This window comes from Chenopodium album, chromosome 2 (assembly GCF_948465745.1).
Source record: "Chenopodium album chromosome 2, dcCheAlbu1.1, whole genome shotgun sequence".
In the NCBI taxonomy this organism is placed as follows: Eukaryota; Viridiplantae; Streptophyta; class Magnoliopsida; order Caryophyllales; family Amaranthaceae; genus Chenopodium; species Chenopodium album.
Window position 1 is genome coordinate 50,794,236 of NC_137835.1, and position 72,089 is coordinate 50,866,324.

The following is a 72,089-nucleotide window of genomic DNA, read 5'->3' on the forward strand; positions in this document are numbered from 1 at the left end:
TTGAAGAGCTTATGGCTAGAGGATACGTGAGGGAAAGTATGAGCCCTTGTGCCGTGCCTACTTTACTTGTCCCAAAGAAAGATGGGAGTTGGCGCATGTGTATTGATAGTAGGAGTGTGAATAACATCACTATCAAATACCGATTTCCTATTCAAAGATTAGATGATCTACTTGATGAACTACATGGTTCAAAGTTGTTTTCTATGGATTTTATTGTGGGATTGCCGAGAACACAACGGGGGAAAGACTCTATTATGGTTGTTGTGGATAGGTTTTCTAAGATGGCTCACTTTGTTCCTTGTCACAAAGTGGATGATGCTATGAAAGTGGCGAAATTATACTTCAAAGAGATTATTAGATTGCATGGAATTCCGAAAACTATTGTGAGTGATCGAGATACAAAGTTCATGAGTTTCTTTTGGAAGTCTCTATGGAAGCTTGTGGGAACTAAATTGCTCTTTAGTACATCTTACCATCCACAAACTGATGGACAAACCGAGGTTACTAATCGTACTCTTGGTGCGCTATTGCGTGGGTTAGTGAGTAAGACACAAAAGGATTGGGACATCAAGTTAGCTCATGCGGAGTTTGCTTATAATAGATCACCTACATATGCTACCAAACATAGTCCTTTTGAGGTAGTCTATGGAGTCAATCCGAAACTTCCAATTGATCTTGTTCCATTGCCTAAGGGTGAATTAATTCACAAAGATGCCGAGTCTAAGTTGAAGAGTATGCTGAAATTACATGCTCAAGTTCGAACAAGAATAGAGAAAGTAAATGACATGTACAAAGCTAGAGCAAACAAGCATAGAAAGCAACAAAGTTACAATGTTGGAGACTTGGTATGGTTACATTTGAGAAAGGAAAGATTTCCAGGAAAACGCAAGAATAAGTTGATGCCTAGAAGTGAAGGTCCTTTCAAGATTATTGAGAAGATCAATGACAATGCTTATAAGTTAGAACTTCCGGGAGAATATGGAGTTAGTGCTACATTCAATGTTGGCGATTTGGCTAAGTATATTCCTGATGAAGAACTTCGAGATTTGAGGACAAATTCTTTCGAAGAAGAGGAGGATGATGCAAGTCTAAGCATGGAGAACTTCGAAGATTTGCTTATCATGCATCAAGATAACTTGTCCCTAAACATTGATTCAAGCCAAGCATTGCATGGACACTTTCTTGGATATCAAAGCAAAGCCACGGTTTGCTTAGTGGCTTTTCTTGGAGTCTAGTTCACTTTCTTGAACTTTCTTGAATTTTCTTTACTTAGATTTTGCTTACAAGTTTTTACCTTTCACTTGAAAGGGTTTTTCTTGGTTCAAGCATTAGGATCTTTAATCTTTATTTAATTCTTTAATTTTTATTTATTTATTTAGTTGCTTTAAAAATCAGTTAGTTAGCAAAATAAATCAGTTTGGTGTATGCTTGTGCGCCAAGGTGCTTGCTCTTCAAGCAAGTTAGAATTCTAGTTTAATTAGGATTGAATTAGGGACTTGTCCTAATCTTCCTAGGTAAACTAAGTCTTATAAATAGGGCTGTAAACACACAAATAAAGATACATAGATTAATATTCAGATTTATTTCTTAAGTTGCATACTTGAGTTTTGGTTGATTGCGATCAATTGCTGTTTTGCTTGTTTTAGTTAAAACATTCGTTTGGATTGATTAATTAGGTGGATTCTTAATTGATTAATCTTAGTTTTTGTTTAATTCTTGGTGGATTTCTTGTATAGAATTAGACTTAAACATATCCCTTGTGTTTTGTTGATTTTCGGATCAATAATTCACATCACCATTTTATGGGACATGGTTTTCTTCTGTTCGTGCCGGATGCTGAGGACATGGTCACCTGGCCTGAGATGGCTGTTTATGGTGACCAGTGTTTCGGCTGCGACGAGGCGGCCATCCAGGCAGGACTTCGCTTTCCTCTCCATCCGGCCATGGAGAGGATCTTGGACGGGAGCCCCCAACTTTTGGGTAAATATCTTGGGCTACGTTGCCGCCTGCGAGATGCTGGAGGTGGATCCCAGCTTTGAGGCGTTTGCTCATATGCACTATCTGAGCAGAACGCCCAATCCAAGTGTTATCGGCTGGTTTACGTTGACCAGCCATACCCGATACATGATGACGCTGGGGAAAGAGAACAAATGGAAGGACTGGCGGACCAAGTTTTATATAGTCTCTTCCCCGGAAGCCCAAAAGAACAGACGGTACAACCGCTGGACTCAGTATCCTCGCCTCTTGGCTGGGAAAAAGGCTCTTCCACCAGTTCCCAGGCGAGCACAAGAGGAGATCTTTGACCGGGGCCTCTTTTCTGTGGCCGTCCAGACAAACAAAGAGACGGGGGTTAAGGAGGTCACCCCCCAGAGCTATATTCCCCGATTTGAGTGGCTCTCGGACAGGACGTACTTAGTCGCCTGTGGGCTTAGTACTTAAATGCCGAGAGGTTGCTGGCCGCATGATTTTATTACCTTTGCTTACTTATGATTATTTGTTTCTTTGTTGACACTGGGTTTCTTGTTGCGGATAAAGCAATGGCAAAGCTTCCGGCCCATAAGAAACCAGCCTTCTCCACCGCCTTCTACTGCTCAAACATAAAACAGGCGGATGAGCAGCCGCCAGGCGGCACTCCTAAGGTAATGGGTCTGCAAAGTTTATTCTTAATGAATTGTGTTGACATACTCTGTTTATGAGACTCACGCTTGGACTTCTTTTCAGAACGCTTCATCAAAGCCCACCCCTTCTTCTCAAGCGGACCCCAAGCTGCGAAAGCAGACGGCTGGCGACGTTTCTTAGAATCGGAGGAAACACGTCACCACTAAGCTCGCCAAGAAGGGGACAGGCGCCTCTTCCCCCATCAAAACACCATCAAAGCCGGACGCTCTTCAACGAGCGTCGAAGAGTGGCAAAACGCCACTCACCACTGCTGGCGGCACAACAGGCGGCAGCGAAGCTGCCGGGAGGATGGAGGTAAGCCATCCGAACATTCGACCATGCACTTCATAAAGGGCACAATATTCAGTTTTTGACTTAGCTGTATTAGTTTGATAGATGCCCCAGCGAGGCCAACTGTCCTCCAGATGCTCAGGACGCTAGATCCTGAGGACAAGGTGGCCGTCAGAGGAGTCGGCACCCTGGACCTAGACGGCATTCTGGCGCTTCTTTGCGAAGTGCAATTCCTTACAACTTAATTTATGTATATATTTTTGTTGAATGGTTATTGACAAGTTTCTTTGATCTGGGCGCTTGCAGGCTATGCTACGCGTTAGCGGTCTCAAAGGGCCCCTCAACGAGAAGACCAGGGAGGTAAAGGCAGCGAATGCTCGGGCCGCCTCTACTTTGGACAAAGCTCAGTGTGAGATTGCTCAAAATGAGATTCTGTTACTTGATATGTTGTATTCCCAGGCGTCTGCCAACCTGCAAGTTCAGCAGAACTTGGTCGCGGCCAAGCGACGGGTGAGGGAGCTCCAGGACCAGATCAAGGGCCTGAACGAGAAGCTGGACAACCTCAAGGAGGCGGAGTCCAAAGCGGCTAGCCTGGAGGCGACGGTGAAGAGACTTAGAGGTCGGCTGAACAACCAGGAGAACCAACTCCAGACCAAGTATAGGTCCTTGATGGAGGAGGAGAAACAAGCCCTGGTCAAACAAATGATGGACGATAATGAAGTCATCATGCGTGCGGCCTGGGCGGCTGCTCAGGCGTCTGCCGATTATCAAACCTGGAAGGTCCAGTTTGATAAGGCTAATGACGAGTTCAATGCCCGTCTTCTCAGAGAAGCTCAAGAGGCGGTCGAGAAGGATGCGACTGCCAAGAGTGCCTCTGGGGACGAAGAGGAGGATGATCAGGAGGAGGGCGAGGAAAACAGATAGCATGCGCCGGATGACAAGGCGGATGCCGATGCTGAGAAGCTCCCCTGATCTTAAGCTTTACCTGTCTTTCTCTGGTGATGCAAGTCTAAGCATGGAGAACTTCGAAGATTTGCTTATCATGCATCAAGGTAGCTTGTCCCTAAACATTGATTCAAGCCAAGCATTGCATGGACACTTTCTTGGATATCAAAGCAAAGCCACGGTTTGCTTAGTGGTTTTTCTTGGAGTCTAGTTCACTTTCTTGAACTTTCTTGAATTTTCTTTACTTAGATTTTGCTTACAAGTTTTTACCTTTCACTTGAAAGGGTTTTTCTTGGTTCAAGCATTAGGATCTTTAATCTTTATTTAGTTGCTTTTAAAATCAGTTAGTTAGCAAAATAAATCAGTTTAGGCGTGTGCTTGTTCTCCAAGGAGATTGGCGTATGCTTGTGCTCCAAGGTGCTTGCTCTTCAAGCAAGTTAGAATTCTAGTTTAATTAGGATTGAATTAGGAACTTGTCCTAATCTACCTAGGTAAACTAAGTCTATAAATAGGGCTGTAAAACACACGAATTATATACAGAGATTAATATTCAGATTTATTTCTTAAGTTGCATACTTGAGTTTTGGTTGATTGTGATCAATTGCTGTTTTGCTTGTTTTAGTTAAAACATTCGTTTGGATTGATTAATTAGGTGGATTCTTAATTGATTAATCTTAGTTTTTGTTTAATTCTTGGTGGATTTCCTGTATAGAATTAGACTTAAACATATCCCTTGTGTTTTGTTGATTTTCGGATCAATAATTCACATCATCTTTGGTATCAGAGCCAGGTTTGCGCAACTTCGGTAAAAATTAAACTGGGAACAATTGGCTGGGAATTTTTACGTGATTCGTTTTGCATTGAACTCTAAAAACGTCCAGCTATCACCATATAAAATTTCATAATTTTTAGTTGAGTAACGCGTTCTACACAGCCTCAAACGTTTGGTGTTTGTGCACTGATTTGCGGTTGGGAGTCCGGTTTTTGTGTTGCCTAGTTTTCCTTCAAGATTCGATCTTTTAATCAAGATTTTTGCATAAACTGACTTGGTTTGTGTAGGAATCATGAGTGACGAGGAGGTTCCACAGGTTCCAAGGGGATTAACCTTAGAACAGGCTCAAAATCTTAGAAGAGATAGGCGAATTGACGAGTTGGCAGCAAGGATGGATGAGATATTAAAAAGGCTTGATACTCTTGCTGGAGATTCTTCAAGGAAAGGGAATTCTAACCCTAATTCTGGTTCAAGTGAGGAAGAACAACCAAGGAGGAACCCAAGGAGGCCACGAAATAATTATTCCTCAAGTGATGAATCACCAAGGCCTAGGAGGAGAGATCGACCAAAGGATGATGATAGGAACCTTAGATTAGATCTTCCCGAATTCAATGGGAGTATGAATGAACCTGAAAAATACTTTGAGTGGATTAGAAGGGCCGAGACACTCTTTGATTACAAGGAGTATGATGAAAGGAAAAGATGCAAATTGGCTGAATTAAAACTGACCGGTTATGCTAGTCTTTGGTATGATAATCTAAAGAAGAAGAGGCATAAGGAGGGGCGTGCAAGAATCTCAACTTGGGAACAACTCAAGAAGCACATGAAAAAAAGGTTCGTACCTAGTGATTATATTCAAGATGTTTATCTTAAGATGCAACTTTTTAAACAAAATTCTATGACTGTTGAGAATTATATTGGTGAATTTGAAAAGTTATGCATGCTATGTGGCTTAGAAGAGATTGTTGAGCATAAGATTGATAGATTTATTTCGGGGTTGAATGATAATATTGCTGAAAAAGTTGAATTGCAACAATATTGGTCCTTTGAGGATGTTTGCAAGGTAGCTTTGAAAGTTGAAAAACAGATAAAGGGGAAGAAAGGGATGTACACTAAGCCCTTTGTAAAAGGTTTCACTAAACCTTTTGAGAAGAACAGCTTGGAGAAAAGTGGTTCTAGTTCGAACTACAAGGAGACTAAATCAAAATTTGAAGCTCCTAAAAAGCTTGTTGAAGATAGGAAGTGCTTCAAGTGTGGTAGTGTTGGTCACATTGCAACTAATTGTCCATCAAAAAGAGTAATGACTGCTCAGGAGTGGGAACAAGAACAAGCTAAGTGTGAGCAGGGTAGTGACTATGAAGAAAAGAACGAAGAGGAAAACTTTGAAGAAGAGGAGGGGCATATTGACGAAATTGATCCCGAGACTCATGGTCAAAGTTTGGTTCTAAGAAGGGCGCTACACTCTAAAACCGTACCTATGGAAAACAATCAAAGGGAGAAAATCTTTCTTACAAGGTGCAAGGTAGAAGATAGGTTGTGTGACATGATCATAGACACGGGGAGTTGCACTAATGTGATATCTACTACTTTGGTAGACAAATTGAAGTGGCCAACTACTGAACATCCAAGCCCTTATAAGCTTCATTGGCTTAATAATTCGAGTGATGTTAAGGTAACTAAACAAGCCTTAATCTCCTTTTCAATTGGTAAATTTCATGATAAAGTTTTGTGTGATGTTTGTCCTATGGATGCTTGTCATATACTATTAGGTCGTCCTTGGAAATATGATAGATTTATCAAGTTTGATGGAAGGACTAATGTGTATGTTGTGAGAAAAGGAGAAAAAGAGAGACCGGTTGCTTTAAAACCTTTGATAAGCAACAAGTCTTCTAATGTTACCTCTAATTCGAAGAGTTCTTATTTGATTAGTGAGAGGGAATTAGAAAAAGAGATTTGCAGCAACAATGTGGTATATATACTTGTTTCTAATGAGATTCGAATTGATCAAGATAAACAAGCAAAGAGGTCGTATGAATTGGAATCTGTTTTAGAAGAATTCAAGGATGTCTTTCCTAAGGAATTACCTCCGGGACTACCTCCTATTCGTGGGATAGAGCATCAAATTGACTTGATTCCGGGAGCACCATTACCTAATAAGGCAGCCTATAGAAGTAATCCGGAAGAAACAAAGGAGATGCAAAGGCAAATTGAAGAGCTTATGACTAGAGGATACGTGAGGGAAAGTATGAGCCCTTGTGCCGTGCCTACTTTACTTGTCCCAAAGAAAGATGGGAGTTGGCGCATGTGTATTGATAGTAGGAGTGTGAATAACATCACTATCAAATACAGATTTCCTATTCCAAGGTTAGATGATCTACTTGATGAACTACATGGTTCAAAGTTGTTTTCTAAGATTGATCTTATGAGTGGTTATCATCAAATTCGAATGAGAGAAGGAGATGAGTGGAAGACAGCATTCAAGACTAAGTTAGGGTTGTATGAATGGTTGGTGATGCCGTTTGGACTCACTAATGCACCTAGCACTTTCATGAGGTTGATGCATGAGGTACTTAAACCATTCCTTGGCAAGTTTGTTGTTGTTTATTTAGATGATATTCTGATATACTCTAAAAATTTGCATGATCATCTAAATCATCTAACAAGTGTGTTTGAAGTGTTAAGAGAGAAGAAACTCTCTATGCTAAGCTTGAAAAATGCTACTTCTTAGTGCCTAGTGTTACTTTTCTTGGTTATGTTGTATCAGAAGATGGAGTTTCAGTTGATCATTCGAAAGTAGAGGCTATTAAAACTTGGCCTATTCCTACTAATATGAGTGAAGTAAGGTCTTTTCTTGATCTAGCTTTGTTCTTTAGAAGATTTGTCAAGAATTTCTCAAGTATTGTGGCGCCTATGACCGAATGTTTGAAGAAGGACAAGGGTAAATTCGAATGGACTAAAGAAGCTCAAATTGCGTTTGAGTTAGTTAAAAAGAAGCTATGTGAAGCACCTATACTTGCGTTACCAGATTTCTCGAGTCCTTTTGAAGTTGAAACCGATTCTAGTGGAGTTGGAATTGGAGCAGTTTTACTCCTAAAGAAGAGGCCTATTGCATATTTCAGTGAGAAATTGGGAGGAGCTCGATTGAACTATTCTACTTATGATAAAGAGTTCTATGCCATTGTTAGAGCTTTAGATCATTGGAGTCATTATCTCCGACCTAATCACTTTGTGTTGCATTCTGCTCATGAAGCATTGAAGTACATACATGGACAACTAAAGCTCAATCCTAGACATGCTACGTGGGTTGAATTTTTACAATCATTTAATTTTTCTTCAAGGTACAAAGAAGGGAAATCGAATGTTGTGGCTGATGCATTATCTAGAAGATACACTTTGATTGGAATTCTAAATAGCAAGCTACTTGGTTTTGAATTGATCAAAGAATACTATAAAAGTGATGATGATTTTGCTACATTGATTGAAGAGTGTTCTAAAGGAGCCGTGGGTTCTTATTTGCTGCAAGATGGTTTTCTTTTCAAGGGAAATCGACTTTGTCTTCTTAAGTGTTCTATTAGAGAGCTAGTTGTTAGAGAAGCTCATGGGGGAGGAATTGCTGGTCACTTTGGCATTACAAGGACCTTGAGTATGTTACAAGAACACTTCTATTGGCCTAAGATGCTCACGGATGTGCAACTAGTTATTTCTAGGTGTGCAACTTGTCAAAAAGCGAAGGCTACTTTTCATCAAGGATTGTATACTCCTTTACCTGTTCCAGATTCACCTTGGGAAGATATTTCTATGGATTTTATCGTGGGATTGCCGAGAACACAACGGGGGAAAGACTCTATTATGGTTGTTGTGGATAGGTTTTCTAAGATGGCTCACTTTGTTCCTTGTAACAAAGTGGATGATGCTATGAAAGTGGCGGAATTATACTTCAAAGAGATTGTTAGATTGCATGGAATTCCGAAAACTATTGTGAGTGATCGAGATACAAAGTTCATGAGTTTCTTTTGGAAGTCTCTATGGAAGCTTGTGGGAACTAAATTGCTCTTTAGTACATCGTACCATCCACAAACTGATGGACAAACCGAGGTTACTAATCGTACTCTTGGTGCGCTTTTGCGTGGGTTAGTGAGTAAGACACAAAAGGATTGGGACATTAAGTTAGCTCATGCGGAGTTTGCTTATAATAGATTACCTACATATGCTACCAAACATAGTCCTTTAGAGGTAGTTTATGGAGTCAATCCGAAACTATCAATTGATCTTGTTCCATTGCCTAAGGGTGAATTAATTCACAAAGATGCCGAGTCTAAGTTGAAGAGTATGCTGAAATTACATGCTCAAGTTCAAACAAGAATAGAGAAAGTAAATGACATGTACAAAGCGAGAGCAAACAAGCATAGACAGCAACAAAGTTACAATGTTGGAGACTTGGTATGGTTACATTTGAGAAAGGAAAGATTTCCAGGAAAACGCAAGAATAAGTTGATGCCTAGAAGTGAAGGTCCTTTCAAGATTGTTGAGAAGATTAATGACAATGCTTATAAGTTAGAACTTCCGGGAGAATATGGAGTTAGTGCTACATTTAATGTTGGCGATTTGGCTAAGTATATTCCTGATGAAGAACTTCGAGATTTGAGGACAAATTCTTTCGAAGAAGAGGAGGATGATGCAAGTCTAAGCATGGAGAACTTCGAAGATTTGATTATCATGCATCAAGATAGCTTGTCCCTAAACATTGATTCAAGCAAAGCATTGCATGGACACTTTCTTGGATATCAAAGCAAAGCCACGGTTTGCTTAGTGGTTTTTCTTGGAGTCTAGTTCACTTTCTTGAACTTTCTTGAATTTTCTTTACTTAGATTTTGCTTACAAGTTTTTACCTTTCACTTGAAAGGGTTTTTCTTGGTTCAAGCATTAGGATCTTTAATCTTTATTCTTGGTGGATTTCCTGTATAGAATTAGACTTAAACATATCCCTTGTGTTTTGTTGATTTTCGGATCAATAATTCACATCAAAAAGTAACACTAGGCACTAAGAAGTAGCATTTTTCAAGCTTAGCATAGAGTTTCTTCTCTCTTAACACTTCAAACACACTTGTTAGATGATTTAGATGATCATGCAAATTTTTAGAGTATATCAGAATATCATCTAAATAAACAACAACAAACTTGCCAAGGAAAGGTTGTACCTCATGCATCAACCTCATGAAAGTGCTAGGTGCATTAGTGAGTCCAAACGGCATCACCAACCATTCATACAATCCTAACTTAGTCTTGAATGCTGTCTTCCACTCATCTCCTTCTCTCATTCGAATTTGATGATAACCACTCATAAGATCAATCTTAGAAAACAACTTTGAACCATGTAGTTCATCAAGTAGATCATCTAAACTTGGAATAGGAAATCGGTATTTGATAGTGATGTTATTCACACTCCTACTATCAATACACATGCGCCAACTCCCATCTTTCTTTGGGACAAGTAAAGTCGGCACGGCACAAGGGCTCATACTTTCCTTCACGTATCCTCTAGCCATAAGCTCTTCAATTTGCCTTTGCATCTCCTTTGTTTCTTCCGGATTACTTCTATAGGCTGCCTTATTAGGTAATGGTGCTCCCGGAATCAAGTCAATTTGATGCTCTATCCCACGAATAGGAGGTAGTCCCGGAGGTAATTCCTTAGGAAAGACATCCTTGAATTCTTCTAAAACAGATTCCAATTCATACGGCCTCTTTGCTTGTTTATCTTGATCAATTCGAATCTCATTAGAAACAAGTATATATACCACATTGTTGCTGCAAATTTCATTTTCTAATTCCCTCTTACTAATCAAATAAGAACTCTTCGAATTAGAGGTAACATTAGAAGACTTGTTGCTTATCAAAGGTTTTAAAGCAACCGGTCTCTCTTTTTCTCCTTTTCTCACAACATACACATTAGTCCTTCCATCAAACTTCACAAATCTATCATATTGCCAAGGACGGCCTAATAGTATATGACAAGCATCCATAGGAAAAACATCACACAAAAATTTATCGTGAAATTTACCAATTGAAAAGGAGATTAAGGCTTGTTTAGTTACCTTAACATCACTCGAATTATTAAGCCAATGAAGCTTATAAGGGCTTGGATGTTCAGTAGTTGGCCACTTCAATTTGTCTACCAAAGAAGTAGATACCACATTAGTGCAACTCCCCGTGTCTATGATCATGTCATACAACCTATCTTCTGCCTTGCACCTTGTAAGAAAGATTTTCTCCCTTTGATTGTTTTCCATAGGAACTACAAGGAGACTAAATCAAAATTTGAAGCTCCTAAAAAGCTTGTTGAAGATAGGAAGTGCTTCAAGTGTGGTAGTGTTGGTCACATTGCAACTAATTGTCCATCAAAAAGAGTAATGACTGCTCAAGAGTGGGAACAAGAACAAGCTAAGTGTGAGCAAGGTAGTGACTATGAAGAAAAGAACGAAGAGGAAAACTTTGAAGAAGAGGAGGGGCATATTGACGAAATTGATCCCGAGACTCATGGTCAAAGTTTGGTTCTAAGAAGGGCGCTACACTCTAAAACCGTACCTATGGAAAACAATCAAAGGGAGAAAATCTTTCTTACAAGGTGCAAGGTAGAAGATAGGTTGTGTGACATGATCATAGACACGGGGAGTTGCACTAATGTGGTATCTACTACTTTGGTAGAAAAATTGAAGTGGCCAACTACTGAACATCCAAGCCCTTATAAGCTTCATTGGCTTAATAATTCGAGTGATGTTAAGGTAACTAAACAAGCCTTAATCTCCTTTTCAATTGGTAAATTTCATGATAAAGTTTTGTGTGATGTTTGTCCTATGGATGCTTGTCACATACTATTAGGCCGTCCTTGGCAATATGATAGATTTGTGAAGTTTGATGGAAGGACTAATGTGTATGTTGTGAGAAAAGGAGAAAAAGAGAGACCGGTAGCTTTAAAACCTTTGATAAGCAACAAGTCTTCTAATGTTACCTAATTCGAAGAGTTCTTATTTGATTAGTGAGAGGGAATTAGAAAAAGAGATTTGCAGCAACAATGTGGTATATATCATTGTTTCTAATGAGATTCGAATTGATCAAGATAAACAAGCAAAGAGGCCGTATGAATTGGAATCTGTTTTAGAAGAATTCAAGGATGTCTTTCCTAAGGAATTACCTCCGGGACTACCTCCTATTCGTGGGATAGAGCATCAAATTGACTTGATTCCGGGAGCACCATTACCTAATAAGGCAGCCTATAGAAGTAATCTGGAAGAAACAAAGGAGATGCAAAGGCAAATTGAAGAGCTTATGGCTAGAGGATACGTGAGGGAAAGTATGAGCCCTTGTGCCGTGCCTACTTTACTTGTCCCAAAGAAAGATGGGAGTTGGCGCATGTGTATTGATAGTAGGAGTGTGAATAACATCACTATCAAATACCGATTTCCTATTCCAAGGTTAGATGATCTACTTGATGAACTACATGGTTCAAAGTTGTTTTCTAAGATTGATCTTATGAGTGGTTATCATCAAATTCGAATGAGAGAAGGAGATGAGTGGAAGACAACATTCAAGACTAAGTTAGGGTTGTATGAATGGTTGGTGATGCCGTTTGGACTCACTAATGCACCTAGCACTTTCATGAGGTTGATGCATGAGGTACTTAAACCTTTCCTTGGCAAGTTTGTTGTTTATTTAGATGATATTCTGATATACTCAAAAAATTTTCATAATCATCTAAATCATCTAACAAGTGTGTTTGAAGTGTTAAGAGAGAAGAAACTCTATGCTAAGCTTGAAAAATGCTACTTCTTAGTGCCTAGTGTTACTTTTCTTGGTTATGTTGTATCAAAAGATGGAGTTTCAGTTGATCATTCGAAAGTAGAGGCTATTAAAACTTGGCCTATTCCTACTAATATGAGTGAAGTAAGGTCTTTTCATGGTCTAGCTTCGTTCTATAGAAGATTTGTCAAGAATTTCTCAAGTATTGTGGCGCCTATGACCGAATGTTTGAAGAAGGACAAGGGTAAATTCGAATGGACTAAAGAAGCTCAAAGTGCGTTTGAGTTGGTTAAAAAGAAGCTATGTGAAGCACCTATACTTGCGTTACCAGATTTCTCAAGTCCTTTTGAAGTTGAAACCGATGCTAGTGGTGTTGTAGCCAAGCCTAACAACTTGGTTATGGACGTTTCTTTAGTTCAAGACGTAGCATCATGCATTGGTGCTATGCGTTCTATCCATGTGCAGCAAGATATTCAATCTTTTGAGTTTCTTGTTGTTCTTATTAACTAGTTAATTCTAGTTCATTTTATGCTTTGAATAAATTGTAAACTTTAGTCTTATTTTAAGTTTGCAAATTAGTTGCATTATTAGTTGCATTTTTCTTTAGTTTTCTTTAGTTTGCTAAAGTTCAAAATGTAATGTTACATTCACATAAAGTTCAAGTACAAGATACATGAAGAAGGCAGCCATTTAAGCATGGAAAACAACATAGAATCCGAAATTCTTTTGGAGGAATCTCAAGGCTTCAAATGGGTGTTACAAGCAGCATCAATGCAGGAATTATAAGCCATCAAGTGGGCATTCATATGGGCGTTTCTTGCTGCCAGCATTGAGCATCAAAAGGCGTCCAAATACACTCTTGTCTACATACATTCAAGCTTGATCCAAGGCTTGAATCAAGGAGGAGTTACACTTCTTTTTGCTGTTTGAAATGGGCGTGAATTAAGGGGCTGCTTTGCTTCTTACTTGCTGCTTGGTTGAGGCGTGATTCTAGGGAAGGTTATGCTCTTACTTGCTGCTTTGATGGGCGTGAATCAAGGGAGAGTTATGCTCTTTATTTCAGATTTGATGAGGCTTAATTGAGGAGGTTGTGGCCGCCACTTTTTAAGCTTATGTATCTAGTTAAGCATAGCTTCTTTTATTGATGTATCTAGACACAAAATCTGTTTTTGATGCTTAGCTTAGGCATGTAACAAGTGAGCTGAAATTTCACTTAGTTTAGCTTGTACTTAAGGATGCTTGTTTACTATAAATAACAAGCAAATGTGAATGAGAAAATCAGATTATTCGAACAAACAAACTTTGTGTTTTACACTCGTTTCTTGGATTAGAAACAAACCAGAAATTCTTGGATTTGGAATTTCAATTCCTTTGCTTAGTTAACTAGCTTAGACTACTAGTTGGCTTGTGATCTTAGGAACCCATTTCGTTTCTTAGTGGTGTGACTGTAGCTAAGAAGCTATTTGGTTCATTAGTCTTACTTATCTTGGTTCATCCCTTGTATATTTCGGGTTGATACTCTAAATTTTGATGTATCTTTGCACTTGTACTTTTGTGTGAATGTGACAATATTTTTTGAACTAAAATCAGCTAAAAAGAACTAAGAAAAATATAACTAATTTGCAAACTTAAAATGACTAAAGTTTACAATTTATTCAAAGCATAAAAAGAACTAGAATAAACTAGTTAATAAGAACAACAAGAAATTCAAGGGATTGAATATCTTGCTGCCCATGGATAGAATGCATAGCACCAATACATGATGCTACATCTTGAACCAAAGAAATGTCCATAACCAAGTTGTTAGGCTTGGCTACAACATGGGAGGCGCAGAAACCCGCATGCAAATCTTCGAGGACTTCTTTACCCTTCTCTGGGGTTACACACTTCAACAGCGGTTTAAAAAAACCAGTTTTGAAGAGTTCTCCTTGTCTCAGCTCAAAGTTTGCCGCTTTCTTCTTCAGAACAGCCGCCTCCTGGGGTGAATCAGGGAGCGTGCCGTCTGCAAGTTAGGCCCAGATGTTGTCCATCCAAGTAGAGCTTTGGTCAAGAATTCCAATGGGGTCTTCATTAGATATGCTTCTCTTTTCCATGACCTCCCAGAAAACTGACCGAGGCGTTTCACAGGAGGCGGATGATGCCAGTTTTGACAGAGCATCCGCTGATTGTTTGAAGATCTGGGTACTTGAGTTAGATTGAACTCCTCAAGTGTCCCGACTTCATCTTTGACCGCCTGCAAATATTTTATCATGGCCGGATGAGTGGCTTCGTACGTTCCATTGACTTGGAGTACGACTAGTTGAGAATCAGAGCAGGCGTCAATTTTTTTTGCCCCTATCGCTGTTTTGGGTGTTTTTGTCCCTTGGGAGAGTTACAACATGAAGTCTGATCCGGCTGAGCTGTAACTGCAAAAATAATGGAGACTCCGGGTGGTTGGAGCTCCGCCTCCGACGGTCAAGTTAGTAACTTGAAAAGGAATAAAGAGAACGAAAATTTAGGTGAGTATTATTTTGGGGTTTTTTGTACGTACCCGAATGGAGGGTGTGTACGTCCCTCGGGAGACAGATCTGCAATGCAACACTCGAACGGCCCGATCACCTGCAAAACAACGGACCCCGGGGGGGCCGGAGGTCCGCCTCCGACGATCAAGTCAGTGACCGAAATAATGTATTTTAGAGAGAGAAAGTAGAGAGAAGGGAGAGTAAATGTGGGGGGCATTGCCCTTGGAGAGAGAATTCGATCCCTTGAAAATGATGTAAAGATCAGTATTTATAGAGCATTGGGATATGTGCCTCTTAGGTTATTTAACCTAAGTAGATTGGCTTCCCATCATTTTACGGTTTCTAAGGTTGTGGGCTTAGAGCCCATTTTCACCCTTCTATCATCGAGTGACACATGTCATGCTCTAATTGGCTCATTGAGCGCCGAGCTTGTGGACAGGTGTCACGGTGGCATTGGTCCACATATAGGGGGTATTTTTACCTCAAACATTAGCCCCTCGAAAGGGGTAATTTCTCTTTTAAGAGGATTTACTCCTTTCGAAATCAAGGATTTATTTTCCGCTTGTTCAAAAGCTCTATGGGCGGCATATGTCTAGTTCAATAAAAGAAAGATTTGATTAACTTGGAAAATTTGATACCTTAAAGGGTATGATATTTTCTAAGTTAATCAATCATAATAATGATTGCCGCCTGAACTAGACAGATGACGACTTTTATTTCTTTTAGCCCCACTATGGTGGTCATATGACCTTTGGGTGACTTAGAATATTTTTGAGACGTTTGACATCCCATAAGGCAGGAGGCGAATGGCCGCCTGGGGCAGGAGGCAAATGGCCGCCTGGGGGCAGGAGGCAAATGGCCGCCTGACTCTTCATAGGGCAGGAGGCAAATGCCGCCTGACTTTTTCTTAGGGCAGGAGGCAAATGGCCGCCTGACTTTTCATAGGGAAGGAGGCAAATGGCCGCCTGGGGTGTTTGTAATCCAATTATACTTTCAATGTCCTTTTACCCCATTGGGAGGACTTGTATAATTTCATAAGGTAATCTAGGTTAGAACTTCGGTTGGTCACCGGCTGATGTCTTTTGGACATCCGGTTCCCAAAGACTTGGTCATTCTTTAGATTACCCAGGTCAGGCGGCTATGAGTTAACCAATGAGGTCGTTCAATTTTTGCCGCCTGCATGCGTACGTAAAGCAAACGATAGAGTGCTTTCTGCGACGATTGCACCCGGAGGGGTGTCGCCGGACGCCACATTTCACATTGAAGCGGGCGAATTTACAAAAATGTTTAACCATCCGGCCATTGGCCTCATGTCTTTTTCAAGACGGTTGTATATCCATTGTACAACTCTTTTTTGCCCCAACCGGGAGAGTCCGTGCAATTTGGAGTGAAAAGCCTAAGTAAGAACTTCGGTCGGTCATCGACTGATGTCTGAGGACATCTAGGGTCCCGAAAACTTGGTCGTTCTTTTAGACTGTTCTGGTCAGACGGCTATGGATGGGCCGATTCGGCCGTCCAATTGTGGCCGCCTGCATTGGTACGTAGAGTAAGCAGGTTGGCTTCTCTCTGCGACGATTGCACCCGGAGGGGTGTCGCCGGACGCCATATTTTACATTGGAGCAGGCGAATTTGTGAAAAAAGCAGCCATCCGGCCATTGGCCTCTGGTCTAGGTTTGAGACCGGCTGTATAGCCACTAAGCGGTTTTGTGCTTAGCTTAATTATCTGGCCATTGGCCGCATGTCACTTGGACGTTGAATTTGCTACTAAGTTTCAAACTTAATTTATTATCCGGTCATTGGCCTCACGCCACTTGGACGTTAATTTAGCTGCTAAGTTTCAAACTTAGTTTATTATTGGAGTATGGACGATCCGTCAGATTATATTGAAATTCAATCAATGAATCAATAATAACAATTATAATAATAACAATAATAATGAAGGCTATCATTACTATCTTAATGCGTTAATATTATTGGAGGGAATAAAATCGTATCATTACCTCCAATGTTCAAACGCTTGGTGTGGCTTTGAATTGCTTTGAAAGCTTAAGAATCGGAGCCGGAGATATCGCAGGCTCCTTATTGTAGTACCATGCGGCATTTGTCATTTCATGCCGCTTGAACAATACAGCCATGGCAGCCGGCTTAATCGAGGCAAGAAAGAGCCACACAACCGGACTTAATCAAGGCAGGCAGCAGCCCCTCATCCGGGCTTCATTGATGAACAATGATCAAGTGCCGTCTGTCGCTTTGATAGTTACTTATACATGCGGCAAAGCTTCAACACATATACAGGCGGATCTCGTAAATTATTGAGAATGCCGCTTGTAGGTGGAAGATGAAAAAATAATGCTAGCTTGTACATGTGGCTTTCCCATCATCCATACCAACTTCTCCGTTGCAAAAGGAAGATGAATAAAGTAATAGACAAACTTGTTCCACTAGTTAATGAAATAGTAGTCGACTAAGCTTTTCTGAATTAATGAACAAGCTAGCTGCCAAAAGCAACCGCTTGACTTTATCAATTATGCAAAGCATTTTATTGATAATTTTGATGACCGCCCAATATAATTGTAGGTTCATGTAACCAAATAGGCTTGAGCAATGATGAACATAGCAGCCACGCAGCCGGTTTTAATGAAGAACAAAACATTCCACGGTTGTGAATATTTGACGAGCAATTAAGCCTTGGCAACCGGGGTAAATTGGCGAAGAGAGCTGCACCTACAACCGGATTTAATTTGATGGAGAAAGCTTCCCTTTGCTTGATTCACGAGAATGAGCTCTTCAAATGATGACAAGCGGGTATGAGATCTCAAATAGCTTTCAGCTCGAGAAATGGGTTTGCTCTGATCACACATGCGGCTTTCTATGCCGTCTGACCCTTGCTTAGGTAGGCTGCCGCTTGAGCAAGCTTAGAATCGAGCTCTTGCTAGCTCACTTTACAGCCGGCTTTGAGGATGAACAAAGCAGCCCCATGTGGCCCTCCAATGAAGATTGTCCGCCTCTCGTACCATAACAAACTCATGCAAATAATTAGGGTTGGCAATGATGAGTATAGCAGCCATTGCAAAGAACTTAATTGAAGAACAAAGCCCCTTCAGCCGCCTGACATTTCAAGCCGTTTGAGTGATTGTATACCGAATAACCGAGCTTAGGAAATGAATTTGCTTACTGATTACACAGATAGCTATTTTTGTTGTTTGTACAAGAGCTCAGCTCCTGCATTAGGATGAGTATTTCTGTTATGGCACGCGGATATTCCCACAAGGTGACTTAGCTTACTCATCTCGTGCCGGTTGACCCCTTTGATGATATATTCATTCAAATATAATTCTTGGTATTCGATCAACATGGAGGAGCCTTAGCTTAATCATAAGATAGCGCTTGCATGGGCTTTGATGCCGCATGACTGGTGTCATAGCAGCTTTGAGGCCAAGAACTCAAGTTTTTTTTTTTTTTTTTTTTTTTTTTTTTTTTTTTTTGTAATCATAATAATGATTGTTTTTTGCATAAATCAATCATAATCATAATAATGAATATTATGATTAATAATGATGATGTTGATCAGACCAGCCGGAGGTATCAATGAACAAGGCAGCCCTTCATCAAGCTCAATGAGCCAAGGATACCTTCGGACTTAATGAAGAACGAGGCAGCCCCAACGGCTGTGGTTGAGAATGAACTAAGCAGCCCACAGTCGGGCCTAATAGAGGCACAAAGCAGCCGTGCAGGCTAGCTTAGTTGGTGAGTAAGGCTGCCCTTACAGCCGAGATAAATTGAAGTGTAATGCAGCTATGGCAGCCGTTTTATCGATGAACCGTTCATGGCTCTGACCGGCAGCCACCGTTGTGAGCAATCACCGGCTGACAACATTGGAGCAAAACTGACCCATGCCACCTGCATTTGGCTGCCGCCTGAACTTACTTTCAATCGGGCTCTTACTATCAAGCGCAACCCGGCTGACACCATTGAGGCATTGATAATGGTAACCGGCTGCTATGATACGAGTCGGCATATTCGCCGCTTGTATCTTATGCTTATAAGAGAGTTGTTGGATGACAATAGGTACCAAGCAACCCCGGCTCACGCTCATGAACCAACCGACTTGACATTGGAGCCGCTTGAGTACGGCTGGGCATGGATACCGCCTGATCGTTGTACCCCAAGGAATCTCTTGAATGATTGCCAGTTGAGATAGTGATGTTCCACGTACATGAAAGAGCGACTTTTGCTCTCACAAATAAGTGCTCATATAGCCGCCTATCTCCACTTATGCATGTGAGCTTCAAGATATGGTATTAAATAAATACCGCTTGAGTCGACTATAAAGCCGCCTATATCATTCTCTTGAGGCAATGCAAGAGTAGAATATGGAGTTTAATAAATTAAACTTGATGGCTGTCAAAAATTTGGGAGTGTGGAAATGCATGAGTACACTTGCCGCATGCATATACCCCACTAATTACAAGAGTTTTCTCTTGAAAAGCAATTGTATAATATTATGAAAATAATAATACAATTGGTGTGATGTTGATAGTATCAAACTATCAATCAAAGATAGCATGAAGGCCGGTTGTATGATCCGGTTGTACGCACTTGTAGCTCAATGCCAGCTTGGTGATTACATAGGCCGGTTGCAGTACTTGTGTAAAATACCAGCCGTATGTATATTCTTGTTACTCATGAGAATAACTAAAGGCAAACTCAATATAATAGCAGCAGAGCAGCTCAATGGTGTCGCTTGATCGATCGGTCTAAGTGCCGGTAGTTAATACCGCTTGAGTCGACTATAGAGCCGTTTGCGTTTGCTGCACTTACCCACACATGCAACATTCACCATCTTCATGATCATCCAGCCATCAAGTGCCATCTGACCCCATTGATAACAACAACACTCATAGCCGCCTATGCTATTTTATAGCCAACTTCCGACTGTTTTTCTGCAAAAACTATTATATATTGCTAGGCCACCTCCTTTTTCTTAATTAGGATGCTTCCTAATTCAGAGATAAGCTTACTACAACAAGCATTTATTCATGCCGCTTGAGTAGAGCTTAAACTTGTTCTCACCTTTATAATTATAAAAGTAATATGAATATAAAATTGTGGTTTGGTGGGCATGTACTCATGCGGCACATGAGAATGCCGTTTGGCAGCTACTTGAGTGTAAAAAGATTGCCACTTGTATTTATACAAGTTGCGGCTTCCTCATCATTCATGGATAATGAAGGAGGATTGCTCAGGTTTTGCCGCATGCATTTGATAGTGCTTAACAACACTTTATTGGTTTAATTAAAAAACCTTTACTCTTATATTTATCTTTTTTACAATAGATAAATAAGCTTGTTCCATTAGTTGTCAAACTAGTGGAATCTATAGATAGAGTAGAATGCCGGCTGTATGCATCCGGCTGCGTAGCATGCGGCCAACTCATTAAATGAGTTGGTTTAAAATAGTGGAGTTGGCCAATTTAGCCGTCTCACTCCTAATGAATCATCCCCCAACTTAGATCAAACGACATTGCATTTGAACCCTCAATTGTGAGAATAAAAAATGCATGACTTAGTCTGACAGGCCTTTTTGGCCGCCTGACTCTCGACATTCAGCCTCATGACGCCTGCTGTACTTGACATCTGTCCTCATGACGCCTGCTGCCTCCCGAAGGAGGCTCCCCTCTTGAGTCGGTGATCCACAACCGTTGTGCCATTACTGATGTGTCTCCCCACAGACAGCGCCAAATGTTTTGGGGTTTTTTGTACGTACCCGAATGGAGGGTGTGTACGTCCCTCGGGAGACAGATCTGCAATGCAACACTCGAACGGCCCGATCACCTGCAAAACAACGGACCCCGGGGGGGCCGGAGGTCCGCCTCCGACGATCAAGTCAGTGACCGAAATATTGTATTTTAGAGAGAGAAAGTAGAGAGAAGGGAGAGTAAATGTGGGGGGCATTGCCCTTGGAGAGAGAATTCGATCCCTTGAAAATGATGTAAAGATCAGTATTTATAGAGCATTGGGATATGTGCCTCTTAGGTTATTTAACCTAAGTAGATTGGCTTCCCATCATTTTACGGTTTCTAAGGTTGTGGGCTTAGAGCCCATTTTCACCCTTCTATCATTGAGTGACACATGTCATGCTCTAATTGGCTCATTGAGCGCCGAGCTTGCGGACAGGTGTCACGGTGGCATTGGTCCACATATAGGGGGTATTTTTACCTCAAACAAGTATCTGCTCGGATTCCAAGCTCGGGTCTTTCTCTGATGTGAGAGAATGCAGGTGTAATAAATGATTGAATGTGTCCCCAAAATGGGGAAATATCTCCCTATTTATAGGGTCGTTGGAGAATGTGCCCCTACCTAGGTCACTTGACCTAGGTTTTAGTAAGTTGCGCCGTTTTACGGCGCTCCTAGTGATTTGGGCCCTTGAAGGCCGCCATTTCAGAGGCATATCTGAGGGCTCCAAGTGTCAAGAGGATGTTGAGCCACATGGGCCTTCCTGACCTCGACACGTGGCGTCCTCTCATTGGTCCACGTGTCTTGGGTATAAATACCCTAAACATTTGCCCCTCACAGGTCGCACGTGCATATCATGTGGGGCCTGTGACACGTGTCCACCTTTCATAGGTGAACAGTAACGGGTAAAATTTTTGAATTTCAAATCAAAAATTTTCCCCCCACTTTCACTTTCTATAAATAGAAAGTTACCCCCCTCCTTTTCACACCTTACATTCACATTGACTTTTTAGAGAGAGAAAAAGAGAGATTCTAGAGAGAGATTTCTCTGCTCCCGTCTGCGTCACAGCAAGTTTCAAGCTTCCGAGTGCTAGCAGTTCATCACCCGGTTCACCGGCTGTAGCGGTTTTCAGATTTTTCCAGAGTAAAAGCGAGGTAACCGCCTGTACTATTTTAGCTTTCCTGCCTTTTAATTTGTATACCGTTTATTTCGCCTGTATACCCGGTTTTTTTAGAGAATGAGTTCCCAATCCACTCACTCGGCACTACCTAGGACACTCAGCCGATCCCCTGGAACGACTGAGTCTAGAACAGGGGGTGCTTCTTCTGGACTGTCGGAACCAATATGCTCATCTCCAAATTCCTCCCTGATTTGGGTATTTTATACCCGGCCAGGTGGCCCAATCAGAAAGTGCCACGTGTCCTCCATATAGGTGCCATTTGGACCTATGGAATGATGACACGTGGAGGGTGGACTCTTCTCCGTCCTACGTGGACTGAAGGTCCAGCAGGGACCATTCAGGTGGCGACACGTGTCACACAAAAAGTGCTTCAAAATCCATTGGGCACAGTGACACGTGTCACTCAGGCATTGGCCCTGGGATGGCGGCCTTCTAAGGCCCAAATCCCGGGGCGCCGTAAAACGGCGTGACCTAATTCCTAGGTCACCAGATCCTAGGAAGGCACACTTTTCAAAAGGACCCTATAAATAGGGACATTATGTCATTTATGACGGAGAGAATTTTGCACACGCAATACGAGACAATACGTCACTTATCTCACTTTACCTGAGCTTGGAATCCAAGCAGATAACTTTACTTCCGCACGTTTTATCTCCGAACGCTTACTGACTTAATCTTCGGAGGCGGACCACCGACCATCCGGCGGTCCGTTTGCTTTGCAGGTACGGGCATCCTCAGTTGAATCCAGTTTCAGTGTTGTAACTCTCCCGAGGGACAAAAACCCCCGAAACATTTGGCGCCGTCTGTGGGGAGAGTACCTCTGAAATGGCTTCACAAGAACCTGTACCAAATCCGGAGGCCATTCGGCCTCCAAATGATGTACTGGTCCAAACGGACCATGACTCAGGTGACGACGCTGATGTCGAAACCTATGTGGATCCAAATGGATCCCTCATCTCTAAACGCATCCGCAGTAAGGAACGGCGAGAGCGTCCCCATGTTCAGGCAGGACCAAGCAAAACTGCTGGTCAGCCAAAGAAGCCCTCGGGTCGGCCGGTTGATCCTTCCCGTCACTCGGGATGAGCTAATGTCACTTCTGAGCAGCCTCAGGGGTGAAATCAAGCAGCTCGCCTCTAAGAAGTCGCCTGCCCCTAGAAAGGAGCAGTCGGCCAAGAAGCCAGCCCAAGCTGGCAAACAGAAGTCGGTCAGGGACCGTCAGCCGACTCCTCATCCTGCCCCTAAGGAGAAGGCCCGGCCCCAATTTGATCTCACTCGGCTCCGTTTCCCAGAAACGAGCACAAGAAAGCCCATCCGGCATGTACAGCCGGATGGCATCAAGAAGACGTTCTCCGACGCTCGGCAATACATCGAGGAGAGGAGAACCCAGCAATCAGAGTCGGCTTCAACGTCGACTTATCATGATAGCTTTCGGAGTACCTCTGTGAGGTGTTCCCAGTCTGTACATGAGACCCCAGCAAGCAGCCAAAGGGTTCAGTCCGCCCAGTACATGGCACAGCCATTGTACCAGGCGCCAGTTGTACCTTACATGCAACCTACCCTCTATGGAGGACAGGCGGCATACGGCTATCAGCCGATGGACTGGCAGCTTAGGCTGCAACACCTTGGAGATCAACCCTCTGCTTTCTCCAGGGAAATAACTGAAGCCGTACAGCCGGCTAAAGTTAAAAACGTTCTGGTTGGAGCCTATGACGCGACCTCCAACCCAGAAGACCACCTGCTAGCATACACCCACCTCATGTATTTACAGGGGTTGGATGATGCCGCATGGTGTCGTTGCTTTCCAGCCACCCTGAAGGGCATAGCCCAGCAGTGGTTTGGCAACCTGCCGGCTGGCTGCATAAATAGCTTCAAGACGCTTGCGTTCTTGTTTGCATCAAACTTCTCTATGAACATCCCTGCCAAAAAGACAAGTCTTGACTTGGGCAATGTACAGCAGTGAGATAGAGAAGGTTTGCGATCCTACGTCAGGCGGTTCAATCTGGTCCGAATCCAGATTCATGGGCTGTCTGATGAGGTCGCCTTCACAGACTTCTTTAAGGGTCTGAAGGACGGGTCTACTTTTAAGTACGAACTCGTCCGCAAACAAATCTTTACCCTGCAAGGAGCCTTGCGAGAGGCGGAAGCCTACAAACAGGCGACCGAACTCTGCTCCTCCAATAAGCACTCGGACCATAAGAAGTCCGACCGACAGAAAGAGAGTCGGCCTGCTCAGCCAGCTCCTAAGCCAGAAGAGAGCAAAAAGAAAAAGCAAGTCTGGGCCATTGATAACTCTGATCAACCGGCCCAGAAGAAGAAAAAAGAGTGGAAACCGTACGCCCCAAGGTACGAATTCCACAAGGACTGCTGCTCCATCCTTTTGGAAATTAAGGATCGGCTAACTCTTGAAAAGCCGGCTGCTATGAAAGGTTCCGCTGAAAATCGGAACAAGAACAAGCATTGCCATTTCCATGAGGATGTTGGCCATGACACGAACGACTGCTTTAGTCTCAAGCGGGAGCTCGACCGTCTGGCCGACAAAGGACAGCTGAAGTCCTATGTGAAGTCCAAAGTGACTTCAAAAGCAAATCCGGGGCAGTCCAAGAAAAAGACTCCCCAGCCTGCTGTGAGTACCGAAACTGATGAAGAACCGGTGTATACCATAGCAGGCGGATTTGCCGGTGGTGGCCCAACCATTCGGGGTACCAAGGACCATCTGAGAAAGATGGTCAATGCTGTTGAGGAGGGGGATACAGCTAGCACATCCACCTTCCCTAAAGTTGTCATCACCGAACAGGACAGAGGCAAAGTCCGTCGGCCGCATGATGACCCTGTTGTCATTGAGTGTAAAGTCGCCAACCAGCTGGTTGGCCGAATTCTGATTGACACAAGAAGTTCCTCTGACCTCACCAGCCTCAAATGCTTGTCCAATCTCAAGTACAAACTGGATAGCATGATGGAGGTCACCCACACCTTAGTTGGGTTTGGGGGAGGACTTGTGCACCCAGTCGGACGAATTGACCTACCTGTCCGCCTGGGAAGCAGGGGAGACGGTCGGCACATGACCATCCGTTTCCTAGTGGTTGAAGAGCTCACGGCTTACAACCTCATCTTTGGCCGACCCACTCTTAATGAGTGTAAGGCCGTCATCATCCCTGCTCTCATGCTACTCAAGTATGAGAAGGATGATGGAACAGTTGGTTCCCTTAATGGGGACCAAAAGACGGCTCGAGAGTGTTATCTCTCGGACGTCAAGCCTGCGGCCGCAGCATCCGGCCGGGGCAAGAAAATGATTGACCTCGACGATGTCGAGGAAGAATAGTCGGTCCCACCAGCCGGAAAGAAAAGAAAGACTGATCAGCTGGTGGTGGTCAAAAAAGAAAAGCAATAGCAATCACTGACTGGGGAACGGTCGGATGATCTTCGTCCCCAGCCTGCTGGTGAACACATTGATATCCCTCTGGATGACAGCCGTCCAGAGCGGATTGTTAAGGTGGGGACGATTGCCTTTGCAAAGCTGGGTGAAAACCTTCACCAGCTGCTCAAGGAATTCAAAGACATCTTTGCCTTTGAAGTGGAGGAGATGCCAGGCATCAGCCCGGATCTCGCTGTCCACAAACTCGCCGTGGATCCTAAAAAGAAGCCCATCCGGCAAAAGAAAAGAAACCACAGCGAAGAAAGAAGTCAGGCGGCAACTGCCGAAGTAAAAAAGCTGTTAGATGCCAAGTTCATTCGGCCGTGCAACTTCTCTGAGTGGGTAGCTAACGTTGTGTTAGTAAAAAAGCCGAATGGAACTTGGCGGATGTGTGTTGATTACACAGACCTCAACAAGGCATGTCCAAAGGATAGCTATCCACTGCCTAAGATCGACAGTCTGGTCGACTCAACAGCCGGACATGCCCTGATGAGTTTCATGGACGCCTATTCAGGTTTCCATCAGATCCCCCTGTGGAAAAAAGATCAAAAAAAGACGGCATTCGTCACTGATCAGGGGTTGTTCTGCTATACGGTGATGCCGTTTGGTTTGAAGAATGCGCCTGCTACCTTCCAACGAATGATTAATACGGTCTTCATTAATCAAATCGGAAGGAATGTAGAGGCGTACATTGATGATATGATATTCAAATCCAAACAGCAGGCGGATCACCTTGCTGATCTCCGAGAAACATTCGCCACACTCAGGCGGCACAAGGTCATGCTTAACCCAAAAAAGTGTGTCTTTGGTGTTGAGTCTGGGAAGTTTCTCGGATTTTTGATTGACCAAAGAGGAATAGAGGCCAACCTTGAGAAAATACAGGCGGTAATTGACATGCAGTCACCCCGTACTGTGAAGGAAGTGCAAAAACTAACAGGTTGTCTGGCGGCCCTGGGGAGATTCCTCAGCCGTTCAGGCGACAAGTGTCTCTACTTTTTCCAGGCAATAAAAAAGAAGACAAACTTTGAATGGGGGGATGATGCAGAGGCGGCCTTTCAAAGGCTAAAAACTCATCTGCACTCTTTGCCAAGGCTTGTCAGCCCTTTGCCTAAAGAAAAGCTCTTCATGTACTTAGCCGTCTCTGATCATGCCCTCAGTGCTGTCCTCTTAGCTGAAAGAGACGGCATCCAGCTCCTGGTGTATTTCATAAGCCATGTTTTGAGAAATGCGGAGCTTCGGTACCCCATGGTTGAGAAATTCGGCCTTGCCCTTTACATGGCCATCAAGAAGCTTAAACCTTACTTCTTGGCGCATGCGGTAGCGGTCTATACTGACCAACCGATCAAACGGCCACTCACAACCTTGGAGTCTTCTGGACGAATGCTCAAATGGGCGATTGAAATACAAGGATTAGAAATCACTTATGAATCAAGGAAAGCAATAAAGGGACAAGCATTCGCTGACTTTATTGTCGAAATGACAAGGCCGGTTGTTTCGGACAATACGGACCAGGTCTGGAAAGTGTTTGTGGATGGGAGCTCCACTGTGAACGGCTGTGGTTCGGGGATTATCTGTCAATCTCCTGAAGGAGATAAGTACGAATACGCACTACGGTTCAAGTTTCAGGTCTCTAATAATGAGGCCGAGTATGAGGCCCTGCTGGCCGGCATCCGGTATTGCAAGGCGGCAGGGGCGAAGAAGATATCCGCCTGCTCTAATTCTCAACTGGTCGTACTCCAGGTTAATGGAACGTACGATGCCACTCATCTGGCCATGATAAAATATTTGCAGGCGGTCAAGAGTGAAGTTGGGTCACTTGAAGAATTTCATCTAACTCAGGTGCCCAGGTCTTCAAACAATCAGGCGGATGCTCTGTCCAAGTTGGCATCATCCGCCTCTTGTGAAACGCCTCGGTCAGTCTTCTGGGAGGTCATGGAAAAAAGAAGTATATCTGAGGAAGACCCCATTGGAATTCTTGACCGAAGCTCAACCTGGATGGACAGCATCCGGACCTATCTTGCAGACGGCACGCTCCCTGACTCACCACGGGAGGCGGCTATTCTAAAAAAACGAGCAGCTTACTTCGAGTTGCGACAAGGAGAGCTCTTCAGGGCTGGCTTTTTGAAACCCCTGTTGAAGTGTGTTACCCCTGAAAAGGGGAAGGAAGTTCTCGAAGAGTTGCATTCGGGATTCTGCGCCTCCCATATAGGCGGCAGATCCCTCGCGGCCAAGGCCAGGCGGCTTTACTTTTGGCCAACTCTGGAGTCGGATTGTTGTAGCCAAGCCTAACAACTTGGTTATGGACGTTTCTTTAGTTCAAGACGTAGCATCATGCATTGGTGCTATGCGTTCTATCCATGTGCAGCAAGATATTCAATCTTTTGAGTTTCTTGTTGTTCTTATTAACTAGTTCATTCTAGTTCATTTTATGCTTTGAATAAATTGTAAACTTTAGTCTTATTTTAAGTTTGCAAATTAGTTGCATTATTAGTTGCATTTTTCTTTAGTTTTCTTTAGTTTGCTAAAGTTCAAAATGTAATGTTACATTCACATAAAGTTCAAGTACAAGATACATGAAGAAGGCAGCCATTTAAGCATGGAAAACAACATAGAATCCGAAATTCTTTTGGAGGAATCTCAAGGCTTCAAATGGGTGTTACAAGCAGCATCAATGCAGGAATTATAAGCCATCAAGTGGGCATTCATATGGGCGTTTCTTGCTGCCAGCATTGAGCATCAAAAGGCGTCCAAATACACTCTTGTCTACATACATTCAAGCTTGATCCAAGGCTTGAATCAAGGAGGAGTTACACTTCTTTTTGCTGTTTGAATTGGGCGTGAATTAAGGGGCTGTTTTGCTTCTTACTTGCTGCTTGGTTGAGGCGTGATTCTAGGGAAGGTTATGCTCTTACTTGCTGCCTTATTGGACGTGATTCTAGGGGAGTTACACTCCTTTATTTCAGATTTGATGAGGCTTAATTGAGGAGGTTATGGCCGCCACTTTTTAAGCTTATGTATCTAGTTAAACAAAGCTTCCTTTAATTGATGTATCTAGACACTAAAGCTGACTTTGATGCTTAGTTTAGGCGTGTACAAGTGAGCTGAAAAGTCACTTGATTTAGCTTGTATTTAGGATGCTTGTTTACTATAAATAACAAGCAAATGTGAATGAGAAAATCAGATTATTCAAACAAAAAAACTTGTCTTACATTCGTTTCTTGGATTAGAAACAAAACTTGAAATTCTTGGATTTGGAATTTCGTTTCCTTTGCTTAGTTAGCTAGCTTAGGCTACTAGTTGGCTTGTGATCTTAGGAACCCAAAACGTTTCTTAGTGGTGTGACTTTATCTAAGAAGCCTTTGGTTCTTTAGCCTTATCTATCCCTTGGTTTATCCCTTGTGTATTTCGAGTGTTACTCCAAATATACAACACGGATGCCATGGAAATGGTTAAAAAATGTGACAAGTGCCAAAAGTTTGGCAAGCTCATCCATCGTCCGGCTACAGACCTGACGGCCATCCACAGCCCAATACCCTTTGCCAAATGGGGCATGGACTTTCTGGGGCCATATACAACTGCACCAGGCGGCAAGCGCTATATATTGGTGGCTGTGGATTACTTTACCAAGTGGGTAGAGGCTGAGGCAGTCAAAAACATCAAGACTAAAGACGTCATTTCCTTTATCTGGAGGAACATAATCACTCGCTTCGGGGTGCCCATGTCTATGGTTTTTGACAATGGTCCTCAATTTGAGACGCCTCAACTCAAGACTTGGCTGGAAGACCAGGGGGTCTCAAGCTTCTTCGCATCAGTCGGTCGGCCGCAAGCAAACGGCCAGGTCGAAGCCTTCAACAAGTAAATCTCAGACGGGATTAAAAAGAAAATTGAGCGGGCTGGTGGCCTTTGGGCGGATGAATTACCACACGTCCTTTGGTCCATCAGAACGACTGCTAAAGGGGCAACGGGAGAAACCCCATTCCTAATGGTGTATGGTGCAGAAGCTGTTCTGCCCATTGAGCACTATGAGCCGACCCTTCGAATCATGTTGAATGATGAAGAGGCAAATTGGGAGGCCATGCGCCTAGCATTGGACTCACTTCCAGAGCGCAGGGGCAATGCTGCCTTGCGTCATGAGATATACCGTCTGAGAATGACTCGGGCTTACAACAAAAGAGTACACAAGCGTCCTCTCAATGTGGGGGACTTTGTGCTACGGAAAATGGAGGCAGTCGGTAGGGCGAATGAACAGGGAAAGCTAACCCCAAATTGGGAAGGCCCCTACCGAATTTATGAGGAGGTAAGAGACGGCACCTACCGCCTGGAAGAACCAGACGGCAGGCAGCTGCCCAGAACTTGGAATGTAGACAACTTAAAAAAGTACTACTTCTAAGTACGAATGTAAAGACCTCAATTTTGTAAATCTCACGTATTGTTAATGAGAATATGCCTTCATTTCCCAACTTGTCTTTTTATTTAAGCTCTTAGTGTCGCCTGTATACAATACAGACGACCAATACGTTTGTAGAGCGTTTGTCTCAACAGCAGACATTCCAATCCTTCTGAAGGAACCGATTGTTGTAGAACAGTCGTTCCTACGAAATTCATCAAGTTTACACCAACACTTGACGAATATTTACTTAATCATTTAAGAGGCCTAAGGCCAGATAAAATCATGATGAGGCCCATGGCCGGATGTTAATAAACAAAAAGAGACCGAATGGTCACAGTCTGCTCCAACATGAGTCAGATAACCGGCGACGTCCATTTGGGCGAATTCGTCGAGGAGAAGCATCTCCCATTTGGGTGGCACATTGTTCTACGAATATATCAAGCGGCCCTACCGAATGCTAAGGCAGCATTCGCAGTCGTTTGTTTTAATCGAAAATGAAATCTAAAAGACCTGAATTTTCTATCTAGCGCAGTTCAGAAATGGTCACTGTTTCATAAGTAGAGGCTAAGCGAGGCATAAAGCCGGATGCGCCTGTTATTGCTCAGGGGCAAAACAGGCGGAATATTTGATTAAAATACAAGTTAAGTTAACTACTTAACACTTATTGAGGCTATCGGCCGGATGACGCCTGATCCTTGCCTATGGGGCAAGACAGGCGGACAATTATTTTTAAAGGAAATTGGTTAAGTTACAAACTTAGCATTTTATCTCAAAGAGGCCTATGGCCGGAGGCGCTTGTTTTTGCTTATGGGGCAGAACAAGCGGAGGTTTACCCTTAGCAAATTAGCTAAGTTGGAAATTTGAGTTAGTTCGAGCCAATGGCCGAATGAACACTTATGTTCGCCAATTTTGGATGGACGTCTGCCGCGTGGTTTGGGGCAATCACCATAGTGATTGATTGACTTAGAAACCATGCATACTCTTCTAAGTATCAAAAATTTCTAAGTCAATCAATCCAATAAACCGAAACCACTCGACATCCTTCCAGGGGCAAGAACATTCGCATGGTATACAGGTTATAATACTTAGCCAAAAACATGCAATGAAAAATTCAAAATGCAAAGGACAACAACAATATGGATAACGTCAGCCAAATGGCCGAATGATTTAAATTAAAAAAGACCAATCGTCACCAGACGATTGGTTAAGATTGTTATCTGGCAAAGCCAGAAAGATTGTCAAATTACCCGACCCCTCGATCGGTAAAGATACAAATACTCGGCACACAGACCGGAAAAGAAAAGTACATGGCCATTCGGCCGCAGAAAAGCATAAAAGCTTAAGTGATCAGGGGAGAGCCTCTTCAGTGGCAGCCGGCTTGTCGTCCTTCGGCTGCTCTTCCTCCTTTTTCTCTGGCTCCTCCGCCTGATTCTCCTCCTCGCCACTAGAGGACGACTCCCCAGAAGAGTCGGACCTAGAACTTTCCTCGGCCTCAGCATTCTCAGCCTCTTCAATAAGGCGAGCGTCGAATGCTTTGCTGGCTTCGTCAAATTTGGATTTCCAAATCTGATAGTCCGAGTTCGGCTGTACAGCCGCCCAAGTGTCCCGCATGATGGCTTCATAATCGCTCATCATTTGCTTAACAAGAGCCTCTCTCTCTTGATCAGCCACGGACTCAAACTTGGACTTCAGCTGATGCTCCTGGTTGCTGAGGCGCTGCTCCAGGCGGCCCACCTTCTGCTTGGCTCTCTCGGCCTCTTCTTTGGCATCTTGAAGAGGCTCGAGCTTCTCCTTAAGAGTTGTAATCTCTTTCTTAAGGGAAGTGATGCGCAGGCGGGCCGAGTCCAGGTCCTTCTTCACCTGCATATTGGCTTCCGCCTGCGAATACATCATATCAAGCGTCAGATACTCATTCTGAGCAATATCAAATTCAGCTCGATCCAAGGCGGACTCGGCCCGAGCTTTAGCGACTGTTACCTCTTTGGATTTCTCCTTGAGGGGTTGCCTGAGCCCTTGGACGCGCAGCATGGCCTGCAAAAGAGCCGAATGGTTAAAACCAGGCGGAAAAAGAAATAATGCTTAATAAAAAAAAAAATTTGCTTGAGCTAAGACGCATACCTCGCAGAGGTTCCCCAAGATGCCATCCAAGTCAAGGGTGCCGACTCCTCTGACAGACGCCTTGTCGTCAGGATCAACCGCCCTCAGCATGGACTTGGCCATCTGGACTACAGTCGGCCTCTGCACAGGAACTGAGAAGGAGAGAAAGTTAGAAAAATAACTCAAGTACATCTAAATGGAAGAACAATAGGGGCGAATGGATTTTACCGTCGTCCTTCTGTTCCTCCTCTCTCCCCAGGCTCCTCTTCTCTCCTGCTGAGCCGACAGCAGTGGTGGGTTGCTTAAAGCCACCCTTCGATGCCCTCTGGGCATCCGGTTTGCTGATCTCCTTTTCAGCATCGAGAGAAGAGGCGTCTGGGCCCTTCTTGGGCCTATGAGCAATGTGCTTCCGGCCGCCCTTGCCGGATGCGCTCACATCACCCGCCCTAGTCTTTTGGATTTTAGGGTCGGATGGTTTTGAAGGAGATTTGGAAGGCGCACCCTACATCAACACAAGATAAACGCAAGTTAGAAATCATTCGGGCAAATTTAATATTGGTCAGAAATGAAAGTATAACAATTTTCTACCTTGGAGGTGCCGCCAGTTTTCTGCTCGTCCACTTTGGTGTGAGTGGTTACTTCTGCCCTGTTTAAGACATTCGACCTGTATCGAGCAGCAGATACAGCCGGCTTCCTTGTGGCCGAGAGCTTTTCCATTGCTTTGTCTGCAAAAATGAACAAGTGATTAGCATCATTAAACAAGTACTGAAAAGCAGAAGTAAATTGCATAAAAAAATAGACGGCCGACTACCTCTCGGCATCTCAGAACTTAGCCCACAGGCGGCTAAGAATGTCCCTTCTTCAAACCACTTGTACAAAGGGAGATAGCATTGAGGGGTGACCTCCTTGTCCCCCACATCATTCGTCCACACGGACACGGTAAACAACCCCGCGTCCATGATCTCCTCCTTTGCCCGCCTGGGAATAGGCGGCAATGCGCTCCTGCCTGCTAGGAGAGGTGGATCCTTATTCCCGGGGCGGCAAAGGCCCGCCTGGGAATAGGCGGCAAAGGCCCAAATCCCGGGGCGCCGCAAAACGGCGTGACCTAATTCCTAGGTCACCAGATCCTAGGAAGGCACACTTTTCAAAAGGACCCTATAAATAGGGACATTATGTCATTTATGACGGAGAGAATTTTGCACACGCAATACGAGACAATACGTCACTTATCTCACTTTACCTGAGCTTGGAATCCAAGCAGATAACTTTACTTCCGCACGTTTTATCTCCGAACGTTTACTGACTTAATCTTCGGAGGCGGACCACCGACCATCCGGCGGTCCGTTTGCTTTGCAGGTACAGGCATCCTCAGTTGAATCCAGTTTCAGTGTTGTAACTCTCCCGAGGGACAAAAACCCCCGAAACACTCCCTCTCTGTGTCTGTGCAGGACACAATGGCCAGAACGAAACAGACGGCCAGGCGGTCTAAGAGCCGGCGCACTATGAGAATGCCAGCCGATGAAGTTTTCCCGGAAGGGGAACAGAGGGATTGAGAGGAGAGTGGATCTGACGAAGAGGCTCCCTCTACCTCCGGGAGCTCTGGAGTGAGAGAGGTAGACGGCGAGGGAGCCGCCTCCTATAATGAAGCCGGCGATGCTGAGGCCGGCCAAGGATCAAGAGCCGAATCTTCCCGCCCCGACCAGGATGATTTTGCGGCTGACTATCAGCAGCCGCCCAAGGTTGCTGACAATCCCAACCCCAAAAAGACCCGGATGCTGCCGAGTAATATCGCCCTACTTAATAGCGGGTTCAGGGCCTTTAAAGAGAAACATCCCTTTGGAAGGGGTGGGAGATTATTGTCCCTCCGGCTGATGCTGTAATGGCCTGGAGTGACGACATTGATCATGCAGATGATTACTTCATCTGCTACGAGGCGGTTATCGAAGCCGGCCTCCGGTTCCCCCTCCATCCCGGGATTAGGAAAATCCTCAAGGGGTACGATCTGGGGGTTTGGCAGCTCACCCCTAACTTGTGGGTGAATATCTTAAGTTACATCGCCGCCTGCGAGTTTCAGAACTTGAACCCCAGTTTCTCTGCCTTCGCTCACATGCACTATTTGAGCAAGGCTCCAGGCGGCCATGGGGCATGGTATACTCTGACTACTTTGCCCCAATACTTAATGACTTTGGACAAAGTGTCCAAATGGTCCGGGTGGAAGGACAAGTTTTATTTGATTTCCTCCCCCACCCTAAGACACAACCGGACACTGCGCCGGTACAATACTGAACCGGCTCTCCTTGGACGCAAATAATGGAGCCGGGATTATCTACTAAGGCCCGGGAGCAAATAATGGAGCCGGGATTCTTTGAAACAACAACTGAGCCCATGGGGGATGGGACTCATATTATTGTACCCAAAAACTGGATTCCCCATCCGGACTTCTTCAAGGACGAGTGCTTCTTGTCCGCCTGCGGGCTAAGTACCATGTTTCCAAGGGGTAGAATACTTCTCATCCGGAATGATTGTTATTTTATTTTAATTGCGTACTTGCCTTAATTTTCTCTAACTTTAAATTCTTGTTCTTGCAGACGAAGCCTTGAGGATGGTTGACCAGGCAAAAACACCGGCTAAGTCCGCGGCGCTGCTGCGCAAAGAGGCGGCACTTGCCAAAAAGGCAGCCGTCGAGGCTAAGGATTCTAAGAAAGGCGGGGTAAAACCGCCTGACTTTATGTGTTTGCATTTTTTTTTTTTTACCGGTTGGGTATACTTACCCTTTGTTTATTTCTCAGGAGTCCGTCAAGAAGATTCCACGATCCTTCTCCAAGATGCTCAAAAGGCAAGGAGATGATCTGGAGAAGACTCCGGCTGTGAAAGCCGCCAGGAAGGACCCCCCCCCCCCAAAACAAACATTTGCCCAATCCGGTCGTCCAACGACTGGGGGCAAATCCCCTACTGTACTGAGAAAACTGTACGAAAGCTCAGAACGCTCACAGCAGAAAGCGCCAGATGTCTCTACGGCATCAAAGGGTGGCGAGCCACCTGAGGTTGCAAGCGGTGCGGCAACCACTGGGGAGGAGAAGAAGCCGGAGACCCATCCGGAAGCCCAAGGTAAGAAACGAACTAAAATACCTTGACCACTTGATTTTATGAGAGTCAAGACCAAGGTTGATCCTTCAAAATGGTCAGTCAGCAGCCGGCAATGGATGAATGCCGACTACGCTGCTTCTATCTCACAAAGCGCTACTTTTGATGCAGATCTGACTTCTGACGAGCCGGATCTTGCAAGCTTTGCAAAACGGATGGTGAGGACCCTCACCCGGTCTGAGAAGAACTTCATACCTGATCTGCAGGTCGTGGACTTCGAACGGATAATGGGTTCTCTGGCTGAGGTAAAAAATCCCTCTACCCTGATATCTTCGAACGGATAAACCGGCTGTTATTGTCTCAAGCAATGCTGAGAGTGGACAGTCTCCGGGGCCCCTTCAAGCGGAAGCAAGAAGAGGTAAATGACGCCAAACAGAGGGCCCTAGAAAACCTCAACTTTGCTGAACATTCTGATTATATGTGTAATTTAAAGATTAAAGCAGTAGAGTTGAAAAAGGAGGAGCTGATCCGGAGTTTGACGGCTGCAAACGATGAAGCTAACAGTCGGGCTGATGACCTTGATAAGCAGCTGAAAGATGCCAAATCAGATCTCAAGGCATTAGAAGATGCTGACAAGGAGAATGCCCAACTCCAAACAGACAATAACCGCCTGAGGGTCGAGCTCATCAATCTGCGCAACAAGCAGTCGGACGAGCTGGCCCAAGAGCAGAAACGGCTGACAGAGGAGAATGAGCGGGACAACTTTGCCCGGCTGCAGATCACCTGGAACCTCCTTTACCCAGAAATAGACTTTGAGGTCTATAAGCTAAGGTATGATTACGCCAGTACGATGTATGATGCCCAGCAACTGGGTGATGCTCCACCGCCGCGCTTCAAAGATTGGGCTGCTGAGCAGGGATATGAAGTCTCTGATGACGAGGAGCCGGCGACGGATGAGCAAAACGAAGGCCAAACCAGCCAGACTCAGTCGGAGCAGCAGCATCCACCTCAGCCTTAGGCGGGCCTCCCAAAACTTCAGCGGTAGTATGCCATTTTATTTATTTACTGGCTTGTATGCCGTGTTTTGTTGTATTTTTACCAACCATGGGGTTGGATTAACAATTTCTTTTTTTGTTTCCTCACCGGATGTAACTCCGGTTAACACAACTTCTCGCCTTTGAGCCTTATTAATGAAGTATTTCGACTCAGTCGGTTCTTTTATACCTGTTTGTGTTTCGAATTTTCGATCTGAATTTTGCGTTATGTTTGCAATTCATTAATATTTTGCCTAACTTAAAAAAGCATGCGACAGTTTTTAGTCCGGGTGCTCTTGCCCCTGGACGGGTGTGTGGTTGGTTTTATTTCAAGTTGATTGATTGGCTCGAAAACACTTGATACTAGGAGAAGTATGGAGTGTTTTTAGGCCAATCAATCACAATGGTGATTGCCCCAAACCAAGTGCACAGCCGGCCATAAAAGCGGGTGCTTTGAGCTTCTTATCCAGGCGGTTATATTCCGTCTGGGGTTAACACGTAGCCATTACACAACCTTTTGCCCCAATAGGGGAAGTTAGTGCAACTTTGGAATAAATAACCTAAGTAAGAATTTCAGCCGATGACCGACTGATGCCTCAGGGCATCCAGTACTCAGTTATTCAATTGTTCTTCATAGATTATTCTGGTCAGACGACTATGAGTTGACCAATTTGGTCGTTCAATTTTTGCCGTCTGCATGGGTACGTAGAACCGACAAATAGTCTGTTCTCTGCGACGATTGCACCCAAAGGGGTGTCGCCGGACGCCTTTGTCCATGTTGGGACGTGCGGTTTTATAAAATAAGCAACCATCCGGCCATATTGGCCTTTGGTCTTGTTTGAGACCAGTTGTATAGCTACTAAGCGTTTTTGTGCTTAGTTTTTAATCGGATCATTGGCCGAGCATTATTACAACATTGGATTTACACTAAATATCGAACTTAGTTTGTTGAACGAATAGTCCGTCTGAGTATTACCCAGGCGATCCAGCAATTATTAAATTACACTATCAAACGTAATTAAATAAATAAAGAGTCCGTCTGGGTTTTACCCAGGCGGACAAGCAGTTATAATATTCAACCAAACTAAGTATCAAACTTAGTAAGTTAAACACAGGGTTCGTCTGGGTATTACCCTGGCGGACGAACAATAAAAGTGGCAAAAATAATTCTGCAAACAAAGCCTGAATTTTCATTAATTGACTTACTGTTTACAAAAATTATACATTCTCAGAAGTAGTACTTTTTTAGATTGTCTACATTCCAAGTTCTAGGCAGCCGACGACCGTCCGGAGTTTCCAGACGGTAGGTGCCGTTCCTGACTTCTTCATAAATCCGGTAGGGGCCTTCCCAATTAGGGGTTAGCTTCCCAGCCTCATTGGCCCTTCCGGTTGCCTCCATTTTTCGTAACACAAAGTCATCCACTTTAAGAGGACGCTTGTGCACTTTCTTGTTATAAGCTCTGGTCATTCTCAGACGGTATATCTCATGGCGTAGGGCAGCGTTGCCCCTGCGTTCCGGGAGGGAGTCCAATGCCAGCCGCATGGCCTCCCAATTTGCCTCTTCATTATAGAGCATAAATCTGAGAGTCAGCTCACAGTGCTCAATGGGCAGGACAGCTTCAGCACCGTATACCATAAGAAATGGGGTTTCTCCGCTTGCCCCTTTAGCAGTAGTCCGGATGGCCCACAGGACATGAATTAATTCTTCTGCCCATAAACCACCGGCTCTTTCAATTTTCTTCTTTATGCCGTCTGAGATGAAATTGTTGAAGGCTTCAACTTGGCCGTTTGCTTGGGGTCGGTTGACTGATGCAAAACAATGTGAGATACCCTAATCTCCCATCAAGTCTTGAGCTGAGGGGTCTCAAACTGAGGGCCATTATCAAACACCATAGACATAGGTACCCCAAACCGGGTGATGATGTTCTTCCAGATGAAGGAGATGACATCCTTTTTCTTGATGTTTTTAACCGGCTCAGCTTCTACCCATTTGGTGAAATAATCCACAGCCACCAAAATGTAGCGCTTTCCGCCTGGAGTAGGCGTATAAGGACCCAAGATATCCATGCCCCATTTGGCAAATGGGACTAGGTTGTGGATTGCCGTCAGATCAGTAGCCGGGCGGCGAATTAGTGGGCCAAACCTTTGGCACTTGTCGCATCTTGTTTTGGGTGTTTTTGTCCCTCAGGAGAGTTACGTCACGAAGTCTGATCCAGCTGAGCTGTACCTGCAAAATAACGGAGACTCCGGGTGGTTCGAGATCCGCCTCCGACGGTCAAGTTAGTAACTTGAAACGGAATAAAGAGAACGAAAATTTAGGGGGGTATCTGCTCGGATTCCAAGCTCGGGTGTTTCTCTGATGTGAGAGAATGCAAGTGTAATAAATGGTAAAACGTGCCCTCAAAAAGAGGGACATCTCCCTATTTATAGGGTCCTTGGGAATTGTGCCCCTGATTAGGTCACTGTACCCTAATCAGTGGTGGGCTGCGCCGCTTTGCGGATTTCTCGGCTTTCTATGCTTGTTTGCTCTAGCTTTGTACATGTCATTTACTTTCTCTATTCTTGTTCGAACTTGAGCATGTAATTTCAGCATACTCTTCAACTTAGACTCGGCATCTTTGTGATTTAACTCACCCTTAGGCAATGGAACAAGATCAATTGGAAGTTTCGGATTGACTCCATAGACTACCTCAAAAGGACTATGTTTGGTAGCATATGTAGGTGATCTATTATAAGCAAACTCCGCATGAGCTAACTTGATGTCCCAATCTTTTTGTGTCTTACTCACTAACCCACGCAAAAGCGCACCAAAAGTACGATTAGTAACCTCGGTTTGTCCATCAGTTCGTGGATGGTAAGATGTACACTAAAGAGCAATTTAGTTCCCACAAGCTTCCATAAAAATTTCCAAAAGAAACTCATGAACTTTGTATCTCGATCACTCACAATAGTTTTCGGAATTCCATGCAATCTAACAATCTCCTTGAAGTATAATTCCGCCACTTTCATAGCATCATCCACTTTGTGACAAGGAACAAAATGAGCCATCTTAGAGAACCTATCCACAACAACCATAATAGAATCTTTCCCCCGTTGTGTTCTCGGATATCCCACAATAAAATCCATAGAAATATCTTCCCAAGGTGAATCTGGAACAGGTAAAGGAGTATACAAGCCTTGATGAAAAGTAACCTTCGCTTTTTGACAAGTTGCACACCTAGAAATAACTAGTTGCACATCCGTGAGCATCTTAGGCCAATAGAAGTGTTCTTGTAACATACTCTAGGTCTTTGTAATGCCAAAGTGACCAGCAATTCCTCCCCCATGAGCTTCTCTAACAACTAGCTCTCTAATAGAACACTTAGGAAGACAAAGTCGATTTCCTTTGAAAAGAAAACCATCTTGCAGCAAATAAGAACCCACGGCTCCTTTAGAACACTCTTCAATCAATGTAGCAAAATCATCATCACCTTTGTAGTATTCTTTGATCAATTCAAAACCAAGTAGCTTGCTATTTAGAATTCCAATCAAAGTGTATCTTCTAGATAATGCATCAGCCACAACATTCGATTTCCCTTCTTTGTACCTTGAAGAAAAATTAAATGATTGTAAAAATTCAACCCATGTAGCATGTCTAGGATTGAGCTTTTGTTGTCCATGTATGTACTTCAATGCTTCATGATCAGAATGCAACACAAAGTGATTAGGTCGGAGATAATGACTCCAATGATCTAAAGCTCTAACAATGGCATAGAACTCTTTATCATAAGTAGAATAGTTCAATCGAGCTCCTCCCAATTTCTCACTGAAATATGCAATAGGCCTCTTCTTTTGGAGTAAAACTGCTCCAATTCCAACTCCACTAGCATCGGTTTCAACTTCAAAAGGACTTGAGAAATCTGGTAACGCAAGTATAGGTGCTTCACATAGCTTCTTTTTTACCAACTCAAACGCACTTTGAGCTTCTTTAGTCCATTCGAATTTACCCTTGTCCTTCTTCAAACATTCGGTCATAGGCGCCACAATACTTGAGAAATTCTTGACAAATCTTCTATAGAACGAAGCTAGACCATGAAAAGACCTTACTTCACTCATATTAGTAGGAATAGGCCAAGTTTTAATAGCCTCTACTTTCGAATGATCAATTGAAACTCCATCCTTTGATACAACATAACCAAGAAAAGTAACACTAGGCACTAAGAAGTAGCATTTTTCAAGCTTAGCATAGAGTTTCTTCTCTCTTAACACTTCAAACACACTTGTTAGATGATTTAGATGATCATGCAAATTTTTAGAGTATATCAGAATATCATCTAAATAAACAACAACAAACTTGCCAAGGAAAGGTTTAAGTACCTCATGCATCAACCTCATGAAAGTGCTAGGTGCATTAGTAATTCCAAACGGCATCACCAACCATTCATACAACCCTAACTTAGTCTTGAATGCTGTCTTCCACTCATCTCCTTCTCTCATTCGAATTTGATGATAACCACTCATAAGATCAATCTTAGAAAACAACTTTGAACCATGTAGTTCATCAAGTAGATCATCTAACCTCGGAATAGGAAATCGGTATTTGATAGTGATGTTATTCACACTCCTACTATCAATACACATGCGCCAACTCCCATCTTTCTTTGGGACAAGTAAAGTAGGCACGGCACAAGGGCTCATACTTTCCCTCACGTATCCTCTAGCCATAAGCTCTTCAATTTGCCTTTGCATCTCCTTTGTTTCTTCCGGATTACTTCTATAGGCCGCCTTATTAGGTAATGGTGCTCCCGGAATCAAGTCAATTTGATGCTCTATCCCACGAATAGCAGGTAGTCCCGGAGATAATTCCTTAGGAAAGACATCCTTGAATTCTTCTAAAACAGATTCCAATTCATACGGCCTCTTTGCTTGTTTATCTTGATCAATTCGAATCTCATTAGAAACAAGTATATATACCACATTGTTGCTGCAAATCTCTTTTTCTAATTCCCTCTCACTAATCAAATAAGAACTCTTCGAATTAGAGGTAACATTAGAAGACTTGTTGCTTATCAAAGGTTTTAAAGCAACCGGTCTCTCTTTTTCTCCTTTTCTCACAACATACACATTAGTCCTTCCATCAAACTTCACAAATCTATCATATTGCCAAGGACGGCCTAATAGTATATGACAATCATCCATAGGACAAACATCACACAAAACTTTATCATGAAATTTACCAATTGAAAAGGAGATTAAGGCTTGTTTAGTTACCTTAACATCACTCGAATTATTAAGACAATGAAGCTTATAAGGGCTTGGATGTTCAGTAGTTGGCCACTTCAATTTGTCTACCAAAGTAGTAGATACCACATTAGTGCAACTCCCCGTGTCTATGATCATGTCACACAACCTATCTTCTACCTTGCACCTTGTAAGAAAGATTTTCTCCCTTTGATTGTTTTCCATAGGTTCGGTTTTAGAGTGTAGCGCCCTTCTTAGAACCAAACTTTGACCATGAGTCTCGGGATCAATTTCGTCAATATGCCCCTCCTCTTCTTCAAAGTTTTCCTCTTCGTTCTTTTCTACATAGTCACTACCTTGCTCACACTTAGCTTGTTCTTGTTCCCACTCTTGAGCAGTCATTACTCTTTTTGATGGACAATTAGTTGCAATGTGACCAACACTACCACACTTGAAGCACTTCCTATCTTCAACAAGCTTTTTAGGAGCTTCAAATTTTGATTTAGTCTCCTTGTAGTTTGAACTAGAACCACTTTTCTCCAAGCTGTTCTTCTCAAAAGGTTTAGTGAAACCTTTTACAAAGGGCTTAGTGTACGTCCCTTTCTTCCCCTTTATCAGTTTTTTCAACTTTCAAAGCTACCTTGCAAACATCCTCAAAGGACCAATATTGTTGCAATTCAACTTTTTCAGCAATATTATCATTCAACCCCGAAATAAATCTAGCAATCTTATGCTCAACAATCTCTTCTAAGCCACATAGCATGCATAACTTTTCAATTTCACCAATATAATTCTCAACAGTCATAGAATTTTGTTTAAAAAGTTGCATCTTAAGATAAACATCTTGAATATAATCACTAGGTACGAACCTTTTTTTCATGTGCTTCTTGAGTTGTTCCCAAGTTGAGATTCTTGCACGCCCCTCCTTATGCCTCTTCTTCTTTAGATTATCATACCAAAGACTAGCATAACCGGTCAGTTTTAATTAAGCCAATTTGCATCTTTTCCTTTCATCATACTCCTTGTAATCAAAAGTGTCTCGGCCCTTCTAATCCACTCAAAGTATTTTTCAGGTTCATTCATACTCCCATTGAATTCGGGAAGATCTAATCTAAGGTTCCTATCATCATCCTTTGGTCTATCTCTTCTCCTAGGCCTTGGTAATTCATCACTTGAAGAATAATTATTTCGTGGCCTCCTTGGGTTCCTTCTTGGTTGTTCTTCCTCACTTGAACCAGAATTAGGGTTAGAATTCCCTTTCCTTGAAGAATCTCCAGCACGAGTATCAAGCCTTTTTAATATCTCATCCATCCTTGCTGCCAACTCGTCAATTTGCCTGTCTCTTCTAAGATTTTGAGCCTGTTCTAAGGTTAATCCCCTTGGAACTTGTGGGACCTCTTCGTCACTCATGATTCCTACACAAACCAAGTCAGTTTATGCAAAAATCTTAATTAAAAGATCGATCCTTGAAGGAAAACTAGGCAACACAAAAACCGGACTCCCATCCGCAAATCAGTGCACAAACACCAAACGTTTGAGGCTGTGTAGAACGCGTTACTCAACTAAAAATTATGAAATTTTATATAGTGATAGCTGGACGTTTTTAGAGTTCAATGAAAAAAGAATCACATAAAAATTCCCAGCCAATTGTTCCCAGTTTAATTTTTACCGAAGTTGCGCAAACCTGCTCTGATACCAAAGATGATGTGAATTATTGATCCGAAAATCAACAAAACACAAGGGATATGTTTAAGTCTAATTCTATACAGGAAATCCACCAAGAATTAAACAAAAACTAAGATTAATCAATTAAGAATCCACCTAATTAATCAATCCAAACGAATGTTTTAACTAAAACAAGCAAAACAGCAATTGATCACAATCAACAAAACTCAAGTATGCAACTTAAGAAATAAATCTGAATATTAATCTATATATTTATTCGTGTGTGTTACAGCCCTATTTATAAGACTTAGTTTACCTAGGAAGATTAGGACAAGTTCCTAATTCAATCCTAATTAAACTAGAATTCTAACTTGCTTGAAGAGCAAGCACCTTGGAGCACAAGCATATGCCAATCTCCTTGGAGAACAAGCACACGCCTAAACTGATTTATTTTGCTAACTAACTGATTTTAAAAGCAACTAAATAAAGATTAAAGATCCTAATGCTTGAACCAAGAAAAACCCTTTCAAGTGAAAGTAAAAACTTGTAAGCAAAATCTAAGTAAAGAAAATTCAAGAAAGTTCAAGAAAGTGAACTAGACTCCAAGAAAAGTCACTAAGCAAACCGTGGCTTTGCTTTGATATCCAAGAAAGTGTCCATGCAATGCTTGGCTTGAATCAATGTTTAGGGACAAGCTATCTTGATGCATGATAAGCAAATCTTCGAAGTTCTCCATGCTTAGACTTGCATCACTCAGGCGGCCAAACGCCTGAGGGAGAAACGTCTGGTCAGGGAGGCCAGACGTCTCTGGAGAGATCCCCTCCGCGCGCCCCTTCAACTCCTGCTGATTCCTTCTTGGAGGAATGCGACCAAGGCGGCGACGAGGCCGCCTCTGCCCCCTTGAATCAAAGTGAGGAGGAGACGGAGAGCGACAGCTCCGCCTCTACCTCTGAGAGCAGTGACGACTTGCCCCCGCTTCCAGATAGCGAGGAGGAAGAAAGGAAAAAGTGGAACGAGAAGGATGATCCCTCAACATCCACATCTTCTCCAAGGACCGGATCCAAATGGAGGAAAACTTGAAGAATTTTACTAAAACGCACCCGTTAGGAGGCGGGTATAGGATTCGGATGCCGCCTGAGAATGGCACCATCGCCTGGGAGAACGATGAACAGAACGCCAACAACTATTTTGGCTGTTATGAGGCGGCGTTCAAGGTTGGTCTCCGCTTTCCCCTTCACCAGGCGGTGAAGGCAATTTTGAGAGGCTACGGCCTCGGAATCTGGCAACTTACCCCCAACTCTTGGACAAACATTCTGGGGTATGTTGCCGCCTGTGAGTTCCAAGGGCTTAACCCCGGCTGGGAGGCTTTTGCTAGTATGCATTATCTTAGCAGAAGCCCAGGCGGCTGGAGGGCGTGGTACACTCTAACCACACAGCCCCAATATATGATGACCTTGGACAAGGTCTCGAAATTCGACGGCTGGAAGCACAGGTTCTACCTGATGTCAGATCCAACCAGACGGGAGAATTACGAATTCCGTCTGTACAATAAGAAGCCCGACTTGTTGGGCCGGAAGTGCGCTCTTCCCCGGATCCCAGAGGAAGATTTTGACAAGATCATTGAGGCAGACTTTTTCGGCCTCACCGACGCAACTTTGTCAACCGGGGAAACAATAAAAGTTCCCAAGAACTGGATCCCCAAGAGCGCCTGGTTTAGGGATGAGTGTTTCCTAGCCGCCTGCGGGCTAGGACACATGTTTACCAAACGTATGCGCCTGAGTTTATATCCGTCTGTAGTAGATTTTTATCAGAATTGATTTATGATATTGACCAACTTCTCTTTTTGCAGAAGAAGCATTAAAAATGTTGCAGTCGGAGAAGACTCCTAATTGATCCTCTGCTGTCATCCGCAAGGCGCTTGCGGAAAAGGCTGCGGCTGAGGTCAAAGCCAAGGCAACAAACGCCTGACCCTTTTATAAGTTGATCTTTTAAAATCATTTTTCCCGGATGCTAACCGTAACTTTGGTTATTTTTGCAGGGAGGAGAGGTTGGAAAGTCGTTTGAGAAACAACTCAAACGGGCTAGGGAGGAGACCCCCGTCGTTCTTAACAAAATAAAAAAATCCACCTCTGCATCAACTCCTGGTGTCTCAGCCGGGCATCAGCAGATGCGGATAGCGGGGCGAAACGAGAAGATAGGCGGCAGCTTGTGCCTTGATCTCGTCAACCCCTTATCAGCAGCCGCGGGGTTCACCATGCCTGCAAGCGGTTCCCGCTTGGCCGGCTCTGAAGGTAAGAACCCTTTTGAATCCCTGCTTGAGCTGGGGTGGCCTTTACGGGTAAAATCCCACTCTCAACAGACGTCATCTTCAGACGGCCGGCAACAAATAGGTGCTGCCTTAGTTTCGCACTCATCACGTATTGATTGTGGTGCAGATCAATGTCCCCGCTGGCCAGACGTCCAGAAGCACGCCAAGGCCATGCTGGAAGCCGTCCGGAAGAGGGATAAAGACAGTATCCCTGGGATAGAGACGTTCAATCTTGAACGCATTCTATCCCTTCTGGCTGAGGTAAGAAACTTGTCAATTCAATTTTATTTTTTCCAAGTGTATTACCCCGCCAGCAATACTTATACCGCCTGACTTTTTGCAGGCCATGCTGCGGGTGGATGGGCTCAAACGTCCTTATTCCCGTAAACGAACTTGAAACTAAAGCAATCATAATGACACAGGCGTCTAGAATCCAGCAACTGGAGGCGGATCTGGAGACGGCCAAACAGCGGGCGACTGATGCTGAGACGGCCTGGAAGGAGGCGGAGGAGGCCCAGAAGAAGGCTGCTGAGCATGCCAAAAAGGCTGATGAGGCGCTCAAAAAGGCCCAGACGGACCTTGGCAATCTTCAGGGTGTTTCTGAAGAGAACACCAACCTAAAGACCAAGGTTCAAAAACTGGAGAAGGAGGCTGCGCAGGCTCAGAAGAACTTTGCAGCAACCCTGGTGGCGGAGCAAAACCGCCTTGTTGCTGAAAGTGACGCTGATAATGACACCTGGATGAAGATAGCCTGGGCTGCCCTGTACCCGGGCGCGGATTATGGCATCTGGGCACTGGCTCACAGGTACGCCGAGGACGTGGTGTACCTAAGAGAGATGGGAGAGCCAGAGCCTGAGTCCTTCGACGCCTGGGTTAATGCCAACAATGTGCCCCTCATGCCTGAGCTACCTGGTCCGGGTGAAGCGCAAGAGATTCCCTCAGACGGTGAGGAGGAGGACCAGGAAGAGTCGCCTGCAGGCCAGAAGTGACTTTTCAGCGGCAGTATGCCAATCTCTGCTTTTGTCTTTTTCTTTTATTCAGCGGCAGTATGCCAAAAATTGTTTTTCCGGCCTGCGTGCCGAGTATCCTTGTATTTACCGGCTGTGGAGCCGTGTTAATTAACAATTTCTTTCTCCCGGACGGGGTCCGGTTAACATTTTAATCCACTACAACCGTTTGGTTGGGTGGACTTTTATGAAATGCACCGACTGAGTCGGTTTTGATCATTTTGCATCTGAATTTTTATTTTGTGCAAATTTTAATTTTTCATTTTTGCCTAACTTATCAAAAGCATGCGGCGATTTTTTTGCCTAACTAACCAGTAGTCTGGCTGTCCTTGCCCCTGGACGGCTGTGTGATTGGTTTCAAGTGGAGTTGGTTGATTGACTTGAAAATGTCTGATGCTGCAAAGAGCATGATATGTTTGTAAGTCAATCAATCACAGTAGTGATTGCCCCAAACCAAGTGCACAGCCGTACACCGACAGGCGTTCCAATTACTACCCAGACGGTGCTTATCCGTCTTGGTAGAGATTTCATAGCCATTGCACGACTCCTTTGCCCCAATTGAGGTAGGAATTGCAATTTTGGAATAAATAACCTAAGTGAGTTCTTCAGCCGGTGACCGACTGATGCCCCAGGGCATCCGGTATTCGGCAACTTGATCATTCTTTACAGGTCATTTTGGTCAGACGGCTATGAGTTGACCAATTTGGTCGTTCAATTTTTGCCGTCTGCATGGGTACGTAGAACCGACAAATAGTCTGTCCTCTGCGACGATTGCACCCGGAGGGGTGTCGCCGGACGCCTTTGTCCATGTTGGGAAAGGCGATTTTATAAAATGAGCAACCATCCGGCCATTTTGGCCTCTGGTCTTGTTTGAGACCGGTTGTATAGCCACTAAACGTTTTTGTGCTTAGTTTTTAGTCGAAGTATTGAATTTACACTAAGTATCGAACTTAGTTGTTTAAACAAACGAGTCCGTCTGGGTAATGGACAGGCAATTATTTAATCTTACCAGGTATCAAACTTGGTTAGGTAAAAGAAAAATCCGTCTGAGTCCAGGCAGATAATCAAACTTAGTTAAATGAACAAAGTATCAAACTTAAATAGACAAGAAATCCGAATATCCGAGTATTACCCAGGCGGTCAAACAAATATAACCTTTACTAAGTATCGAACTTAGTTAGGTAAAATGAAAAATCCGTCTGGGTATTACCCGGATGGGTAATCAAACAATAACTCAATTTTGCAAACAAAGTCTGAATCTTCATTAATTGACTCATTGTTTACAAAAAGTTTACATTCTCAGAAGTAGTACTTTTTTAGATTGTCTACATTCCAAGTTCTAGGCAGGCGCCTGCCGTCTGGAGTTTCCAGACGGTAGGTGCCATCTCTCACTTCCTCATAGATCCGGTAGGGGCCTTCCCAATTTGGGGTTAGCTTTCCCAGCTCATTTTCCCTACCGGTTGCCTCCATTTTTCATAACACTAAGTCGTCAACTTTCAAGGGACGCTTGTGTATTTTTTTGTTGTAGGCTCTAGTCATTCTCAGACGGTAAATCTCATGACGCAAGGCGGCATTGCCCCTGCGTTCTGGGAGTGAATCCAATGCCAGGCGCATTGCTTCCCAGTTTGCCTCTTCATCATATAGCATGACTCTGAGAGTCGGCTCGTAATGTTCGATGGGCAAGACGGCTTCAGCACCGTAAACCATGAGAAATGGGGTTTCACCGGTTGCCCCTTTTGCTGTTGTCCGGATGGCCCATAGGACATGGATTAATTCTTCTGCCCATAAGCCACCGGCTCTTTCTATTTTCTTCTTAATGCCGTCCGAGATGAGTTTATTGAAGGCTTCAACTTGGCCGTTTGCTTGGGGCCGGCCAATAGATGCAAAATAGCTTGAGATCCCCTGATCTCCCAACCAAGTTTTTAGCTGAGGTGTCTCAAACTGAGGACCATTATCAAACACCATAGACATAGGTACCCCATACCGGGTGATAATGTTCTTCCAAATGAAGGAAATTACGTCTGAGGTCTTGATGTTTTTAACCGCCTCAGCCTCCACCCACTTGGTGAAATAATCCATAGCCACCAAGATGTAACGCTTTACGCCTGGAGCAGACGTGTAAGGACCTAGAATGTCCATGCCCTATTTTGCAAACGGGATTGGGCTGTGGATGGCCGTCAGATCAGTAGCCGGACGGTGAATGAGTTTGCCAAATTTTTGGCACTTGTCACATTTCTTCACCAATTCCTTGGCGTCTGCCTCAAGAGTGGGCCAAAAATAATGTCGTCTGGCTCTGACGGATAGGGACCTGCCGCCTATATGAGAGGCGAAGAATCCCGAGTGCAAGTCTTCGAGAACTTCTTTCCCCTTTTCTGGGGTGACACACTTCAACAGAGGTTTAAGAAAACCCGCCTTGAAGAGTTCTCCATTTTTCAACTCGAAGCTTGCAGCTCGCTTTTTCAGGACGACTGCTTCCTGTGGCGAATCAGGAAGTGTACCGTCTGAAAGGTAGGCCCGGATGCCATCTATCCAGGTAGAGCTTCGGTCCAGAATTCCAATGGGATCCTCATAGATGCTTCTCTTTTCAAGAACTTCCCAAAAGACTGACCGAGGCGTATCATGGCAGGCGGAAGACGCCAGCTTTGACAATGCATCCGCCTGGTTGTTTTCCGACCTAGGCACTTGACTCAGACATAATTCCTCAAGTGCCTTGGTCTCTTCTTTGACTGCCTGAAGATATTTAATCATAGCCGGATGAGTAGCCTCGTAGCTTCCCTCATACTGGCTAACAACCAATTGAGAATCAGAGTAGGCGTCAATTTTCATGGCCCCTGCCGCCTTACACATGCGAATGTCGGCTAGCAGGGCTTCATATTCCGCCTCATTGTTAGAGGCTTGAAATTTGAAGCGTAGTGCATACTCAAATCTGTCCCCTTCAGGAGACTCGTAAATTACGCCTGCACCACAACCGTTCTTAGTAGAGCTCCCGTCTACATACACTTTCCAAACCTGATCAAGATTATCCGGAGCCACCGGACGGGTCATTTCAACAATGAAGTCGGCAAACGCCTGGCCTTTCACTGCCTTTCTTGGTTCGTAAGTGATTTCAAGACTTTGCGTTTCAATAGCCAATTTCAACATTCTCTCGGATGAGTCCAAGGTAGACATTGGCCACTTGAGTGGCTGGTCGGTGTAAATCACCACCGGGTGTGCCAGAAAGTAGGGCTTCAATTTTTTGAAATCCATATACAGAGTAAGGCCAAATTTTTCTACCATGGAATACCGGAGTTCAGCATTTTTAAGAACATGGCTAATGAAGTAAACCGGGAGCTGCACGCCGTCTCGCTAAGCAAGGAGAACGACACTGAGGGCATGATCTGAGACGGCTAAGTACATGTACAACGTCTCCCTAGGTAAAGGACTGACCAACCTAGGTAGAGAATGTAAATGCTCTTTCAACCTCTGGAATGTCGCCTCAGCATCCTCCCCCCATTCAAATCTAGTCTTCTTCCTGATTGCTTGGAAGAAATAGAGGCACTTGTCGCCTGACCGACTGAGGAATCTCCCCAAGGCAGCCAGACAACCGGTGAGCCTCTTCACTTCCTTGACAGAACGGGGTGACTTCATGTCTATCACCGCCTGTTTCTTTTCAGGGTTAGCCTCTATCCCCCTTTGATCAATCAGGAATCCGAGAAACTTCCCAGACTCAACACCAAAGACGCATTTCTTAGGATTTAACATAACCCTATGCCGCCTGAGGGTGGTGATTGTTTCTCGGAGATCAGCAAGGTGATCCGTCTGTAGCTTGGATTTGACTATCATGTCATCAATGTACGCCTCCACATTCCTCCCAATCTGATTAATGAAGACCGTACTAATCATCCGTTGGAAAGTGGCAGGCGCATTTTTCAAGCCAAACGGCATCACAGTATAACAGAATAACCCCTGATCAGTGACGAAGGTCGTCTCCTCTTGATCTTTCTTCCACAGGGGTATCTGATGGAAGCCGGAGTAGGCATCCATAAAGCTCATCAAGGCGTGACCGGCTGTAGAGTCGACCAGACTATCGATCTTTGGAAGCGGGTAACTGTCCTTTGGACACGCCTTGTTGAGGTCTGTGTAATCAACACACATACGCCAGGTCCCATTCGGTTTCTTAACAAGGACCACATTGGTCACCCAGTCGGGAAAATTACAAGGCCGGATGAACCTGGCGTCTAGCAGCTTTTTGACTTCGGCAGCTGCCGCCTGACTTCTTTCCTCGCCGTGGTTTATTTTCTTTTGCCGGATGGGCTTCTTTTTGGGGTCCACGGCGAGTTTGTGATGTGAATTATTGATCCGAAAATCAACAAAACACAAGGGATATGTTTAAGTCTAATTCTATACAGGAAATCCACCAAGAATTAAACAAAAACTAAGATTAATCAATTAAGAATCCACCTAATTAATCAATCCAAACGAATGTTTTAACTAAAACAAGCAAAACAGCAATTGATCACAATCAACCAAAACTCAAGTATGCAACTTAAGAAATAAATCTGAATATTAATCTCTATATGTTTATTCGTGTGTTTTACAGCCCTATTTATAAGACTTAGTTTACCTAGGAAGATTAGGACAAGTTCCTAATTTAATCCTAATTAAACTAGAATTCTAACTTGCTTGAAGAGCAAGCACCTTGGCGCACAAGCATACACCAAACTCCTTGGAGAACAAGCACACGCCTAAACTGATTTATTTTGCTAAAGTATCAACCCGAAATATACAAGGGATAAACCAAGATAAGTAAGACTAATGAACCAAATAGCTTCTTAGCTACAGTCACACCACTAAGAAACGAAATGGGTTCCTAAGATCACAAGCCAACTAGTAGTCTAAGCTAGTTAACTAAGCAAAGGAATTGAAATTCCAAATCCAAGAATTTCTGGTTTGTTTCTAATCCAAGAAACGAGTGTAAAGCACAAAGTTTGTTTGTTCGAATAATCTGATTTTCTCATTCACATTTGCTTGTTATTTATAGTAAACAAGCATCCTTAAGTACAAGCTAAACTAAGTGAAATTTCAGCTCACTTGTTACATGCCTAAGCTAAGCATCAAAAACAGATTTTGTGTCTAGATACATCAATAAAAGAAGCTATGCTTAACTAGATACATAAGCTTAAAAAGTGGCGGCCACAACCTCCTCAATTAAGCCTCATCAAATCTGAAATAAAGAGCATAACTCTCCCTTGATTCACGCCCATCAAAGCAGCAAGTAAGAGCATAACCTTCCATAGAATCACGCCTCAACCAAGCAGCAAGTAAGAAGCAAAGCAGCCCCTTAATTCACGCCCATTTCAAACAGCAAAAAGAAGTGTAACTCCTCCTTGATTCAAGCCTTGGATCAAGCTTGAATGTATGTAGACAAGAGTGTATTTGGACGCCTTTTGATGCTCAATGCTGGCAGCAAGAAACGCCCATATGAATGCCCACTTGATGGCTTATAATTCCTGCATTGATGCTGCTTGTAACACCCATTTGAAGCCTTGAGATTCCTCCAAAAGAATTTCGGATTCTATGTTGTTTTCCATGCTTAAATGGCTGCCTTCTTCATGTATCTTGTACTTGAACTTTATGTGAATGTAACATTACATTTTGAACTTTAGCAAACTAAAGAAAACTAAAGAAAAATGCAACTAATAATGCAACTAATTTGCAAACTTAAAATAAGACTAAAGTTTACAATTTATTCAAAGCATAAAATGAACTAGAATGAACTAGTTAATAAGAACAACAAGAAACTCAAAAGATTGAATATCTTGCTGCACATGTGATGCAAGTCTAAGCATGGAGAACTTCGAAGATTTGCTTATCATGCATCAAGATAACTTGTCCCTAAACATTGATTCAAGCCAAGCATTGCATGGACACTTTCTTGGATATCAAAGCAAAGCCACGGTTTGCTTAGTGGCTTTTCTTGGAGTCTAGTTCACTTTCTTGAACTTTCTTGAATTTTCTTTACTTAGATTTTGCTTACAAGTTTTTACCTTTCACTTGAAAGGGTTTTTCTTGGTTCAAGCATTAGGATCTTTAATCTTTATTTAATTCTTTAATTTTTATTTATTTATTTAGTTGCTTTAAAAATCAGTTAGTTAGCAAAATAAATCAGTTTGGTGTATGCTTGTGCGCCAAGGTGCTTGCTCTTCAAGCAAGTTAGAATTCTAGTTTAATTAGGATTGAATTAGGGACTTGTCCTAATCTTCCTAGGTAAACTAAGTCTTATAAATAGGGCTGTAAACACACAAATAAATATACATAGATTAATATTCAGATTTATTTCTTAAGTTGCATACTTGAGTTTTGGTTGATTGCGATCAATTGCTGTTTTGCTTGTTTTAGTTAAAACATTCGTTTGGATTGATTAATTAGGTGGATTCTTAATTGATTAATCTTAGTTTTTGTTTAATTCTTGGTGGATTTCCTGTATAGAATTAGACTTAAACATATCCCTTGTGTTTTGTTGATTTTCGGATCAATAATTCACATCAACATGGATAGAACGCATAGCACCAATGCATGATGCTACGTCTTGAACTAAAGAAACGTCCATAACCAAGTTGTTAGGCTTGGCTACAAAATTCCCCCCTTCCTGAAAAGAGTTTGCCCTCAAACTCGGCAACTCTTCAAACTCATCATAGTAAGGTGATAAATCAGCCACATTAAAGGTGCTAGAAACACCATAGTCTCCGGGCAACTCAACTTTGTAAGCATTATCATTCACCTTTTCAACAATAGCAAAAGGACCATCACTACGAGGACTAACCTTGGACCGTCTTTTGGAAGGAAATCTTTCCTTTCGAAGATGAATCCAAACTAAGTCACTGGGCTGAAACTGGACCTCCTTTCTTTTGAAAGCGGTCTTCCATTTATCTCCTTCGAAAATTCGAATTTGATGATAGCCACTTCTCAAATCAATTTTAGAGAACACTTTAGAACCATGCAAATCATCAAGTAAATCATTCAACCTTGGAATAGGAAACCGGTACTTGATAGTGATTTTATTGATTGACCTACTATCAACACACATTCTCCATTCTCCATTTTTCTTAGGTACAATCAAAGTAGGACAAGCACATGGACTAAGAGACTTACGAATAAGACCCTTTGATAACAATTCCTCCACTTGTCTTCTAATTTCCTCGGTTTCTTTGGGATTGGTTCTATAGGCTGGTTTGTTTGGGAGCATGGATCCGGGTACAAGATCAATCTTGTGTTGGATGTCACGCTTTGGGGGTAATCCGTGAGGGATATCTTTGGGGAAAACATGGGAATAGGTTTTGAGAAGAGAGGTGAGGAGTGGGTGGTTTTCTTCTTTGGACGGTTGAGAGGGGGTATCAAGTTGGCTCAAAATGAAGTGTTTGTGAACTCTATATTCATGGAATTCAGATTTTATGAGAGTGGTGAGGGAAGTGGGAGGCGTGGATATGGGGTGATCATTTTTGAGGATTAAAGGGGTAAGGACAATTTTCTTTCCATCCTTAGAAAAGGAGTAGGTGTTTTTGTAACCATCATGCATCACACGCCTATCAAATAACCAAGGTCTACCAAGTAAAACATGACATGCATCCATAGGCACAACATCACACCATAATTCTTCCTCATAAGTTTTACCAATGCTAAATGATAACAAGACTTGTTGTGTGACATGAATCCCTTTACTATGACTTAACCATTGAATTTTATATGGTTTAGGATGAGGGATAGTTTTCATTTTCAGCTTGTCTATCATTACTTGTGAAGCTACATTGGTACAACTACCTCCATCAATAATCAAAGTGCATACCTTTCCACCAATGGTGCAACGAGTGTGAAAGATTGCCTCACGTTGCAAGCTCCCTTCTTGGTCCAACATATTGCTAAGCGTACGTCGAACCACCAAGCATTCTCCTTCATCCGGACCTAGGCACGCATACTCATCATTCTCTTCAAGATTGCTGTCCTCTTCAACCTCTAATTCGTTCTCCTCTTCATACTCTACCAAAGTAACAATTTTTTTATTTGGACAATCACTAGCCATATGTCCAAGGCCTTGACACCTAAAGCATCTTCTTGGGGCTGGTTTTGGGTTGGAATTTTGGGTGTTTTGTGAAGGTGGTTTAGAAGTAGGCTGATTGGATGTGGGTTTGAAAGGTGGGAAATTGGATGTTTGCTTTCTTTGGGGAAATGAGGTTTGAGATGCAAAACGTGATGATTCACTTTTGCCTCTTGCTTTTTGTTGCTGCTCAATCTTATGTGCTAAGATAATGAGCTCTTCAAGGGTGGTGTAAGGGTGTAGTTCGGCCACATTGGCTATTTTTGGGTCAAGTCCACCTAGGAACCGAACCAAAGTTTGAGGCTCATCTTCCTCTACTCCACACTTCATAACAAATCCTTCAAACTCCCTAGCATATTCCTCTACTGATTTCGTACCTTGCTTAAGGTTATGGAATTTTGAAAAGTTTTCTTGCACATAGTATGTGGGAAGAAACTTTTGTTTCAACAATTTCTTCATCTTAACCCATGATCTCACTTTTTCTTTGTCTTTCCTTTCCCTCTTGGCGCACACACTAGCCCACCAAGTTGAGGCATATTTTCGTAGCTTCAAGGCCACAATTTTCACTTTTTTCTCTTCCGGTGTTTGCTTATAGTCAAACACTCTCTCCACCGTTCTTAACCATTCTACAAACTCATCAGCATCGAGTTTGCCATCATATTCAGGAATGTCTGCTTTTATGTCATTATTAGGCCGTGACCGTTCTCTTTCATGAGAAGGTCTATCATTGTGATTGAAATTAGATTCACTCAATTCTTCATCACTATGATTGGGTGAGCCCTCTTTTTTATGGCGCAACTTAGTAGAAAGATCTTTTAACTGATCTTGCAAATATTGCATTCGTTGCTCCATATCTTCTTTCTCTTGTGCAACCTTATTGACATATTCTTGCCAAATAGGGGGTGGGATGTCGGACATGGTTTGTGTTTGGGTATGTGTTTGGGGTATGTGTTTGGGTATTTGTTTTGCTAGATCCCCCTCCTTCTAGCGCCAAATGTTGTATATTTGGAGTATCAACCCGAAATATACAAGGGATAAACCAAGATAAGTAAGACTAATGAACCAAATAGCTTCTTAGCTACAGTCACACCACTAAGAAACGAAATGGGTTCCTAAGATCACAAGCCAACTAGTAGTCTAAGCTAGTTAACTAAGCAAAGGAATTGAAATTCCAAATCCAAGAATTTCTGGTTTGTTTCTAATCCAAGAAACGAGTGTAAAGCACAAAGTTTGTTTGTTCGAATAATCTGATTTTCTCATTCACATTTGCTTGTTATTTATAGTAAACAAGCATCCTTAAGTACAAGCTAAACTAAGTGAAATTTCAGCTCACTTGTTACATGCCTAAGCTAAGCATCAAAAACAGATTTTGTGTCTAGATACATCAATAAAAGAAGCTATGCTTAACTAGATACATAAGCTTAAAAAGTGGCGGCCACAACCTCCTCAATTAAGCCTCATCAAATCTGAAATAAAGAGCATAACTCTCCCTTGATTCACGCCCATCAAAGCAGCAAGTAAGAGCATAACCTTCCCTAGAATCACGCCTCAACCAAGCAGCAAGTAAGAAGCAAAGCAGCCCCTTAATTCACGCCCATTTCAAACAGCAAAAAGAAGTGTAACTCCTCCTTGATTCAAGCCTTGGATCAAGCTTGAATGTATGTAGACAAGAGTGTATTTGGACGCCTTTTGATGCTCAATGCTGGCAGCAAGAAACGCCCATATGAATGCCCACTTGATGGCTTATAATTCCTGCATTGATGCTGCTTGTAACACCCATTTGAAGCCTTGAGATTCCTCCAAAAGAATTTCGGATTCTATGTTGTTTTCCATGCTTAAATGGCTGCCTTCTTCATGTATCTTGTACTTGAACTTTATGTGAATGTAACATTACATTTTGAACTTTAGCAAACTAAAGAAAACTAAAGAAAAATGCAACTAATAATGCAACTAATTTGCAAACTTAAAATAAGACTAAAGTTTACAATTTATTCAAAGCATAAAATGAACTAGAATGAACTAGTTAATAAGAACAACAAGAAACTCAAAAGATTGAATATCTTGCTGCACATGGATAGAACGCATAGCACCAATGCATGATGCTACGTCTTGAACTAAAGAAACGTCCATAACCAAGTTGTTAGGCTTGGCTACAACAGATTTATTTTGCTAACTAACTGATTTTTAAAGCAACTAAATAAATAAATAAAAATTAAAGAACTAAATAAAGATTAAGATCCTAATGCTTGAACCAAGAAAAACCCTTTCAAGTGAAAGGTAAAAACTTGTAAGCAAAATCTAAGTAAAGAAAATTCAAGAAAGTTCAAGAAAGTGAACTAGACTCCAAGAAAAGCAACTAAGCAAACTGTGGCTTTGCTTTGATATCCAAGAAAGTGTCCATGCAATGCTTGGCTTGAATCAATGTTTAGGGACAAGCTATCTTGATGCATGATAAGCAAATCTTCGAAGTTCTCCATGCTTAGACTTGCATCATCCTCCTCTTCTTCGAAAGAATTTGTCCTCAAATCTCGAAGTTCTTCATCAAGAATATACTTAGCCAAATCGCCAACATTGAATGTAGCACTAACTCCATATTCTCCCGGAAGTTCTAACTTATAAGCATTGTCATTGATCTTCTCAACAATCTTGAAAGGACCTTCACTTCTAGGCATCAACTTATTCTTGCGTTTTCCTGGAAATCTTTCCTTTCTCAAATGTAACCATACCAAGTCTCCAACATTGTAACTTTGTTGCCGTCTATGCTTGTTTGCTCTAGCTTTGTACATGTCATTTACTTTCTCTATTCTTGTTCGAACTTGAGCATGTAATTTCAGCATACTCTTCAACTTAGACTCGGCATCTTTGTGAATTAATTCACCCTTAGGCAATGGAACAAGATCAATTGGAAGTTTCGGATTGACTCCATAAACTACCTCAAAAGGACTATGTTTGGTAGCATATGTAGGTGATCTATTATAAGCAAAATCCGCATGAGCTAACTTGATGTCCCAATCCTTTTGTGTCTTACTCACTAACCCACGCAAAAGCGCACCAAGAGTACGATTAGTAACCTCGGTTTGTCCATCAGTTTGTGGATGGTAAGATGTACTAAAGAGCAATTTAGTTCCCACAAGCTTCCATAACGACTTCCAAAAGAAACTCATGAACTTTGTATCTCGATCACTCACAATAGTTTTCGGAATTCCATGCAATCTAACAATCTCCTTGAAGTATAATTCCGCCACTTTCATAGCGTCGGTTTCAACTTCAAAAGGACTTGAGAAATCTGGTAACGCAAGTATAGGTGCTTCACATAGCTTCTTTTTAACCAACTCAAACGCACTTTGAGCTTCTTTAGTACATTCGAATTTACCCTTGTCCTTCTTCAAACATTCCGTCATAGGCGCCACAATACTTGAGAAATTCTTGACAAATCATCTATAGAATGAAGCTAGACCATGAAAAGACCTTACTTCACTCATATTAGTAGGAATAGGCCAAGTTTTAATAGCCTCTACTTTCGAATGATCAACTAAAACTCCATCTTTTGATACAACATAACCAAGAAAAGTAACACTAGGCACTAAGAAATAGCATTTTTCAAGCTTAGCATAGAGTTTCTTCTCTCTTAACACTTCAAACACACTTGTTAGATGATTTAGATGATCATGCAAATTTTTAGAGTATATCAGAATATCATCTAAATAAACAACAACAAACTTGCCAAGGAAAGGTTTAAGTACCTCATGCATCAACCTCATGAAAGTGCTAGGTGCATTAGTGAGTCCAAACGGCATCACCAACCATTCATACAACCCTAACTTAGTCTTGAATGCTGTTTTCCACTCATCTCCTTCTCTCATTCGAATTTGATGATAACCACTCATAAGATCAATCTTAGAAAACAACTTTGAACCATGTAGCTCATCAAGTAGATCATCTAACCTTGGAATAGGAAATCGGTATTTGATAGTGATGTTATTCACACTCCTACTATCAATACACATGCGCCAACTCCCATCTTTCTTTGGGACAAGTAAAGTAGGCACGACACAAGGGCTCATACTTTCCTTCACGTATCCTCTAGCCATAAGCTCTTCAATTTGCCTTTGCATCTCCTTTGTTTCTTCCGGATTACTTCTATAGGCTGCCTTATTAGGTAATGGTGCTCTCGAAATCAAGTCAATTTGATGCTCTATCCCAGGAATAGGAGGTAGTCCCGGAGGTAATTCCTTAGGAAAGACATCCTTGAATTCTTCTAAAACAGATTCCAATTCATACGGCCTCTTTGCTTGTTTATCTTGATCAATTCGAATCTCATTAGAAACAAGTATATATACCACATTGTTGCTGCAAATCTCTTTTTCTAATTCCCTCTCACTAATCAAATAAGAACTCTTCGAATTAGAGGTAACATTAGAAGACTTGTTGCTTATCAAAGGTTTTAAAGCAACCGGTCTCTCTTTTTCTCCTTTTCTCACAACATACACATTAGTCCTTCCATCAAACTTCACAAATCTATCATATTGCCAAGGACGGCCTAATAGTATATGACAAGCATCCTTAGGAAAAACATCACACAAAACTTTATCATGAAATTTACCAATTGAAAAGGAGATTAAGGCTTGTTTAGTTACCTTAACATCACTCGAATTATTAAGCCAATGAAGCTTATAAGGGCTTAGATGTTCAGTAGTTGGCCACTTCAATTTGTCTACCAAAGTAGTAGATACCACATTAGTGCAACTCCTCGTGTCTATGATCATGTCACACAACCTATCTTCTACCTTGCACCTTGTAAGAAAGATTTTCTCCCTTTGATTGTTTTCCATAGGTACGGTTTTAGAGTGTAGCGCCCTTCTTAGAACCAAACTTTGACCATGAGTCTCGGGATCAATTTTGTCAATATGCCCCTCCTCTTCTTCAAAGTTTTCCTCTTCGTTCTTTTCTACATAGTCACTACCGTGCTCACACTTAGCTTGTTCTTGTTCCCACTCTTGAGCAGTCATTACTCTTTTTGATGGACAATTAGTTGCAATGTGACCAACACTACCACACTTGAAGCACTTCCTATCTTCAACAAGCTTTTTAGGAGCTTCAAATTTTGATTTAGTCTTCTTGTAGTTCGAACTAGAACCACTTTTCTCCAAGCTGTTCTTCTCAAAAGGTTTAGTGAAACCTTTTATAAAGGGCTTAGTGTACGTCCCTTTCTTCCCCTTTATCTGTTTTTCAACTTTCAAAGCTACCTTGCAAACATCCTCAAGGGACCAATATTGTTGCAATTCAACTATTTCAGCAATATTATCATTCAACCCCGAAATAAATCTAGCAATCTTATGCTCAACAATCTCTTCTAAGCCACATAGCATGCATAACTTTTCAAATTCACCAATATAATTCTCAACAGTCATAGAATTTTGTTTAAAAAGTTGCATCTTAAGATAAACATCTTGAATATAATCACTAGGTACGAACCTTTTTTTCATGTGCTTCTTGAGTTGTTCCCAAGTTGAGATTCTTGCACGCCCCTCCTTATGCCTCTTCTTCTTTAGATTATCATACCAAAGACTAGCATAACCGGTCAATTTTAATTCAGCCAATTTGCATCTTTTCCTTTCATCATACTCCTTGTAATCAAAGAGTGTCTCGGCCCTTCTAATCCACTCAAAGTATTTTTCAGGTTCATTCATACTCCCATTGAATTCGGGAAGATCTAATCTAAGGTTCCTATCATCATCCTTTGGTCGATCTCTCCTCCTAGGCCTTGATGATTCATCACTTGAGGAATAATTATTTCATGGCCTCCTTGGGTTCCTCCTTGGTTGTTCTTCCTCACTTGAACCAGAATTAGGGTTAGAATTCCCTTTCCTTGAAGAATCTCCAGCAAGAGTATCAAGCCTTTTTAATATCTCATCCATCCTTGATGCCAACTCGTCAATTCGCCTATCTCTTCTAAGATTTTGAGCCTGTTCTAAGGTTAATCCCCTTGGAACCTGTGGAACCTCCTCGTCACCTATGGTTCCTACACAAACCAAGTCAGTTTATGCAAAAATCTTGATTAAAAGATCGAATCTTGAAGGAAAACTAGGCAACACAAAAACCGGACTCCCAACCGCAAATCAGTGCACAAACACCAAACGTTTGAGGCTGTGTAGAACGCGTTACTCAACTAAAAATTATGAAATTTTATATGGTGATAGCTGTACGTTTTTAGAGTTCAATGCAAAAATAATCACGTAAAAATTCCCAGCCAATTGTTCCCAGTTTAATTTTTACCGAAGTTGCGCAAACCTGCTCTGATACCAAAGATGATGTGAATTATTGATCCGAAAATCAACAAAACACAAGGGATATGTTTAAGTCTAATTCTATACAGGAAATCCACCAAGAATTAAACAAAAACTAAGATTAATCAATTAAGAATCCACCTAATTAATCAATCCAAACGAATGTTTTAACTAAAACAAGCAAAACAACAATTGATCACAATCAACCAAAACTCAAGTATGCAACTTAAGAAATAAATCTGAATATTAATCTCTATATGTTTATTCGTGTGTTTTACAGCCCTATTTATAAGACTTAGTTTACCAAGGAAGATTAGGACAAGTTCCTAATTTAATCCTAATTAAACTAGAATTCTAACTTGCTTGAAGAGCAAGCACCTTGGCGCACAAGCATACACAAACTCCTTGGAGAACAAGCACACGCCTAAACTGATTTATTTTGCTAACTAACTGATTTTTAAAGCAACTAAATAAATAAATAAAAATTAAAAAACTAAATAAAGATTAAGATCCTAATGCTTGAACCAAGAAAAACCCTTTCAAGTGAAAGGTAAAAACTTGTAAGCAAAATCTAAGTAAAGAAAATTCAAGAAAGTTCAAGAAAGTGAACTAGACTCCAAGAAAAGCCACTAAGCAAACCGTGGCTTTGCTTTGATATCCAAGAAAGTGTCCATGCAATGCTTGGCTTGAATCAATGTTTAGGGACAAGCTATCTTGATGCATGATAAGCAAATCTTCGAAGTTCTCCATGCTTAGACTTGCATCAGTTTGTGGACAGCGAGATCCGGGCTGACGCCTAGCATCTCTTCCACTTCAAAGGCAAAAATGTCTTTGAATTCCTTCAGCAGAAGGTGCAAGCTTGCACCCAAAGTAGCATGAGCAACCGTCCCAACCTTCACAGTACGTTCTGGACGGCTTTCATCGAGAATGAGATCAATACTTTCACCAGCCGGTTGAGGGCGGAGCTTATCTGACCGTTCACCGGTCAGTGATTGCTATTTTTTCTCTTTCTTCACCTCCACCAGCAGAGGTGCCTTTCTTTTCTTCCCGGCTGCTGGTGGGACAGGCGCAGGGTCGGCATCCTTGACATTGTCCAGGTCTATTGGTTCCTGGCCGTCTGAGGCCACAGTGTCTCTGACGGCTGAGAGATAACACTCTCGGGCCGTCTTCTGATCCCCATTCAGGGAACCCACAGTGCCGTCATCCCTCTCATACTTGATGAGCATGAGAGATGGGATGATTACTGCCTTGGCTACGTTGAGGGTTAGCCTGCCAAGTATAATGTTGTAGGCGGTCAACTCCTCAACGACCAAGAATCTGACGACAATATGTCGTCCTTGGCCCTTCTCTCCCAGCCGGATGGGTAAGTCAATTCTTCCGGCTGGGTAGACCATCCCACCCCCGAAACCAACTAAGGGGTGGGTGACCGGATGCATGCTGCTGACGTTATATTTCAGCTTTTGTAAGCATCGGAGGCTGATGATGTCTGATGAGCTGCCGGTGTCAATAAGGATTCTTCCAACAAGTTGGTTGGCAACCTTACATTCAATGACCACCGGGTCATCATGTGGATGGCGGACGCTGCCCCTATCCTTCTCAGTAATCAAGACGTCTGGGAAGGAGGTGCTTGCAGACGCCTGCTCGTCATCATCCTTATCCATCTTTCGAAGATGGCTCTTGGTGCCCCGGATGGTAGGGCCACCACAGGAGAACCCGCCTGCTATTGTGTAGACCGGCTCCTTATCGGTATCCGAGCTACTAGCAGGCTGGGGGGTAGTCTTGGAGGACTGACCCTTGTTTTTCTTTTTTGCCCCGGCTGGGGGACTTAGAAATGTAGGACTTCAACAGCCCTTTGTCAGCCAGACGGTCCAACGCCCACTGAAGACTAAAGCAGTCGTTGGTGTCATGGCCGACCTCCTCATGGAATTGATAGAATTTATTTTTGTTCCGTGACTGGACAGAACTCTTCATAGGATTCGGCTTCTCAATGGACAACCGGTCCTTTACCTCCATGAGGATGGAGTTGCAGTCTTTGTTAAACTCGTACTTGGGGTTGTACGGTTTAAACTCTTTCTTTTTCTTCTGGGACGGCTGGTCAGAGTCAGTAACCGCCCAGACTTCTTTTCTTTTCTTGCTCTCTTCTTTGTTTTTGGCCGGCTGAGCAGACCGGCTGTCTTTCTGTTTATCGGACTTCTTAGAATCCGACTGGTTACCGGGCGAGCAGAGGTCGGTAGCTTGGATGTAGCTTTCCGCCTCCCTCAGGGCCGCCTGTAAGGTGAAAGCCCCTTTTCTGACTAGGTCGAACTTAAAAATGGACCCGTCTCTCAGACCCTTGAAGAAGTCTGTAAAAGCTACCTCGTCAGACAGTCCTTGAATTTGAATTCTGATCAGATTGAACTGCCTGACATAGGAGCGCAGCCCTTCTCTCTCTCCCTGCTTAACAATGCTCAAATCAAGGCTTGTTTTCTTAGCAGGGATGTTCATTGAGAAGTTGGAAGCAAATAGGAAGGCGAGCTTCCTGAAGCTATCGATGGACCCGGCCGGCAAGTTGCCAAACCATTGTTGGGCAATGCCCTTCAATGTAGCCGAGAAGCACCGACACCAATTGGCATCATCCAACCCCTGCAGATACATGAGGTTGGTGTAAGCCATAAGGTGGTCTTCCGGGTTGGTGGTACCATCATAGGTACCAACAAACACATTCTTAACCTTGGCCGGCCGGGCCGCCTTGGTTATCTCCCGGGTGAACGCAGAAAGCTGTTCACCCAGGCGCAGCAGACGGAGCTGCCAGTCAAATGGCTGGACATTTGGATATGCCGCCTGACCTCCAAAGAAGGCCGACTGCATGAAGTGAGGAGGATATTGTCCGTAAGCCTGAGTAGGCACATACGGTACAACTCCAATCATGTGAGGGCCAGAATGGACGGTATTACCGCCAGTCTGGCTCTCATGCAAGGAGGGTGCACTCCCTGCAGAAATATTGTTGAAGCTGTCTGGAAAGTTCGACGTTGAAGCCGACTCAGACAGCGATTGGTTTCTCTTCCGGTTAATGATCTCCCGGGCCTCAAGAGTTGATTTTTTACTTCTCACCGGCTGCTGAGTCCGGCGAGTGTTATTGGTGTTCTTCCCAGGAAGGAGAATTTTTTACCAATCAATGGTCCCGGCTGCCTTCTCCTTTGGATGAGGAGTGGGCTGCCGGTCTCTGACTGACTTCCCCTTCTTTGTAGGAGTCTTCTTCGCCGACTGACCTTTACTTGGGCCAGCCCGGATTTTGGTGATCAGCTCTTTAATTTCACCCTTGAAACTTGCCATGAATCTCATGAGTTCGTCTCGGGTGACAGGGGCTGATCCAGCTGCCGTTTGGGTTTCCCCTTCCAGCTGCCCAGTGGGTCTGCTCGGACCCGCCTGGGAGGCACCCTGCTCCAGAGTCTTTCTGGGCCGGATGCGCTTGATTCTGAGAGAGCCGTCTTCGGCTGTAAAGGTTTCGACCTGAGGATCTTCATCCTCCTGGTCTGTAAAAACTTCTAGGTCATCGTCCAAACGGTTAGGGGGTGGTACAGACTCTTGAACCATCTTCGAGGTACTCTCCCCACAGACGGCGCCAAATGTTTTGGGTGTTTTTGTCCCTCGGGAGAGTTACGTCATGAAGTCTGATCCGGCTGAGCTGTACCTGTAAAATAACGGAGACTCCTGGTGGTTGGAGCTCCGCCTCCGACGGTCAAGTTAGTAACTTGAAACGGAATAAAGAGAACGAAAATTTAGGGGGGTATCTGCTCGGATTCCAAGCTCAGGTGCTTCTCTGATGTGAGAGAATGCAAGTGTAATAAATGGTAAAACGTGCCCTCAAAAAGAGGGACATCTCCCTATTTATAGGGTCCTTGGGAATTGTGCCCCTGATTAGGTCACTGTACCCTAATCAGTGGACGGCTGCGCCGCTTTGCGGCTTTCTCGGGATTTGGACCTGAAGGCCGCCTTTTTCCCTTTATTTCTGGAGTGACACGTGTCAAGCAGGGATTGGTCCACTTTGGGCCATCCTGAGGCTGACACGGGTCATCCTCTAATTGGACCACGTGGCGGGGTAAAATTACCCTAAACACATCTTTTGACTAACTCTTTGGCGTCTGCTTCAAAAGTAGGCCAAAAGTAATGCCGCCTGGCTTTCACGGCTAAGGATCTGCCACCTATATGAGAGGCGCAGTATCCAGCATGCAATTCTTCGAGAATTTCTTTCCCCTTCTCTGGGGTAACACACTTCAATAAAGGTTTGAGGAAACCCGTCTTGAAGAGTTCTCCATTTCTCAACTCGAAGTTTGTTGCTCGCTTTTTCAAGACGGCTGCCTCCTGTGATGAATCAGGGAGCTTGCCGTCTGCTAAATATGCCCGGATGTCATCCATCCAGGTAGAGCTTCGGTCTAAGATTCCAATGGGCTCTTCATGTATACTTCTCTTTTCAAGAACTTCCCAAAAGACCGACCGAGGAGTGTCACAGCAGGCGGATGAAGCCAATTTGGACAACGCATCCGCCTGGTTGTTATCTGACCTAGGCACTTGATTCAGACAGAATTCCTCAAGTGCCCCAGTCTCTTCTTTGACTGCCTGAAGGTATTTGATCATAGCCGGGTGGGTTGCCTCATATGCTCCCTCATACTGGCTGACGACCAACTGTGAATTAGAATAGGCATCAATTTTAGTTGCCCCTGCTGCCTTACACATGTGGATTCCGGCTAGCAGGACTTCATATTCCGCCTCGTTATTTGAGGCTTGAAACTTAAACCGCAGTGCATATTCAAATTTGTCCCCCTCAGGGGACTCATATATAATTCCTGCACCGCAGCCGTTCTTCGTTGAGCTTCCGTCTACATACACTTTCCAAACCTGGTCAATAATATCCGGTTGCACCGGTCGTGTCATTTCAACAATGAAGAAGGCAAACGCCTGACCTTTCACTGCCTTTCTAGGTTCAAAAGTGATTTCAAGACTTTGCATCTCAATAGCCCATTTCAACATTCTGCCGGATGACTCCAAAGTAGACATTGGCCGCTTGAGTGGCTGGTCGGTGTAGATTACCACCGGATGAGCCAGAAAATAAGGTTTCAATTTCTTGAAAGCCATATACAGGGCAAGGCCAAATTTTTCTACCATGGGGTACCGGAGCTCAGCATTTTTAAGAACATGGCTAATGAAATAGACCGAAAGCTGTACACCGTCTCTCTCAGCAAGGAGAACGGCGCTGAGGGCATGATCTGAGACGGCTAGGTACATGTATAACACCTCTCTAGGCAGTGGACTAACAAGCCTTGGCAAAGAGTGCAAATGCTCTTTCAGCCGTTGAAAAGCCGCCTCAGCATCATCCCCCCACTCAAACCTGGTCTTCTTCCTGATTGCTTGGAAGAAGTAAAGACGTTTGCCACCTGACCGGCTGAGGAATCTCCCCAGGGCAGCCAGGCAACCGGTTAATCTCTGTGCTTCCTTGACAGTGCGGGGTGACTTCATGTCAATCACCGCCTGTATCTTCTCAGGGTTAGCCTCTATCCCTCTTTGATCAATCAGGAATCCGAGAAACTTCCCAGACTCAACACCAAAGACGCATTTCTTAGGATTTAACATAACCTTATGCCGCCTGAGTGTGGTGAAGGTTTCTCGGAGATCAGCAAGGTGATCCGCCTGTTGTTTGGATTTGTCTATCATGTCATCAATGTATGCCTCTACATTCCTCCCAATTTGATTAATAAAGACCGTATTAATCATCCGTTGGAACGTAGCTGGCGCATTTTTCAAACCAAACGGCATCACAATGTAGCAGAATAGCCCCTGATCAGTGACGAAGGCCGTCTTTTCTTGATCTTTCTTCCACAAAGGTATCTGATGGAAGCCAGAGTAGGCATCCATAAAGCTCATCAAGGCATGCCCGGCTGTTGAATCAACCAGACTGTCGATCTTAGGAAGCGGATAACTGTCCTTGGGACATGCCTTGTTGAGATCTGTGTAATCAACACACATCCGCCAGGTACCATTCGGCTTCTTTACAAGCACAACATTCGCCACCCTGTCGGGGAAATTACATGGCCGAATGAACCCAGCATCCAACAGCTTTTTTACTTCGACAACTGCCGCCTGACTTCTTTCCTCGCCGTGATTTCTTTTCTATTGCCGGATGGGCTTCTTTTTAGGGTCCACGGCGAGTTTGTGGACAGCAAGATCCAGGCTGACGCCTGGCATCTCTTCCACTTCAAAGGCAAAAATGTCTTTGAATTCTTTCAGCTGAAGGTGCAAGTCTGCATGTAACTTAGCAAAGGCAACCGTCCCAACCTTCACAGTACGCTCCGGACGGCTGTCGTCTAGAGGTATGTTAATATGTTCACCAGCCGGTTGGGGACGAAGCTCATCTAACCGTTCACCGGTCAGTGATTGCTATTTTTTCTCCTTCTTCACCTCCACCAGCATAGGTGCCTTTCTTTTCTTTCCGACTGCTGGTGGGACTGGTGATGGATCGGCCTCCTTGACATTGTCAAGTTCTATTGGCTCCTGGCCGCCTGGGGCTACGGTGTCTTTGACGGCTGAGAGATAGCCCTCTCGGGCCGTCTTCTGATCCCCATTCAGGGAACCAACAGTGCCATCATCCCTCTCATACTTGATGAGCATGAGAGACGGGATGATTACTGCCTTGGCTACATTGAGGGTTGGCCGGCCAAGGATAATGTTATAGGCGGTCAACTCCTCAACGACCAAGAATCTGACGACAATATGTCATCCTTATCCCTTCTCTCCCAGCCGGATGGGTAAGTCAATTCTTCTGGCTGGGTAGACCATCCCACCCCCAAAACCAACCAAGGGGTGGGTGACCGGATGCATGCTGCTGACATTGTATTTCAGCTTTTGCAAGCACCGGAGGCTGATGATGTCTGATGAGCTGCCGGTGTCAATAAGGATTCTTCCAACCAGTTGGTTGGCAACCTTACATTCAATGACGACCGGGTCATCATGCGGACGGCGGACGCTGCCCCTGTCCTTCTCAGTGATCAAGACGTCTGGGAAGGAGGTGCTTGCTGACGCCTGCTCATCATCATCCTTGTCCATCTTTCGAAGATGGCTTTTGGTGCCCCGGATGGTAGGGCCACCACAGGAGAACCCCCCTGCTATTGTGTAGACCGGCTCCTTGTCGGTATTCGAGCTACTAGCAGGCTGGGGGGTAGTCTTAGAGGACTGACCTTTATTCTTCTTCTTTGCCCCGGCTGGGGACTTAGAAATATAAGACTTCAGCATTCCTTTATCAGCCAGACGGTCCAATGCCCTTTGAAGGCTGAAACAGTCGTTGGTGTCATGGCCAACTTCCTCATGGTATTGGCAAAATTTATTTTTGTTCCTTGATTGAATGGAACTTTTCATTGGATTCGGCTTCTCTAGGGACAGCCGGTCCTTAATTTCCATGAGGATGGAATTGCAGTCCTTGTTAAACTCGTACTTGGGGACGTACGGTTTAAACTCTTTCTTCTTCTTCTGGGACGGCTGGTCAGAATCACTAACCGCCCAGATTTCTTTTCTCTTTTTGCTCTCTTCTTTCTTTTTAGCCAGCTGAGCAGGCCGATTGTCTTTCTGCTTGTCAGACTTCTTAGAGTCTGACTGGCTGCCAGGCGAGCAGAGGTCGGTAGCTTGAATGTAGCTCTCCGCCTCCCTCAGGGCCGCCTGTAGGGTGAAAGCCCCTTTTCTGACTAGGTCGAACTTAAAGGTCGACCCGTCTCTCAGACCCTTGAAAAAGTCTATAAAAGCTACCTCATCAGACATTCCCTGAATCATAATTTTGATCAGATTGAACTGCCTGACATATGAGCGCAGCCCTTCTCTCTCTCCCTGCTTAACAATGCTCAAATCAAGGCTTGTTTTCTTAGCAGGGATGTTCATTGAGAAGTTGGAAGCAAACAGGAAGGCGAGCTTCCTGAAACTATCGACGGACCCGGCTGACAGATTACCAAACCATTGTTGGGCAATGCCCTTCAATGTAGTCGGGAAGCACCGACACCAAGTGGCATCATCCAACCCTTGCAGATACATGAGGTTGGTGTAAGCTATGAGGTGGTCTTCCGGATTGGTGGTACCATCATAGGTACCAACCAATACATTCTTAACCTTGGCCGGCTGGGCCGCCTTGGTTATCTCCCGGGTGAACGCAGAAGGCTGTTCACCCAGGCGCAGCAGACGAAGCTGCCAGTCAAATGGTTGGACATTTGGATATGCCGCCTGACCTCCAAAGAGAGCCGGCTGCATGAAGTGAGGAGGATATTGGCCGTAAACCTGAGTAGGCACATACGGTACAGCTCCAATCATGTGAGGGCCAGAATGGACGGTATTACCTCCCGTCTGGCTCTCATGCAAGGAGGGTGCACTCCCTGCAGAAATGTTATTGAAGCTGTCTGGAAAGTTCGACGTTGAAGCCGACTCAGACAGCGATTGGTTTCTCTTCCGGTTGATGATCTCCCGGGCATTAAGAGTTGATTTTTTTGCTTCCCACCGGCTGCTGAGTCCGGCGGGTGTTGTTGTTGTTCCTCTTAGGAAGGAGAATTTTTTACCAATCAATGGTCCCGGCTGCCTTCTCCTTTGGATGAGGAATGGGCTGTCGGTCTCTGACTGACTTCCCCTTCTCTGGAGGAGTCTTCTTTGCCGACTGACCTTTACTTGGGCCAGCCCGGCTTTGGGTGATCAGCTCTTTAATATCACCCTTGAAACTTGTCATGAATCTCATGAGTTCGTCTCGGGTGACAGGGGCTGATCCTGCGGCCGTTTGGGTTTCCCCTTCCGGCTGCCCAGAGAGTCGGCTTGTACCGGCCTGGGCGGCACCCCGCTCCAGAGTGTCTCTGGGCCGGATGCGCTTGATTCTGAGAGAGCCGTCTTCGGCTGTAAAGGTTTCGACTTGAGGATCTTCATCCTCATTGTTTAGGGTAATTTTACCCCGCCACGTGGTCCAATCAGAGGATGACACGTGTCAGCCTCAGGATGTCCCAAAGTGGACCAATCTCTATTTGACACGTGTCAGTCCAGAAAATAAGGGAAAAAAGGCGGCCTTCGGGCCCAAATCCCGAGAAAGCCGCAAAGCGGCACAGCCCACCACTGATTAGGGTACAGTGACCTAATCAGGGGCACAAATCCCAAAGACCCTATAAATAGGGAGATGTCCCTCTTTCTGAGGGCACGTTGGATCATTTATTACACATTTACTCTTTGATAGAGACATCCTGAGCTTGGAATCCGAGCAGATCCTACCTAAATTTCCGCACCTTTTTCTCCCTTCAAGTTTCTAACTTGTGCGTCGGAGGTGGAGTACCACCCAACCGGTGTCTCCGTTTGTTTTGCAGGTACAGCTCGCCCCGGAACAGTCTTCGTGTTGTAACTCTCTCGAGGGACAAAAACACCCAAAACATTTGGCGCCGTCTGTGGGGAAGGTACCTCGAAGATGGTTCAAGAGTCTGTACCACCCCCTAACCGTCTGGGCGAAAACCCAGAAGTCTTTACAGACCAGGAGGATGAAGATCCTCAAGTCGAAACCTTTACAGCCGAAGACGGCTCTCTCAGAATCAAGCGCATCCGGCCCAGAGAGACTCTGGAGCGGGGTGCCTCCCAGGCGGGTGCAAGTAGACCCCCTGGGCAGCCGGAAGGGGAAACCCAAACGGCAGCTGGATCAGCGCCTGTCACTCGAGACGAGCTCATGAGATTCATGACAAGTTTCAAGGGTGAAATTAAAGAGCTGATCACCCAGAGCCGGGCCGGCCCAAGTAGAGGTCAGTCGGCCAAGAAGACTCCTCTGGAAAAGGGGAAGTCAGTCAAAGATCGGCAGCCCAATCCTGATCCAAAGGAGAAGGCAGCCGGGACCATTGATTGGTCCAAAATTCTTCTTCCCAAGGGGAATAACAATAACTCCCGCCGGACTCAACAGCCGGTGAGAAGTAAGAAGTCATCTCTTGATGCCCGGGAGATCATCAACCGGAAGAGAAATCAGCAGCTGTCTGAGTCGGCTTCTATGTCGAATTTTCCTGACAGCTTTAACAATACCTCTGCCGGGAATGCATCTTCCTTGCATGAGAGTCAGACAGGCGGTAATACCGTCCATTCTGGCCCTTATATGATTGGAGCTGTACCACGGTGAGGAAAGAAGTCAGGCGGCAGCTGCCGAAGTCAAAAAGCTGCTAGACGCCAGGTTCATCCGGCCTTGTAATTCTCCCGACTGGGTGGCCAATGTGGTCCTTGTTAAGAAACCGAATGGGACCTGGCGCATGTGTGTTGATTACACAGACCTCACCAAGGCGTGTCCAAAGGACAGTTACCCGCTTTCAAAGATCGACAGTCTGGTCGATTCTACAGCCGGTCACGCCTTGATGAGCTTCATGGATGCCTACTCCGGCTTCCATCAGATACCCCTGTGGAAGAAAGATCAAGAGAAGACGGCCTTCGTCACTGATCAGGGGTTATTCTGTTATATTGTGATGTCGTTTGGCTTGAAAAATGCGCCTGCCACTTTCCAACGGATGATTAATACGGTCTTCATTAATCAGATTGGGAGGAATGTGGAGGCGTACATTGATGATATGATATTCAAATCCAAGCTCCAGACGGATCACCTTGCTCATCTCCGAGAAACATTCACCACCCTCAGGCGGCATAAGGTTATGTTAAATCCTAAGAAATGCGTCTTTGGTGTTGAGTCTGGGAAGTTTCTCGGATTCCTGATTGATCAAAGGGGGATAGAGGCTAACCCTGAAAAGATACAGGCGGTGATAGACATGAAGTCACCCCGTTCTGTCAAGGAAGTGCAGAGACTCACCGGCTGTCTGGCCGCCCTGGGGAGGTTCCTCAGCCAGTCAGGCGACAAGTGCTTCTACTTCTTCCAAGCAATCAGGAAGAAGACCAGATTTGAATGGGGGAATGATGCTGAGACGGCATTCCAGAGGTTGAAAGAGCATTTACATTCTCTACCTAGGTTGTTCAGTCCTTCACCTAGGGAGACGTTGTACATGTACTTAGCCGTCTCAGATCATGCCCTCAGTGCCGTTCTCCTTGCTAAGCGAGACGGCGTGCAGCTCCCGGTTTACTTCATTAGCCATGTTCTTAAAAATACTGAACTCCGGTATCCCATGGTTGAAAAATTTGGCCTTGCTCTATATATGGCTTTCAAAAAATTAAAGCCCTACTTTCTGGCACATCCGGTAGTGATTTACACCGACCAGCCACTCAAGCGGCCAATGTCTACCGTGGACTCATCCGGGAGAATGTTGAAATGGGCTATTGAAATGCAAAGTCTTGAAATCACTTACGAACCAAGAAAGGCAGTGAAAGGTCAGGCGTTTGCCGACTTCATTGTTGAAATGACCCGTCCGGTGGCTCCGGATAATCTTGATCAGGTTTGGAAAGTGTATGTAGACGGGAGCTCTACAAAGAACGGTTGTGGTGCAGGCGTAATCTACGAGTCTCCTGAAGGGGACATATTTGAGTATGCACTACGCTTCAAATTTCAAGCCTCTAACAATGAGGCGGAATATGAAGCCCTGCTAGCCGGCATTCGCCTGTGTAAGGCGGCAGAGGCCATGAAAATTGACGCCTACTCTGATTCTCAATTGGTTGTTAGCCAGTATGAGGGAAGCTACGAGGCTA